Source organism: Papio anubis, chromosome 12, assembly GCF_008728515.1.
Source record: "Papio anubis isolate 15944 chromosome 12, Panubis1.0, whole genome shotgun sequence".
Lineage (NCBI taxonomy): Eukaryota > Metazoa > Chordata > Mammalia > Primates > Cercopithecidae > Papio > Papio anubis.
The window spans coordinates 111,620,218-111,676,808 of NC_044987.1; the positions used below are offsets into that span (position 1 = coordinate 111,620,218).

General features: G+C 52.7%; 1 protein-coding gene and 1 long non-coding RNA gene across 4 annotated transcripts; one reads left to right on the top strand and one right to left on the bottom strand.

The window, feature by feature from the left end:
- Positions 1 to 7,779: 7,779 nt before the first annotated feature.
- LOC103877448 lies at positions 7,780 to 10,664 on the bottom strand. Of its 3 annotated transcripts, none has more exons than XR_637146.4 (2): positions 9,085 to 10,664; positions 7,780 to 7,992 (listed from the first exon to the last, which is right to left on the bottom strand). It is a non-coding gene; the product is annotated as an uncharacterized LOC103877448 (long non-coding RNA). The 3 variants fall into 3 exon arrangements; XR_637147.4 differs by having other exon boundaries at positions 9,034 to 10,664; XR_004177571.1 differs by having other exon boundaries at positions 7,780 to 8,021; positions 9,034 to 10,664.
- Positions 10,665 to 11,287: 623 nt separating this feature from the next.
- FADS2 (fatty acid desaturase 2) lies at positions 11,288 to 48,703 on the top strand. The gene is given in 12 exon segments (NM_001145087.1): positions 11,288 to 11,494; positions 20,530 to 20,640; positions 23,295 to 23,492; positions 23,585 to 23,686; positions 31,102 to 31,227; positions 40,252 to 40,312; positions 40,693 to 40,769; positions 46,227 to 46,324; positions 46,536 to 46,632; positions 46,971 to 47,050; positions 48,385 to 48,510; positions 48,652 to 48,703. Coding segments are annotated over 12 exon segments (1,335 nt in total).
- Positions 48,704 to 56,591: the final 7,888 nt, after the last annotated feature.

Genomic DNA, 56,591 nt, shown 5'->3' on the forward strand with positions numbered 1-56,591 from the left:
AAGGGCCATGAAACAGGAAAGAACTTGACTTTTCAAAACCATCAAGCAGCCTTGACGTGAGGCATTAGGACTACTCTAAGTACAATGGGAAAGTTTTAAGCCAGGAAATGACAGGACCCAACCTATATTTTAAGGTCACTCAAACTGAATGGAGCAGGCTAAGAGTGGAAGCCGGAGGATCATCAGGAGGCTACAAGAGAGGAGTGGAGAGGGAAAAGAAGGTCGCTGGTGCCACGGCTGCCAGGCTCTCTATGGGGACCATTGAGACAGGGGCCAGAAAGGGAAGAGATCCCCATTCAGTGAATGTGTCCAGAACAGCCATAGGCTTGGAGTACTGTTCTGGAAGCTGACACAATCAGAGATGGGATTTACTCCTTAGGGCTAAACACAATCTGTACTAAACCTCCTGGATCCTCTCATTCAGTGCCTGGAGTGAACTGGTAGCTTCTTAAGATGACTCAGAGATAACAGTAAGCCAAGGAGCAACCTGTGGACAGATCGGGGCTTTGGAAGAGACCAGCCTGGTACAGAAGCACAGTGGGCAGAGGACAGACTGCAGACTCCTGTGGTGTCCCTGTTTGCAGGGAGTCGGGAGTTTGGGGTTTTTTGTTACAAATAACACAATTTGGATATCCCTGGGTCTTAGCAACCCGGCAGGGAGCCATTGAGCTCACAGTGGCACCTGTGAATGAATTTCACTGGCTTGTTGCATCTGTTCACATAAGAGCAGGACTTTAGACCTTCTAGGTTAGTGTGTCTAAATGCTTTCTCCATTATTTTACCCCTAAGAAGCCATTTTAGACATTTTCCTCCTTAATTGCAACCACCCCCTTTGAAATTTTGAAGCCATAGATATGCCATATATGTTTACATGTTGTATGCATATCTGTGTTTCATATATTAAAAGAACAAGACTTTTTCACCCCTCTGGGGGTGATACTGCCCCACTGAGAAGGCATACTGTAGTTTAAAGGCTCCCCCAGTTATAACGGGGGCCCGCAGAGAGTATCTTATCTGGGTTCACCAACCTGCCCACTGTGGTCTCCTTTAAGAACGTGCCTTATGGCTGTCCCCACTAGCAAGCACTGCAGAAAACCCCATACTTGCCAGCCTGTGCACATTCCCAAAGTAGCAGAAGCTTTGATGCGCTAAAGGCATAAGGTTCCTGTAGACCTCACTGCCCCAAATTATGCTGTGCATCTCCCAGAAAGGAGGCACATTCCCTTCTCTGCTCTGTCCCCTTCTGTGTCTCCGGGCCTGGAGAAAGCATGGGTGGCCTTCCTTAGTCTCACAAAGATATGACAATGATCCTTCTCCATCCCTGCTTCCAGGACCCTCAAAATATGTTCCTTGCAGAGCCCTTTTACCAACCACCAATCAGCAGCCACGGCCAGTTCCCAGTGTAGACTCAACTGGTCTTCACCACATGATGGAAAGCATGTACAATGTGCTATCACTTACATCACCAGCGGTCCACCAGTGCCCCGCTTTACAGATGTCAAACTGGAGACCCAGAGAGGTTTGGTCTTGGAGCAAGGTCACTCGGTAAGAGGCCAAGGCCTATGTTCTTTGTTCTGCACCAGAATGCAAGAAACCTCACCCGCAGTGCCTACACATCAGGGAGCCATGGTCACCCCCGGTACGTCCTACTTGGGGTGTGGTCCACACGTCAGCACTTTCCACAGATTGTTCGTGGCCAGTTCATGACGAGGTAAGTGCAGGAATTGGGAGTAAGCAGTTAGAAATGTTTCTAGCAGTTTGATGGTGTAATTTTATGCCTATTAGCTCTAATTTTAAAAAAAATCTGGGGCTGGGCATGGTGGCCAATGCCTGGAATCCCAGCACTTTGGGAGGCCAAGGCTGGTGGATCACCTGAAGTCAGGAGTTTGAGATCAGCCTGGCCAACCTGGAGAAACCCTGCCTCTACTAAAAATACAAAATTAGCCGGGTGTGGTGGCACACACCTGTAATCTCAGCTACCCGTGAGGCTGAGGCAGGAGAATTGCTTGAACCCAGGAGATGGAGGTTGCGGTGAGCTGAGATCACGCCACTGCACTTCAACCTGGGCAACAAGAGCAAAACTCTGTCAAAAAAAAAAAAAAATCTGGGTTCAGGTATTTCTTTTTTTCATTTTATTTTTCTAATGACTCGTTTTTATTGTATTTTTTTTTTTTTTTTTTTGAGACTGAGTCTCGCTCTGTAGCCCAGGCTGGAGTGCAGTGGCCGGATCTCAGCTCACTGCAAGCTCCGCCTCCCGGGTTCACGCCATTCTCCGGCCTCAGCCTCCCGAGTAGCTGGGACTACAGGCGCCCGCCATCTCGCCCGGCTATTTTTTTTATTTCTTAGTAGAGACGGGGTTTCACTGTGTTCGCCAGGATGGTCTCGATCTCCTGACCTCGTGATCCGCCCATCTCGGCCTCCCAAAGTGCTGGGATTACAGGCTTGAGCCACCGCGCCCGGCCTTTTATTGTATTTTATGAGTGTCAGTCTGTGACAGATTGGATTTTTCTTTTTAATAAGCTATTCCTTCACTACTGATAGTTTAAAAAGCACAGTGTAGAGGTTGCAAACCTCCCACTTCCTGCACAGAGCATGGAAGGTCTTTGACCTCAGGATTAACAGAAAGAAAAATAACAAGTGGTTGTTTGGCCAAACTAACAGGTGGTCAGAGCCCAAAGGTCTCTCTTCAGTCCGGGGCAGACACAGCCTCAAGGTCATCAAAGCCTGGCTCCTGGGTGGCTTCTTCTTTTTTTTTTTTTTTTTTGGAGTCTGACTTTGCTGCCCAGGGTGGAGTGCAGTGGTGTGATCTCACTGCAACCTCCACCTCCCAGGTTCAGGTGATTCTCCTGCTTCAGCCTCCTGAGTAGCTGGAATTACAGGCACCTGCCACCACACCTAGCTAATTTTTGTATTTTTAGTAGAGACGGGGTTTCACCGTGTTGGCCAGGCAGGTTTGGAATTCCCAACCTTAGGTGATCTGCCTGCCTCGGCCTCTCAAAGTGCTGGGATTATAGGTATGAGCCACTGTGCCCGGACTCTGGGTGGCTTCTGGACTCTTGGTGTTCTGTCCCGGGAGTAGCAGTTTCCTAAGCCATAGGTGTGCAAACGGTGGCTCCGTGTGCCTTTCACTTGGGGGCTTGTTCAATCACACCCTCGACAGAGCAGCTGGGAACTTCAGGGATGAATCATCCAATTGCCCCTCCACCCTCATTGTAAAAGTGAGGAACCTGAGGCCCAGGGAGGTCATGTCTTGCTTATTTTCCTATCTCCATGGACAAGGAGGGTGCCTGTCACAGAGGATCCACTGGGGTTCCATCAGAAGCTGAACTCCAGTGAGCCATAGAGAATAAGGAGTTTCTCCAGGTTTCAGAACTCTTCAGTGGTGGGAGCTGGTTGGTTAATCTATGTAAGGGGTTATCTCTGTGTCTCTGCTGGGCCTGAGGTCAGCTGGTGTGGCTCAGGGAGAGAGGCTGGATGTGAAGGGGGAAAGACAAAGAACAAACTGGAATGGTATCTAGCTCTCACCACCTGCAATCTCCATGATGCCAGGGCCCTGAGGGACAAACTGGGGATTTTCACTCCAGAGCCACACACCTGGTCCAGGAGCTGGATGACCTGCAGGCCCCACAGCTGCCCTGGGCCAACAAGGTAAGCCAGCGTTCAGTAACAGCGTGGGGGAGGTGCCGCCGCGCGCCTGCCCTGCACAGCCTCAGAGCACAGCAAAAACAGCTGTGCTCCCCTTCCACTTTCCAAATCTTGTGCACGTTTTTCTCCTGGCCACCCCCGCCACCCCAACCCACGACCCTCTGGGCAAGGGAATTCTGGGCAATGTAGTTCAGCTTAGCTAAGTTGACACACTACGAAGCCACCCCGATGCCCATTAAATGCTGAACGAACACATGAATGAATGAATGAATGAATGAATGAATGAATGCATGACATGACTTGTACCGGGGCATGCAGTAAGCAGTTGAGAGGCAAAACTGGAATGTAATGTGGGGTGGGTGGAGGGGGCTCCACTGCACCATGTTTACTTCCGGAAGCTCAGCTTTACTGGAGTGGAAGCTCAGCCCAGCCACAGGGTCACCACAGAGGACACACCCACTGCTCAGGTGTGAGGCCTGTGGCTCAGACTTTCCCCAGAGCTCTCTTTAGAGTTGAATTCCACATGTGTTTAATAAGCATCCAGCACGTGACCCACACCAAAGACTCCATGCTGATCAGACTCCGCCTCTTCTCACAGGGAACTTCCAGGCTGGCTGGTGGAGGTAGATGCACACGTAATTTGATGCTGTGTATATAAGAAGTGCTTTGGGAGCCCAAAAGAGAGGACTCCTGACTTTGCCACAGTGGAGGCCAGTCACTAGGGGGATCTTAAGGTGGAACTGGAGTTGCAGGCAGCCAAGGTGGGGAAGGGCACTCTGGCCAGGAGATGAGCATGGACCAAGGGCCAGGAGGACTGGCAGGCCATGGCCGTTCGTGGGAAACGGGGACCCACCCTGCATGGCCAGAGGGAAGGATGACTGGAGGAAAGAATAGAACCAGGAAAGTGAGGTAGGTGCCAGACCACCAAGGCTCTTAAATGCTGGGTGCAGAACTCTGGCAGGAACATGCAGATGGCTGGACCTGGGCAGTGCCTAGGGCTGGTGAGAGAAAATACACTTTTGAGACAATTAGGGGGAGGAGTTGACTTGGCAGACCTGGAGGATCTCTTTGAGGGCGTGAGAGGTGTAGGTTTGACACTGAGGGCTTAGAGCAATGGCAGAGATGGATGAGGAAGCCCCTCCCTGTGCCACACCCAATGTCAGGGCCTGGGACAGGAGGTGAGGAGAGGTGAGACCAGCAGCCTCTTTTACTCCCGACTCTGGGACAGACTCCTACAGGCAGGAAGGTCTCTAGTGTTTGCCAGTCTGCCGGTGCCTGTCCAGACAGGATTCCCAGATGACTCAGAGACCTCCAGACTGCAGGAGGTTCCTTCTAGTAGCCAGCACTGGAGCGGGCTGACTCCTGCGCACACTGACTGCCGAAGGTTGGCCACCTTGGAACAAAGGAGGTGGTGCCTTGGGCTTGAAGCAATCTACCACCCTTGGAGAAAGCAGAATCACAGATGAGAGAGGAATTTAGAGGCTATCTACTCAAAACCATTTTCTTTACAAGAAAGAGAAAAGCCAAGCAGACAGAACCAGGGCAGTGAACTTGAGCCTATCCTGTCCCCATGTGGCATCCTTCTTACCACAGTGCGCTGTCATCTGGTTTCCCCCTGCTCGACTTGGCCTTCAGATGGAGATGGCCAACGACATTAAGTGGTGGTGCTAGGGTAGGGTGTCATCTCCCTTGGGGGCAGGACCCAAAGGTGAAGGATGTTGCTCATTAGCACATTAGCTCATCAGAGAGAGAGGTCAGCCAAATCTGAAAAACCTTTGCACAGATGAAGCAATTGGTCAGTGACTGCTGCATTTCAGTGATGCTTTATTTATTTTATTGAGGTTTTGTATGTGTTTTTGGTGAGAGGGTGGATCCGGATGTCTAGACCATCCTAGTCTTAGAAATAGGAAACCTCTCAGATTTCCTTCTGTGTGACTTTGGATAAGCCAATCTCTGGGCCTCAGTTTCCCTGTCTTAAGGTAAAGCCAGAGAGTTGCCAGGCTGCTCTCTGCCCCAAGGTACAGCACTCCTACCCTGTGGTCTCTTGGCCTGTGCCTCCGGCTATGTATTTTCGAGGGCTCCTGCCCTGCTGACACCTTGACCACATTCCCCCTCTGCTTCAGCGCTGCCCCCCTAGCTGCCACAGGCTCTCTTTCCTTGGTGGCATCTCCTCTGCCCCTCCCCAGCCTCTCAAAGTTGGCCATACACCAACTTGACTCAGAAGACATCTGTCCTCTCTCAGAGCTGAGGTCAGTGCCTTAGTGATAACAGCCAAGACAAATATGCATGATAAGACCTGATCCAATACCACAAGCAAATGCAAGCATTGGAGGGTGATGCTTACTGGGTCAAAGAGCTCCAAAGGGTCTCAGAGTCTGGATCCTGGGGGATCCCCCTGTGGTCCCCCTATACTGTGTCTGGGCCCCCTCCTCTCACCTTAGTGTTTGCTGAGAGATGCAGCATTAGGAGGCCACAATTTGCCTGGGATAGGGTTGAGAGAACCTCTTGGGTTGAGGGTCTCAGGTTGAGAGACCCTCTCAGGGTCTTACCAAGCTAGTGTCCAGCCCCTACCTCCCAGCCTTTGGTTTGCAGCATGGCTGACTCTCACGGCTGGTGCCCAAACGTGGTGTGACCCAAAGAAGGCAACATATGGAGAAGTGGGCAGTACTTTATGATCCCCATTTTACATCAGGGAAATTGAAGCTCTGCAAAGTTAAGTCATTGGAGTTTGACTTTTTAGGTCTGATTCCAAAGTATACTCTGTTCTCTAACTAGGCTTACTTCTGGCTACTCATTTAACCTGTTCAATGCTGTTTCCCCATTTGTAAAAAAGAGAAACATACACATCCTGCTTGCCTCAAAGGGCTATTGTGACAATCATTTGAAATAACTGATAGAAAAAGCACTTTTAAAATTGATACGATGCAAGTTAAATGCTTCCCTCACCTATCTATATATATGACATCTACGCATATTTATGATGTTGGAGCTGGCCACAACTTAGCATCTGATCTAATCAACTGATTTGACCGGACATGAAACTGATCTCAAAGCTGGGTGGCTGCAGAGCCAGGACTAGAGTTTATGTCTTTGAGTTTCTGTTATAGGGCTCTTTCCCCAAGGGGTCTTCAGGAGCCATCAGGGCTGGGCAGAAGCGGTGCCCCTGCTTCCGTGGCAATTCTCCTGTGCATTTTCCTTCCTCCCCCATCCCTACTGAGTTCTCTAGGCCACAAGAAACCATCTGAAAGCGTGGCATTTCAGGACATCAGCCCGCTGGATGCCTCGAAGAGGTCTGAGAAGGCACGGCTGGATTTGCTGACCTTTCAGAAAGGGTTCCAGAAGGCTTGATGGGAGCAGGCCAAGAGGGCTGCCTTCAGGGTCTGGGGTTTGTGTTTCAAGACTCAATCTATCATGGGCAGATGGAGGGGCCAGACTTATCTCCATGAGCGCCCATGTCTTCATCTGGAAAGACACAGTAACAATACCTACCTTATGCCTTGTCATGAGGATGAAGCTAGGAGGAAGAAGGATAAGAATCACCACCTACTGAATGCTTCCTCAGCCCCGGACAGCGTGCAAATGCTTTTGTCCATTATTTGAAAGTCCTTTGCACACCTAAATTGATAAGCCCATCAGAAGGATGGTTATCTTTACTATTAGAATCAGAGAAGACTGCAATGATTTGAGAAATGGATGGGACGGAAAGTAGACCCAGAGGCCAGGCACAGTGGCTCACACCAACACTTTGGGAGGCCAAGGTGGGAGGATTCTTTGAGTCCAGAAGTTCAAGACCAGCCTGGGCAACATAGCGAGACCCTGTGTTTACAAAAACTTAAAAAATCAACCAGGCATGATGGTGCGTGCCTGTAGTCCCAGTTACCAGGGAAGCTGAGGTGGGAGGATCGCTTGAGCCTGGGAGGTCGAGGCTGCAGTGAGCTGTGATTGTGCTACTGCAGTCACCCTGGGTGACAGAGCAAGACCCTGACTGGAAGGAAGGAAAGAAGGAAGGAAGAAAGGAAGGAAGGAAGGGAGGGAGGGAGAAAAAGAACCAGAGAGAGCTATTCATTCACAAAATTTGACAATGAATTGACTGCGATAGATAGGGGTGATGGCTTGAGAAGGACACAACTCAGATTTTTTAACGATTGGTTGATAAACATGATTTATTATCCAAGGAAAGAAAAGAAGGAAGAGGCCAGGAAAGGTATTCTGCTGGTCCTTTGCCCACCAGGTGCTCCGTGTCAGTGTCACAGTCTCTCTCGTTCCCCTGCTGGCTGCTGGGTGGCTGAAGGATGCCTTTCACTTTCACTCTGCGTCTAATCAGCCAGTGTCTTTGCTCCCATGACCCTGTGAGTCCCCCAGCAGACCTCAGACTCCTTGTGAGGACAAGATGGAAAGCCTCCCTCACCCATTCAGTGGGGACTGGTGGCATGGGCTCCAGCGCACCAGGCCCTGTCTCCCAAAGCACCACCCCCACCCAGCCCAGCCTTTCACCCACTTGGCTGCCTGAAAGAGTCTGGGCTCCAAGCCACCCAGGCCAGTCTCTTTTGTCCCTGATCAAGTACAGTACGATGGTCACAACAAGGTCCTGGCAAGATCCCCAGGAAGCTGCAGTCCTTGGTGCTGCTTGGGGATGGAGGGTGGGAGGATTCTGTGGGGCAGGAGGAAGCCATGGGAACCTCGTTCTGCTCTGAGATCACCCCTTTTCCCAAGCGACTTTGGGGTTGTATGGATACTATGAGGTTTTCTCTGGGCAGACTGTCTCTGGACAGTCTCATCAGTCTCTCCAAGTAGAGAGAGCAAGAAATAAGACAAGAGCAGGATTTCAAGACCAGCTTGGGCAACATAATGAGACACTGTCTGTACAAAAAATTAAAAAATTAGAGGGCAGGGAGGCACATGGCAGTGTCCGGTGTGGGGTCAGCCCCCTAAAGTTCTATCTTTTTTTTTTTGAGACGGAGTCTCGCCCTGTTGCCCAGGCTGGAGGGCAGTGGCGCAATCTCAGCTCACTGCAAGCTCCGCGTCCTGGGTTCACGCCATTCTCCTGCCTCAGCCTCCTGAGTAGCTGGGACTACAGGCGCCCGCCACAGCGCCCGGCTAATTTTTTTGTATTTTTAGTAGAGGTGGGGTTTCACTGTGTTAGTCAGGATGGTCTCAATCTCCTGACCTCGTGATCCACCCGCCTCGGCCTCCCAAAGTGCTGGAATTACAGGCGTGAGCCACCGCGCCCGGCCTAAAGTTCTCTCTTAATTCAGGCCTCCCCTCCCCTCTCCTTGAGCACTGCCCTCATCTTTGAACTCATTGCTGTTCCCCAGTTTCTCCCTTACATCCCAGACCAGCCCCAGCCTCTGAAGTTCTCTCTCTACTATGGATCTGATCATAGCACACCTGCTTTATGGATGTCCAAGCCCCCTCCATGGTCAAGTCCTCCATTCTTACCCCTTACTGAGGCAGCTGGGGCTTTGCCCAATCTGAGCCCCATCTACCGCTGGTCTCACCGGAGCCATTCTTTGAACTTCATTCATTCATTCGTGTCTTCAACACAACGTTTTTATGTGTTTTCAGGACCTACCCTGGCTAGTGTTGTGCTGGGAGCCACTGGGGACCCCAGGCCCTGGCCTGTCCATACTTCTCAGCCACCCTACACAGGCTACCCACACGTGCTGCCTTTTAGGGCCTGAACCTTCAAAGGCTCCTCTCTGAGATACTCCGTGGTTCTGCCTTTCAGATATCACTCCCTGCGTGGAGCTCCACACCCTTTATAAATGTTCATTGAAGTTATCTATACGGTGTGTTAATCCATTTCTGAAAAAGTAATTTTCTTGGTTCCATTTCCATCAACCTTTGACAGATATCAAGGCCACTGTACTCTCCGGAGGTCTTGCTTCATTCTCTTATCTGGTACGGAAGGCTTTTGTTTGGGATGTCTGCTTCCATTCAAAGACAGAGAGGCCTTGCTGTCTTTATGTCTGCAGTTTGTGGAGTGAATGAGGGATGCTCAGGGCTTACACCAGCATGAAATGCGATGGGGGAGGTTGGGGACTGTGTAAATGTGAGGAAAGGGAGCCCATCTGGCTCCACCAGTTGGGCAGAGTGATCTCCCCACCACCCCTGCGTCAGTGTGAAGTTTAGATAGGGCCTGTTTGACCACCTCTCTCAATCTCAGCCTCTGTGAGATGTCATAATATGGGTCCTGTTTACCTGTCAGCCTGTGGTGAGAATCTAATGATTAGGGGGTGCTAGCACACAGGCACCTGTAAATCCCATTGAAATCAAGGCCCTGTAACTCCTCTCCTGATTCCCAAGCCTCTTGCACCCCACCTGCTCTGTTCATGCTTACTTCCCACGTGTCCCGTTAGCCCTCCGGATGCAGTCAGGCCCATTTCCCCAGGACGCCGTCACTAAGCCGACTCATCCAGCTGGGGTCTGAGGGGCCTGCCTCTCGCCCCACGCCTAAAAATCCTAACCCTCCCCCTATCCCTTTGATACGGCGGTCTTTATTTCCTGGAGTCTGTACAACATCACTCCCCAGTGATGCGTCTGCTTCCACGATTCCCAAAGAGACTGAGCTTACTGAGACCAGGGCAAGGACCGCGCCAGTTCCTCGTCGCCCCCTTCCTCTGCCTTCCCCTCCCTTCCCCCTCACCGCAGCCATGACGCCCAGCCCAAGAAAGCAGAGCAGAGGTTCCGCAATTCTTTTCTAAGACTGTCTGATGAGAGGGTTCAAAGCACTCTAACCCAAGGCCGGCTCGTGTCTCTAGGGAGGTTGCAGGAAGGCGCCAGAATGTGGATGGTGCGGACAATGTGGGATACTGGAGTCTCGACTGCCGCGCGCCAAGGAAGGGCGTCACCTAGCCAAGCCGGCCCTGGAGTTGAGTGCCCCGCAGCCCGCCAGTCCGCCCGCCCGGCCGCTTGCTGGCACCCTGGTGGCCGCGCAGGCTTTGTACCGGCATCAGGTGCAAACCCCAGAGCGCCGGGCGTGCGCGCACGCGCCCTGGAGCGCGCGGAGCCCATTCATCGCTCCCACCCGGATCTCCTCTGGGATCTCCTCCGGCGCCCGGGGCCGGAGCGTGGGGGAGGGAGGAGGTCGGACACGTAGCCTGGCTCGCAGCAGGGCTCGACTCCACGCGGGAGGGCGGGGGAGCCGGGGACCCGCCGCTCCAGCCCGCTGGCCTTCGAAAGATCCTCCTGGGCCAATGGCAGGCGGGGCGACGCGACCCGATTGGTGCAGGCGCTCTGCTGATCGCTGTGGAAACCCGGGCGGCGGAGAACGCGGGAGGATGAGGAACCCGAGGCGGGGGGAGCCGGAGGGGCGGGCAGAGGAGGTGTCGAGGCCCTGAGCTCCCGGGGAGTTTTTACTGGAGGCAAAAGTCCATAGCGGGCGGGCTGAGGGAGGGGCGGAGGAAGGGGACCGCTTTGGGGCACTGGGAAGCCAGGGATCCTCCGCCAGGAAGGCAGGGACACTCCCGAGCGCAGACGAGGAGGCTGGGGGAGGGGGCGCGGTGGGAGGAGTAGGAGAAGACAAAAGCCGAAAGCGAAGAGGGCCCGGGCTGCACACACCGGCTGGGAGGCAGCCGTCTGTGCAGCGAGCAGCCGGCGCGGGGAGGCCTCAGTGCACCGGGCGTCACAATAGGCAGGCAGCATGGGGAAGGGGGGTAACCAGGGCGAGGGGGCCGCCGAGCGCGAGGTGCCGATGCCCACCTTCAGCTGGGAGGAGATTCAGAAGCATAACCTGCGCACCGACAGGTGGCTGGTCATTGACCGCAAGGTTTACAACATCACCAAATGGTCCACCCAGCACCCGGGGGGCCAACGGGTCATCGGGCACTACGCTGGAGAAGATGCAACGGTAAGGGTCTGGGGGCGCCCCAGCCACCCTTCTCTGCTGCAGGCGGAGTCAGGAGCCCTGGCTCCCCGGGCGCCAAACAGACCTCCGGCGCTGAATGGAGCTTGGGACGTCCTGTAGGGAAGGAAAGTGCATCTATCGCACTCGTACCCCCGCCCCAATCCTCCTCCTCCTCTGGGCCGACTGGGGTGGAGACCGGATCTGGGACCCCGGGAGGCGGCGCTGCGGTGAAAGTCCCAGTGGTGGAGAACAGGGCAGCATCTACCGCGCGCGCCGGGACCCACGCGTCCTCGCCTTCAGTGGGGTTTGCCCGGAGGCCGGGACTCTCCAAGTGGGGCGCTCGGGCCCGACGGCTCTGGCGCCCCCACCGTGGAAGATGGCCGCCCCTGCGCGCCGCTGAAAGGAGCGGGAGCGCAGGCAGCCAGGTGTGGGACTCTGCGCTTGTCCAGCACTCTCCATCCAGACTAGGTGGCGAGAAGGAAAGCTCGTCCCCGGCCGGGGATCGCTCCTGCTGGGACTCTTGTCTAAGAAGGCCCTCAGTGGCCGCCTGGGAAAAACCGCCCAATAGCTCGGGTTCCCACGCTCCAGGGATTATCTAGACTCACCCCAAGCTCGAGTCGACCTTCTTGGGGACCGGCGTCGGGGATTGGTGGATGGAGAACGGGCTGGGGTTTGCAAAGCCCAGGTCGAGTGAGGCCTTGAGCCGGTGGATTTAGCAGCGCTAGACTGGCTTGGCAACAGGTCCATCTGCACTCGAGGTTACTCTCGGGCGTTCAATTCAATGGCTCTCTGTTTCTAAATCCTGCCAAGAACGCCCTTTCCTCATCTTGCACTCCTAAAGGTAGCTCTCTGGAGCCAGGGCTGCCCACCTTACCCGCACCAAATGCATGGCTCAGTGATTACCCTGCACCAGCTATCCGCACCGGGGACCCCAGTCTGAAATCCTGGCGTTTATTAAAGGTGCAGCTGGTATCCCATGGATTCGAATGGGCTCGAGGGAAAAGAGCAGAGGCAAGGAGAGAAGAAAGGGCGGCTCTTGGTGGTAGTGAATAGGCTGCAGAGAAAAAAGGTCTGATGGGATAGAGAAATTGGGGAAGGTGTATAGGAGAGAGGCAGAAAGGAGGGATGAACTTGAAGTAGATCATTCCACCTGGAGGTCTAGGATGCGGAACTGTTTGTGGGCTTTTGCTCTCTAAGCTGCGTAGCCCCAACCCTTACCTTCCCCACCTCTTGCATCTCCAGGGGAAGGCCAGACCAGGCCGCCATAATCCAAGCTGGACAGTGGACAGGTGGTGTGGGCCAGCCGGGCCAGGGCTTATCTAAGATTGGGAAGGTCAGCGATATTGAAATTCCCTACAGCTTCCAGCCCCATCCTGTTTTACTTGCTTATGGACATTGCTTAAGCCCAGGGGGTTTGTGATGCTATTTAGAACTTAGGTGGGTATGTTTCACATACCTTCAGCGCTATCTCACCTGCACCTTTCCACAACCCAGTGAGGAGGTTGGGTAAAGGTAATTCCTAAGTAAAGGACCTTCTGGATCCTGGCTGGGATCTTTCCACTCTATGTTGCTGGACTTGGACTGGTCTGTTTCTAATTGTATAGGTAAATTGTAGAAGGTTCCTGCCCTGTCCAGGCCCTCACCAAAAGCTTTCCAGAAGGAAAAGTCAAATACAATGGATTTGGTCTGATTATTCCGTATTGTTAAACATATTTTCTTACGTGAACGCTCAGTCTGGCAATTGCCTTGACCTTTCTGGTTTAATTACCATATCACATCGATTTATTTCATCCTTGTTCTGGATGTTCTCAGTGCTTACCTGACCTTAACACTGAGTTCCCTCCAAAAATCAGTGCTTACATCTCTCCTAGCAGAGGACTAGGATGCCCTACCCTTCCCTGACCTTTTCTCTGTCTCATAAAAACGTAATAGTCTCTTCATTTCTGGTCCTGCTCCAGCGCTTTCTGTATAACTTTCATGGACTATAAACCTGGCATCTTGGATGTTAGTTGCTTTGTTACTCTCATAAGCTAAGGTGAGAGCCAACCTGGGCTGCAAACAGATCTAGAATTGAAGAAAGATGTCATTACTGGGCTCATTCACTGAGTGTTGTCACTTGACTGAGCCACCTCTCCTCATCTATAAGGTACACCTGTACCTGTTTCAACGAATCTGATTTGTGGCAAAGCACCCCAGCAACTGTAACCACCAGATGAATGCAATGGGGTGTTTTCAGACAAACGAGAATAAGAACAAGGATTATGAAACAGCTAGAATGGAAAGTATGCAAAGAGGAATTTGGAAGAAAAAATTTAAATCTATGCTAGCTTTATTTGGTGTAGCAACACGTAAAAACAATCCCTGTCCCCAGAGCTTCCTGTCTTCTAAAATAAGACTTTTGGGGCATGAAATACACGAACTGGGGATACAGAATTGAATGATGGTGATGGTGGAGTGAGCAGCTGGGTTCTTTTTGTTTTGTTTTGTTTTGTTTAAACTGTCCAGGACCAGGTTGGAAAAAGGCCTTGAGCAGCATAGGGTGGGTGGGGCATGTGGAAAGAGGACCTAAAGAGAGAGGCAGAAACAGTCTACTGAAATCCAGAGACACCTTGTCTAGGCTGTTGAGCAAGTGGCTTTACCCCTTTGGGTGATGGTTTGTTCCCCAGAGCAAGCGGAGTGACAATTTATGGACCAGGCACAGTCTGGGGAGAGACTGATCAGAAGACAGTTTGGATTCCCTGGAACATTCCCAGGCAATGTTCTGAGCCCATCACAGTGCAGTCATTCCTAACACCAGCCTGGAAACAGGTCAGAAGTCAAAGTCATTCTCGGGACAATCTCGGAAGATCAGGGGGACAATCGGGGGCCTCAACAGGGCATTTTCTTTTTTCTGAAGAGGAAAATATCCAGGTAGTCAGGATCCATCTCCCTAGAAGGATGGGGCAACTGTTACGTGGTCCTTCCACAGAAGTTAAACCCTGGCCTTGCCTATAATAATACAAGTTGCTTGATTTTTGCAGCTTACAAAGCACATTCATGTATTTCACCTCATTTCATTCTCAGATCAGCCCCGTAGGCACCTCTCATTGCTCTGAGGTATCAAACCTGGCTCAAGTGGCAGTGCTCAGACTTCAAATCAGGATCTGACCTCAAGTCTTCCCAGCTCACCTTCCTTCTCTTCCTGTTTCTACCTCTGATCTCTTCCCTTTGTTGCTGCGGTGCTTCTCTCATCTTTTCCTTGCTGTGGGCAAAATGAACCCTCACCCACGCCCTAAGAGTGTGTCTGCTCTTTTCACAGCAGTCCCACCACTGCAGAACTGTTCATCTTCAGCAACAATTCATCAAACATTAATTGAGTGTCTCCATAGCTCTGAGCTGGGCCCAGACACAAAGATGAATTATCCACAGACAGAGACCTGAAGCTGCGGGATGTGCTCCCCTTGCTCTCTGTCAAGCTGGTGCTTGGATCTGGACCCTCTGCCTCCAGACATCAACCCCCCATCCCTAACCCTTGTCTCAGCAGCTACTCCTGCCTGATCTGCACTGGTGACCTCTTAGAATCAAGGGAAGGCGAGAAGAGACCAGAGGTTTGTTCCACCTTTCAACCTGCTCTTAGGTTGTTCTTGTGAAAAGGCAACAGATCTAAAGTGGAACTCTGGCCTCCTTTGGACAAGGCAGGAGGGTTGTAGTATTTAGAGGCAGGGGACCTGGGTTCCAGTCCCAGCCTTATGAATTCCCAGGCCTGGAGAGCAGCTCCGTCTCCCCAGCTGAGATCTGGGTGGGAGCCGTCCAATTCCTGTGGGTGCAGCCTCAGCATCCCCAGGAAGCAGTTCTGAGATGGAAGTGGTGAATGGCACCAATTTCTTCATGCCCAGGTTGCCTTTGCAGGGGCCTATCTCCTGTACAGCCCTGCCTTTCTGCCCTCAGGGTAGTGCGTGGACCCTGTGTTATGGGGGAGGCTCTCACTGCAGGGCTCTTTGGCCACAGAGCACGGCCCTACCAGCCTCTTCTTTTCTTGGAGGGGACATGGCATAGGGGCTTCCTGCCCTGCCTGCATCTCTCTGCTGCGGAAAGGAAGTCAACGTCCCTGTCTTGCTCTTCATTTCCACTGGAGAATGCGAGGGTCCCTCCTGTGCATCTCCACACTCTTAGATCACTTGTTCCGTAAAGTTCTGGTCCACAGGGCTGCCACCTACTGCACTGTATGCCCTGAGCTTGCCCGTCCTGCACTTTCCAAGTCCTGGGCCAAGTGCCCAGTTGTGCAGCATTCGATCAGAGATTAGCCTTGCTCAGCAGAGGACATGAGCACAGCCATAAACAAATCCTGGCACCAGGTGCTCAGTGGATGGCGAGCAACTGTGAGTTGTACCTGGAGTTGGGCAGGGGCAGGGAAAATATCCCTGTGGAGAAGTTGACTGGCATCAGAGCTGGGTGACGGCAGAAGCAGGAACTGGCAAAGAGCGAAGGGTGACACGCACTTCGGAATCTGGGTGTTCTGACATCCCCACCTCACACACCTGCCCTGCCGGGTGTGTGCAGCTCTGCTTTCTTCACTTGTTTGCCAATCCTTTCTCTTCCCCATGTTCCAGGTCCTCTTTCTGGAAAGTCTCTGGCTTCTCTCCTGTTACACAAGGATAGAGCGCGGTTCCAATTCTTGGTCCAAAGACAATGTTTGGGTTGGCCCTCCCTTGCCTTGAATCCTGGTCTGCCTTATACCTGCCAGACATTCCTGTAACCCAGCAGGTGCTGGGAACCTTCTGCCAGCGTGTGAGACACATTTATGCAATGGGAAGTGAGAGACAAAAAATAATCCACTCTCAGGGAGCAGGATGCTCATGTCGAAGGAAGCCTTTGTCTGAACAGCAGATAACACTCAAGGTAGCCACATGTGACTCAAACTCTGCTCAGCTCATCCCCGAGTGTGATAGTGGGCAGGTGGCTCTGCCAACCTACGCCTCATTTTTTGTCTCTAAAAAAGGACCTGCCTCACGAAGTTTGGTAAAGATTCGTGGCTGATGTATGCAAGCCACTCCCGGGGCTCCGTGTCTCGCCTGCGTCACCTCAGCAGGTGGCAGCTGTAGCAACCACCAGCGTGGGGATGCCGGAGAAGGCTTTTGGTGTTCCAGAGGCAGAAGCTAAGTTGTGTGAAACGCGGAAGAGGACAAGTGTCTGATCATGACTGCACAGTGGAAAAGTATGATATCAGAGTGTGTTCAGCTGTGGGGTCCTGGGTCCATTCATTCCCTCGTGAGCCATCTTATGAGGCCCCGTTCCAGGCAATGGGATTATTGCAGCAAACAAGACAGGTGCAGGCCTTCCCAACTGGGGCTTATGCTCCAGCGGGGGACACAGGCCATAAACAAGTGGGCACGTCACACGGTCTGATGACGAACCTTGATGACTGCTATGAAGATCTAATAGGACATTGACCCAGGGAAGGCCCAGGGCTGGGAGAGCTCTTTTGGATGTGATGTTGGGAAAAGCCTCTTGGAGGTGATATTGAGGCTGAGTCCCGAGTGGAGGTGGCCCTGGTGTGGAAAGGAGCGTGGTATGTTCAAGGGTGGTCCACACCAGGCCTGCTCGGAAAGCTGCCACATTGACCATGGGCAAGGAGCCGATCCAACAGACTGCTCGATTTTCTGAAATGGCAGGAAGCGTGTGGCACGTGAGAAAGGAGTCCTTAAAGGCAGATGGACCTGGATTTGATCCTGGCTCTGCCACTTGGAGCCCAGGACTTTGCTTCCTGCGTCTTCATCTCAAAAGTTGGGGCTTGAGGCCTAAGGGAGTAACATGAACAACACTCCTGGCTCCCTGCCTGGCACACGCCTATTACCCCTGGGCTCAGGGAGGTGAGGCTGCCCGTGAGCCTTCTGGAAATGGCTGAGGAGCAACCCAGGTCAAGGCAGGGCTCTGTCATCTGTCTGCTCCCTTGGAGCTGGAACCTGGACTGCAGGTCTTGGGTGTTGGGGAGGCAGCAGGAGCAGAGATGAGTCCATTTGTAAGCCACTGAATCTTGCCTTTCAGTGAAACAAGAGGCATCCATTAGTTATCAGCCGCTGCAGCTGCTTCTTAGGAAACTGCCTTACCAGGGACTTCCTGTTCATTTCTCAAAGGCTGTGGTGTGATGTGAGGAGGACCAATGAAGGGGCTTTTTCAGGCCCAGCCCTGGGCCCTGACTTTGGCAGCTCCTCCAGGCCTCTCCCAGGGCCTTGCTTATTTTGCAGAGGTGGCTGAGGCTCTGGTGGGGACTGCTCACCCCACCCAGAGCCGGCAAAGCTGGTCACCACTGCAACCCGGGGCTCCTCCCTCCTCGCCCCCCAGGGCCTCCTCCCTGCCTGCCCCCGGCCCTCTTCCCTGCGTCCCCAGGGCCCTGGAACAGCACATCTCTTTTCCGTGAAAATACACTTGACCTGATCCCCTGCTACTATCCCTTGTCTGCTTGGCTAGTGGGTCGTAGGCATTTTTTAAAAAACCATGGGCCCAGTTTTCTCCTGCACGAAGTGTTGCTTTGTCAGTCTGTTCTAGACACAAATAGAACAAAGACCAGGCAAAGGACTTGATGCCAGGAATGTAGTAAAGAGATGAAGGGAGACTGGCAGTTACCCTTAGGAGATCCTTACATGTGGGGGTGAAAAGATTTCCAGGAGTGGTTAGCACTTTCTCCACCTCCCCATGACACTCTTTTTTTTTTTTTGAGATGGAGTCTCTCTCTGTCGGCAGGCTGGAGTGCAATGGCATGATCTTGGCTCACTGCAACCTGCCACCTCCCTGGTTAAAGCAATTCCCCTGCCTCAACCTCCCTAGTAGCTGGGATTACAGGTGTGTGCTACCACGCCCGGTGAATTTTTTTTTTGTTGTTATTTTTAGTAGAGACGGGGTTTCACCATGTTGGCCAGGCTGGTCTCAAACTCCTGGCCTCAGGCAATCTGCCGCCTTGGACTCCCAAAGTGCTAAGATGACCGCACCCAGCCCCCTCTTCTTTTTAATTTTGAAAATTTCCCAACATTCAGAAATGTTGAAAGAGCAAGCAAACACCTGTGTATCCTCAACCAAGATTCACTAGTCTTAACATTTTGCCACCTTCGCGTTTTTCCTCTTTACACGTGTGCAGTTTCCTTTTGAAAATAAGCTGTGTCATTATGTGATCATATCCGTAAGGTCTTCATCATTTCCTAAGGAAAAAAGAAGAGATGCTCTAACATAATCACAGTACCTTTGTCACGTTTAAGAAAATTAATAGTAATTCCTTGATATGATCGAATATCTGGTCCATATTCATGTTTTCTCATTCAACCCCCGAAAACCCTTGTATAACTTATTTTTTCCTTCAAGTGAGAGCCTTTCACATTAAAGAATTGCAGGATGTTGTTTGTTTTTTGAGACAGAGTCTCACTCTGTCACCCAGGCTGGAGTGCAGTGGTGCAATCTTGGCTCACTGCAACCTCCGCCTCCTGGTTTTAAGGGATTCTTGTGCCTCAGCCTCCTGAGTAGCTGGGATTACATGCGTGCGCCACCATGCCTGACAAATTTTTGTATTTTTAGTAGAGACGGTATATCACCATTTTGCCCAGGCTGATCTCAAACTCCTAACCTCAGGTGATCCCTGTCTCGGCCTCCCAAAGTGCTGGGATTACAGGCATGAGCCACTGTGCCTGGCCTGTTCGTTTTTTGAGGCAGGGTCTCACTCTCTTGCCCAGACTGGAGTGCAGTGGCACCATCATTACTTACTGTATCTTCCTGCCTCAGCCTCCTGAGTAGCTGGGGTTATTGGTGCAGGTCACCACACCTGGCTAATTTTGTTTATTTTTATAGAGACGGGTCTTGCTATGTTACTCAGGCTGGTCTTGAACTCCTGGCCTCAAGTGATCCCCCTGCCTCTGCCTCCCAAAGTGCTGGGATTACAGGTGTGAGCCACTGCGACTGAACAAAAGTTGCAGTTTTTATATCATTTTAGTCTCTTTTAATCTAGACCATGCTTCCATACTTTTTTTTTTTCCCCCCACAAACCTGTATTTTTTTTCCCAGCTATATTGATTTTTCTGATTGTTTCTCATGGTGGAGCTTGACTGGTTTGCCAATCCTACCAATGTCTGGAAGCTTGACTTGATGCAGATTAAACAGTGTTCACCACTGGGACATTCTATTGCATCCCCTCAGGCGCGCCTGGTGCCAGCTCATCCCTAATAGAAATGCTAGATTTTTTATGAGATAATTAATGTAATATGCATAATGTGTATAGAAAAAAGCTGGAAGGAAAACTGCTAACATATTAGCAATAATGATCACTTTCTGGGTGATATTTATTTTCCTCTTTATTCTGCTGTGCCTTTTCTAACTTGACCAAAACTCAGCACATTTTTACGTTATAATTGGGGAAAAAAAGATTAAAACGTTTATCATTATAGCAGTGTTAGAGTTCGGAAAGTAATGAAAATAAAGCAAGGCATAATCCAGCTATCTTAACATGTATAATAATAGCCTAGATCATCCCAGGCTTTTTTTCAGGAATGCTTTTTACATAACTCTGTGTTTATTTTTTGTTTACTTTATCTGAGCACATTTCCAATGCCATGGTAGTATTTGGTCTTGTTCTTTTCATCGATAACCCTGGATATGAAGGTGAGGAACTTACAAGAGGTGGTGGGTGGTGCAGTTTGTGCACCATGCAAGGCACTCAGCTCACGCAGTTGAGGCTCAAGTCCTCCCTGAGCCCCATGTCTTCCTGGTGCGCCTTCCTGGAGGGTCACCATTTCCTGACTTGCCCAAAGGCAGCCTGTACAGCTATCCACAAACCCCTGGGGAGTTTAGCATGCCTGTGCCGGCACAGAAGTCCAGGTGGCTATTGCTGTTGGCATTGGGCACTAAGGGCTCTGTCCTGGAAAAATGCTGGAGACAGCATTTGGGGCCAGATCACAGGAGACCCTGTTTGGTGTCTGGGTGCACACATGGAGCTGCTGCTGGTTGAGCACTGTCCTCCTTGGGGCCCGAGAGCAGACAGAGGTCGGGTCTCAGCCTCACCACTGCCCTCTGCTCTCCAGGATGCCTTCCGCGCCTTCCACCCTGACCTGAAATTCGTGGGCAAATTCTTGAAACCCCTGCTGATTGGTGAGCTGGCCCCAGAAGAGCCTAGCCAGGACCACGGCAAGAACGTGAGTCGGGCTTGCAACCTGGGTGGAGGTGGAGAAGAGGCTGGGGGTGGCTGGGAGTCTGAGAGAGGCTCCCCTCACCCCAGGACCGGTAACTGGGGCTGGGGCAGGCAGGGGTGCTTTTGTCCTGGAGGAGCCACTGTGGATCACCTGTGGTCAGGGAGGGCCTCAGAGCTTCCCTGGGAGCTGGGATTTGACAACAGCTAGTGGCGTCTCCTCTCTTCTAGCCAGTTTCACTTTCATTCTCCTCCATCCCTTTCCAGAAAGGTGCCAGATGACAATCTAGGGGAAAGACAGGACAGAAACACTAAAAAATGTCATTTAATGACAAGAGTGGCTTTGGGGTCTGGGAGCACCTCTTTGAGAAAGAATGGCCATTTCCTGGTCATTGCTTCATCGTCTGCAGGTCAGACACTCTCCTGGGTGCTGGGTTTCCAGGACAGTGACGTGTGAAAATAGCAACCCCTGAGGTTTCACGGGCTGTTTTGTTCAACAATGAAGTCCCCATGTAAATGGTGGAGCAGTGTATAGAAGGAACTTGGGACAGGAGGCAGGGGCAGGGCAGGACGGGGAGGAGAGTGGTTACAAGGAGAGGAGTGGTACCCACAGGGCATGACCAGGGTGGTCATGGAGGTCCCACTCTGGCCTCAGCGAGCCCTTCCTCCTCTTGTTGCCAGCCTGGGCTGGACCCCTCTGCTTAGCAGAGCCAGGCCAGGACCAGGGTCTCTCCTGGCCTGGACTCTTGGCCAGTCCCCCACTGCCCCCATTGCCTCTGGCTTTCCTGATGAGCTGCAGGCCACCCTGCGGGTCCTCCAGAGGCCAATGCCCCTACTCTCACATTTCCCTCCATGGTATATGAGATCACCTGCCCTGTACCCATGCCAACCCATGCTTGTCCCCTCCTGCCTCCTTTGCAAGTCCATCTCCCACTCTCACCCCCCGGCACCTCCTGGCCTGCAGCTTACCCAGCTTTGCTTGTCCTGCCCTGTAGCTCCCTCCTCCATGGCCTTGCTCCTTGGCTCTGTCCATTGCTCTCCCTTTGTGCTGCAGATCCTGCACCACTTAGCACCCAGGCTCCCACCATGTGCCACCAGAACCACCTTTCATAGCACCCTGGTCATGCCCTGTGGGTACCGCTCCTCTCCTATTATCCACTCTCCTCCCTGTCCAGCCCTGCCCCTGCCTCTTGTCCCAAGTTCCTTCTTTCTCGCAATGCCATTGTGTTCCCAGGGCACTCCTTGATTCTACTTCGCCTCCCTGGCTCCATGTGCCCGGGGCTCACAGCCCCCTCCTTCCTACCTCAGCTCGCCCTCCTTCCTACCTCAGCTCGCCCTCCTTCCTACCTCAGCTCGCCCTCCTTCCTGCCTCAGCTCGCCCTCCTTCCTACCTCAGCTCGCCCTCCTTCCTGCCTCAGCTCGCCCTCCTTCCTGCCTCATCTCGCCCTCCTTCCTACCTCATCTCGCCCTCCTTCCTGCCTCAGCTCGCCCTCCTGCCTCAGCTCACCCTCCTGCCTGCCTCAGCTCATCCTCCTGCACTAGTTTGTGTTGCCCCAACTCAACCCCTCAAGACCCAACAGTGCGCACAGAGCAAGTGGTGCTCTGTTGGGTGGTGGAAAATGCAAGTTTTCTTTTTCTTTTTCTTTTCTTTTTTTCTTTTTTTTTTTGAGACGGAATTTCACTCTTGTTACCCAGGCTGGAGTGCAATGACACGGTCTCAGCTCACTACAACCTCTGCCTCCGGGTTTAAGCCATGCTCCTGCCTCAGCCTCCCAAGTAGCTGGGGTTACAGGCGCCTATCACCACGCCTGGCTAATTTTTGTATTTTTAGTAGAGATGGGGTTTCACCGTGTTGACCAGGCTGGTCTCAAACTCCTGACCTCAGGTGATCTGCCCGCCTCAGCCACCCAAAGTGCTGGGATTAAACTTTTCTTTTTTAAAAAAGTGTGGTTAACCATTTTAGTCATTTGAAGTGCACAGTTCAGTGGCATTAAATAAGCACATTTACATTGTTAGGTAACCATCACCGCCATCAGTTCTCATCTTCTCCAAATTGAAATTCCACATCCATTAAACACTCACTCCTCATTCTCCCACCCCTCAGCCCCTGGCAGGCACCATTCTACTTTCTGTCTCTGAATTTGACCTCTCCAAGGACCTCCTGTATATGGAATCATACAATATTTGTCCTTTGGTGACTGGCCTGTTTCCCTTAGCATGATGTCTTCAAAGTTCACCCACATTGTAGCATGTGTCAGAATTTCCTCCCTTTTCAAGGCTGAGTAATATTCCATTGCATGGATAGACCAGGTGGTGTGGATCCATTCATTCGTCATGAGATCTTCAGGTTGTTTCTACCTTTTTTCCCATGTGAATAGAGCTGCTATGAACACAGGGTGTACAAAATGCAAGCTTTTGAGTCAAAGCCTTTTTCTGTCACTCTTACCTAGCTGTGACAAATATACAGGGCCCAGGGCTGTGTGGGGCATGTGGCAACAGCACCTATTGTAGGGACTCCTGCAGGGTGGAGGCTTGTGGCTTGGCCCCTCTTGCCACAGCTTCTCTGGGTTGTCCATTGGCTGTTGAAATGGCAGCCCGAGACATATGTTCCCTCCAGAGTGGCTGGTGGCTGAATCCTTTCCCTGTGCTCTTGGTCAACAGTCGAAGATCATTGAGGACTTCCGGGCCCTGAAGAAGACAGCTGAGGACATGAACCTGTTCAAGACCAACCACGTGTTCTTCCTCCTCCTCCTGGCCCACATCATTGCCTTGGAGAGCATCGCGTGGTTCACTGTCTTTTACTTTGGCAATGGCTGGATTCCTACCCTCATCACAGCCTTTGTCCTTGCTACCTCTCAGGTGAGGCGTGACACCCTCACCTCTGCCAGCTAACAGAGGCCTGGTGCCTGTTTGCTGAGGCTGTGACAGCTTGTGTGACCCTGTCTCCCCAGGCCCAAGCTGGATGGCTGCAACACGACTATGGCCACCTGTCTGTCTACAGGAAACCCAAGTGGAACCACCTCGTCCACAAGTTCGTCATTGGCCACTTAAAGGTAAATGTCAGCAGCCCTGGGCATCTGTCCTGTTGGACAGCAGTTGAGACAGAGGGACCAGGATTCCTCTCTGCTCAGTGCTCTGAGGCTGCAGGGTGACAAGGCAGGTGTGCCTATGCTGTGGGCCATGGTGACTCTCTATTCTGCTGGCTTCCTGAGCCCCGTCTCTGGATCAGTTCCGACCCATGAAGACACAGTGTACTGCTCACTGTGAAGACAGGCACACCCTTTCTTGTCTGTTGGCTCAGTGGATTGTATTGTTTGATGTTCCTTAGCTAAGGACTCATCTAACAAATCTGTTTTCATTTGGGGACAGTAAAGTAGCAGTTTTTTGTTTTTGTTTTTTTGAGACAGAGTCCTGCTTTTGTCACCCAAGCTGGAGTGCGATGGTGTGATCTTGGCTCACTGCAACCTCCACCTCCAGGTTCAAGCAATTCTCCTGCCTCAGCCTCCCGAGTAGCTGGGATTACAGGCACCTGCCACCATATACAACTAATTTTTGTATTTTTAGTAGAGATGGAGTTTTGCCATGTTGGCCAGGCCGGTCTCCAACTCCTGACCTTGTGATCCACCTGCCTTGGTCTCCCAAAGTGCTGGGATCACAGGCGTGAGCCACCGTGCCCAGCCAGTAGCAGTCTCTTTTGATGAGTTGGTATGCTTCCTTTCACTGGGGATATGAGCTCTTTAATACATTGTGCTGGGTCTAGTGGCACACACCTGTAATCCTAGCCACCTGGGAGGCTGAAGCAGGAGAATTGCCTGAGCCCAGGAGTTTGAGACCAGCCTGGGCAACATAGTGAGACCCCCATCTCTTAAAAAAAAAAAAACAAAAAAAGAAACACATTATGTTCCTCTCTTCCCCTCAGAAGCCAAGAGGTACAAAGCAGCATTTGAAACAGCAACTATCTTTAGTCTGTGTTTTTGGTGCACCCATTCTTTCCTTCCTCATCTGGCATTTATGCTTTTATCTTTATTTTAGCCTTCTGTTATATATGAGTCCTTTATGTTAAGCCACTTCAAATACTCTTTGGAAATAAGCGTGGTACAAAAAGTAAATGTCATCCTATAAGGCCTCAGATAGGGGACACCAAACTATGGAATGATCAACTAGCCCAAAGGACAAAAGCCGTTAGAAGCGCAGGAGTTAAGGAAGTTCCACTCTCACCTCCCCCTAGATGAGGAAGCAGACCACACAGGCTCAGCACGTTTGTAGAAAGACGAGCTGGAATTGCCAATGGCCTTGTTCTGATCTGATAGGCATTATCTCCTCAGTTTTGAAAATGAGTCTTTGCCGACTTGCTGTCTGAAATAGACCGTCCCCATCCCAACCCAACCCAACAGTACCTGCTTCCTGAGAAAAGCGGGGTCCTAAAGACTCCATCCCTCCACACCCTGGCAAGGGAACAGCTACATGTCGAGTGTAGCTGATCCCCTCTTCCACCCAGACCACAACGGGGCCCTTGGCTTGCCAGCTGCAGATCCCATTGGCGGCCAACCACCCCTGAGCTGGTCACCAGTTTCGCAGCGAGCAGCTTGCCTGGCCCTGAGCCTGAAGTGGCCTGAGAACCTGGTCTCTGTCCAGAATCTCAGGGGCAAAGGGAGAGGGTGCACATAGTGCAGTGCTTTGTTTCATTTTATACTCTTCTCTGTTGGATCAAACCCTCCTCAGTATGGCAAAGTAACATTTAACTCCTGACCCACGTTAGCCCTCACACACTTAACAAAGATGGGCTGTGTCCTGCTTCCAGATTCTGGGCAGGGGCCAGGCAGTGGGGACCGTTCCTATCCAATGGCCCTCGGTCCTTGAGGGGCCCCAGAGCACAGCTCTTGCGTCAGGTGGGAGATGGGGCCAGGAGAGAGGACTGGTCTCTATGTAGAACGTGGATGACAGCAAATAGCGTCCTTGGGTTTGGGGATGTGGGCTCCACTCATGGCCCGCAGCCCCCACTGGCTATGTCCTTGGTGCTGTGTCACAGAGCCAGGCCAAGGACATGGACATGCGGCTCACTCAGGGGTGCCCCAGAGTAGGGAGGTCAAGCTTGCTCAAAATTGGCTCCAACACTCAGCAGGTGCACAACCATGGAGAAAAATCTTGTAGGTCTGTGTCTCTTCCCATCACTGGGAAAAAGGGAACTGGCTGCAGGGAGGTCCTCCAGGGCCTTGCCAACTCAGATGTCTTATCACAAGCTGGAGAGACCTGTAAGTAGGTTACCAGGGGCTGTGAGAGGCTGGGACCCCCTTCTTCCTGTTAGCTGCACTGCTAATGGGATTTCCTGGGAGTTCTCCACATCCTGACCTTCTGTTTGCCTTCAGCCCGTGTCACGCCCAGCAGACATTTCTTCCAGAGTGTGATCTTTTACAAATATTATTTTGAGGTTAAAACTCTTTCATAGTTCAGCACTGTACTTAGGATAAAATGCAAACTTCGACCAGGCACAGTGGCTTACGCCTATAACCTCAGCGCTTTGGGAGATCAAGGCGGGAGGATCGCTTGAAGCCAGGAGTTTGTGACCAGCCTGGGCCACATAGCAAGACCCTGTCTCTACTAAAAATAAAAAAAATTAGCCAGGAGTGGTGGTGCATGCTTGTAGTCCCAGCTACTGGGGCGGCTGAGGTGGGAGGATGGCTTGAGCCTGGGATTTGAAGGCTGCAGTGAGCTGTGATGGTACCACTGCACTCCAGCGTGGATGACAGAGTGAGACGCTGTCTCTAAATAAACAAATGCAAGCTGAAAGGCCCAGTGCCATCTGGGCGCTGCATCTGTAATGGACATCACCAGCCTTTCTGCAGCCTCATCTCAGGCCACCAGGGCCAGGATTAGAGTAAAGCAAGTAAGACATTCGCCTAGGGTATAAAATCTAACGGGACACCAGACAAATTCAGTTTTCAAGAAAAATGATGTTTTAATGCAACGTGGTTTGGTTTTATTTTTTTGAGATGGAGTTTCACTCTTGTCACCCAGGCTGGAGTGCAATGGCGTGATCTCAGCTCACTGAAACCTCCGTCTCCCAGGTTCAAGTGATTCTCCTGCCTCAGCCTCCCAAGTAGCTGGGATTACAGGTGTGTGCCACCACGCCCAGCTAATTTTTTTGTATATTCAGTAGAGACGGGGTTTCCCCATGTTGGCCAAACTGGTCTTGAACTCCTGACCTAAGGTGATCCACCTGCCTCAGCCTCCCAAAGTGCTGAGATTACAGGCATGAGCCACGGTGCCTGGCCTGCAATTTGTTTTTTTAAAAAAACAAAATTAATGCAAAAACAATCCACAATGAACAAAATATCAAAATTTTAAATAAAGATCAGGATGAACTGAGGCAAATGGAAAAGCATGCACCCCTCTATACATGTTCGTGTGTCAATTTTTAATGGATGGTTTTTTTTCCAGAGCATTAAAGTAGTTGAAAAAATATTTAACAATGAAGAAGTTGACGTATTAAAAGTCATAACGTTCTAAGTGTAAATGCTTTATTTATACCAAAACAGAGTTTATTATACTTTTGCTTCATTTGAATGTAATAAAAAATCAGTTAAGGCTGGGTGCGTTGGCTCGGCCGGGTGTGGTGGCTCAAGCCTGTAATCCCAGCACTTTGGGAGGCTGAGGCAGGTAGATCACTTAAGGTCAGGAGTTCGAGACCAGCCTGGCCAACATGGTGAAACCCTGTCTCTACTAAAAATGCAAAAATTAGCCAGGTGAGATGGCGCGCCTGTAATCCCGGTGCTCGGGAGGCTGAGACAGGAGAATCACTTGAACCAGGGAGGTGGAGGTTGCAGTGAACAGAGATTGTGCCACTGCGCTCCAGCCTGGGCAACAGAGTGAGGCTCTATCTCAAAAATTAAAAATTAAATTAAAAATTATTTAAGCTAATCGCTTGGTTAACGGAAACCATCAAACTCAGCAATTCTTTCCATTGAAAATGAAATGAGGCCAGGCGCGGTGGCCTGTAGTCCCAGCACTTTGGGAGGTCGAGGCAGGCAGATCACAAGGTCAGAAGATCGAGACCATCCTGACTAACACGGTGAAACCCTGTCTCTACTAAAAATACAAAAAATTAGCTGGGCGTGGTGGTGGGCGCCTGTAGTCCCAGCTGCTCGGGAGGCTGAGGCAGGAGAATACTTGAACCCGGGAGGTAGAGGTTGCAGTGAGCTGAGACCGTAGCACTGCACTCTAGGCTGGGCGACAGAGCCAGACTCCATCTCAAAAAAAAAAAAAGAAGAAAATGAAATGAGGCAAAAAGTAGACTTTGAAAATATTATCGATGAATTTGCTTCCATTAAAGCCAGGAGTGCATGTTTTTTTTGTTTGTTTTTTTTGTTTGTTTTTTTTTTTGCCTCAGTCTCTGATATGGCTCCGCCTAGCACTGCTGGTCACAGTTATACCAAGGAGCTTTCCTCTGGCTTCTGGAACATTCCACACTCCCCCTTCCCCTCCCAGGGCCTCCCCTAGGCTCTTCCCTCTGTCAGGAAAGCACCCCTCACTCTGCCTGGCCAACTTCTCCAGCTGCATGGACACTTAGCTTTCCTGGCTCCAGCTCAGTTTGGATTTGGTGTGATGACGCCAGACCCTCCCTCGCAGCTCCCTGAGGACAAGAGCTTTGTCTCTTGGTTCACCTCCCAGGCAGAGCATGGCAGCTGGCTTAGGGTAGGCAATATCTGCACCACATTCTGGAAACTAGGAGCTGGCCATTGTTCCAGGACAAGGGGGGCTTCCCGGTGCTCGGAAGGAGGGGCTCTTGAAGAACAAGCAGGGCTTCACCTGGCGAAGAAGAATGGAAGAGAAGCCGGGTGCGGTGGCTCACGCCTGTAATCCCAGCACTTTGGGAGGCCGAGGTGGGTGGATCACCTGGGTTCAGGAGTTCGAGACCAGCCTGGCCAACATGGTGAAACTCCATCTCTACTAAAACTACAAAAATTAGCCGGGCATGGTGGCGGGCGCCTGTAATCCCAGCTACTCGCAAGGCTGAGGCGGGAGAATCGCTTGAACCTGGGAGGCGGAGGTTGCAGTGAGGTGAGATCGTACCACTGCACTCCAGCCTGGGTGACAAGAGCGAAATTCCATCTCAAAATGAAAAAAAGAATGGAAGAGAATCACAGCAGAGGAGTAGCATGAACAAAAAATGCTTTCATTACATCTCATCCCGAGTCCAGGGAGAGCCGGGACTGCCCCACCTCACTGGCTCCTTGTTGTCGGCCCGTCTTGCTTTCCTCCATCTATTTGCTCAATAAACATCTCTGGGTTGGTATCCTCCAAACATCAAGCTTGCTCGTTTCGTGCCTTGCTTCTCGGTTTCTTTGTGCCAGAGATTTTTCCATTTGATTCTTCCCAGGAATTTTGTTCCTTTTGACAACAAACACAAATGCGTCATTTGATTCCTCAAGCCTCTAAGCTTTCTTTTTCTTTCTTTCTTTCTTTTTTTTTTTGAGACGGACTCTTGCTCTGTTGCCCAGGCTAAAGTGCCGTTGGTGCGATCTTGGCTCACTACAGCCTCCGCCTCCTGGGTTCACAGGATTCTCCTGCCTCAGACTCCTGAGTAGTTGGGATTATAGGTGCCCGCCACCACACCCAGATAATTTTTGTAGTTTTAGTAGAGATGGTTTCTCCATGTTGGCCAGGCTGGTCTGGAACTCCTGACCTCAAGTGATCCACCCACCTCGGCCTCCCAAAGTGAAGACTCTAAGCTTTCACTCTGACTTTTTTTTTCTCTCTCTCTCTCTCTCTCTCTCATGGGTTTTGAGGCCTGCCTGTTTCCAGGGGCCTGAGGTCACTGCAAAGGTCGCAGCTGTCCATTGCTGTTCCCACCCATGGCTATTTGTCCATAGACCGTGTTTGTGCCAAAAGCATCTCCCAAGTGAAATGTTTGTTTAGCAGATAGGCATTTTTTGCAGACCCTTAGCCAAAGCATTGATCTGGCAAGAGCTCACCAGAATAGTCGTGATGCTAAAGGGTCAGGAAAGTGTGTTTTCTTTCATCTGTCGCTGGGCAACTGCTGAGGGCCATGCCTCTGAGCTGAGGAGATGGAAATCTGCAGCCTCAAAAGAAATATCCATGTTATGCATCTTGTCTCATGGGATCCTATTTGAGTATTAGAAACAGGAAAGTTCTTTTTGTTCATGTTAGCAGTTTTTTGTTAAGCCCTCCCTCCAGCCTTCCTGGTGTGACATGAATCTCAGGACCCACCCTCAGCATAGCAGCACAACTGCAATCTCCAAATGCTTTATTGAGATACAGTTATCCCGTTCCTCTGTCGCCCAGGCTGGAGTGCAGTGGTGTGATCTCTGCCTCCCCAGTTCAAGTGATTCTCCTGCCTCAGCCTGCCGAGTAGCTGGGATTACAGGCGCCTACAACCACGCCCGGCTAATTTTTGTATTTTTAGTAGGGACGGGGTTTCACCATGTTGCCCAGGCTGGTCTTTTTAACTCCTGACCTCAAGTGATCCACCCGCCTCTGCCTCTCAAAGTGCTGGGATTACAGGTGTGAGCCACTGCGCCCAGCCAGTTTTCCCATTTAAAGTAGACAAATCAATGACTTTTAGTATATTCACGGATTTATGCAACCATTGTCATAGTCAATTCTAGAGCGTCTTCACTATGCTCAAAAGAAATCCCAGGTTTCTTAGCCATCACATCCCAACCCCCTCACTCCCTCCCCTACCCCAATCCTAGCCCTACACAACTGCTCAACTTTCTGTCTCTATAGATTTGCCTATTCTGGACATTTCATGTCGGTGGAATCATGTGATATGTGGTCTTTTGTGGCTCCTTCCTTCCCTTAGCACGTTTTCCAGGCTCATCCGTGTTGTAGCAAGTGTCAGTGATTCGTTCTGTTTTATGGCACAGCCAAACAATATTCCATCGTGTGGCTAATCTGCACTTCATTCACCCACTCATCTGTTGATGGACACTTGTGTTGTTTTTGCTCTTCTGGTTCTTTTGAAGAATGCTACTATGAACCTCCTCTATGAGTTAGTGTGTGGACATGTTTTCATTTCTCTTGGATATACACTCAGGAGGGAGATTTCTGGGCCACATAGCAGGGACCACTTCTCTCTATCCCTGAAACCCCGGCTTCACCTCGCACAGCTCTGGCTCCACACCTGGTGGTGGAGAGGCAAAGACCAGCTCCCACACCTGCTGGAGCATTCATTATGTGGTCCCACAGCAGCATGCCTCACCCGCCATCATTGTCTCATGATCGGGGAAACGGAAGCCTAGAGAGATAAAGTGACTTCACTCCATCTGGGGCTGGCCCATGCTCTGAGCTCAGTCATGGCAGGGCTGGATTCTGACCTTGTGGGGGCCTGAGATGCTGTCCCTGAGGGTTGAAGGTGCTGGGAACTGCTCGTAAGCAGGGCCTGTCACAGGTGAGCTTGGTTCTCTGGTGGCCTGTATGGGTCATCCCAACCCCTCTCTCCCCACAGGGTGCCTCTGCCAACTGGTGGAATCATCGCCACTTCCAGCACCACGCCAAGCCTAACATCTTCCACAAGGATCCCGATGTGAACATGCTGCATGTGTTTGTCCTGGGCGAATGGCAGCCCATTGAGGTACAACTAAGGGGATGGTGTTGACATAGGAAGTGTTTGGCCTGGGTGAATGGCAGCCCACTGAGGTATGACTAAGGGGATGGTGTTGACCTAGGAAGTGTTTGGCCTGGGTGAATGGCAGCCCACTGGGGTATGACTAAGGGGATGGTGTTGACCTAGGAAGTGTTTGGCCTGAGCAGGGAGCCGGGAAGGAAGCCTAGAGGGCCAACGTTCAACCAGCCAGGTCTGCATCTCCTGCTACACAGACACCTCTCCTAGGTACCCTGAATTGTTCCGGCTGGAATGTATGTGGAATGGCCTCACCTGTAAATACGGGACTCAGCTCCTCATTAGAATGGTAGATGCCTCCCGCCCGCCCTTAGGCCAGGAAGAGCATTTTCTGGCTTGTTTCTTCCCAGGGTAGAGGGAAATCTTGTTCCAGTTCAGCAGGAAGGCAGGATTTCAGGGGCTCAAGCTTGGTTGCCAACCGACTAGCTCATGTTGAGAAAACCTTATTCAGAGAATCATCATCCTGTACACTGGGAGGAGCCTCAACATGGCTTGGTCCAATCTGCTTCACCAGTGGATGTGAAATTGAAGGTTGGCGAGAGGATGGAACACATTCACGGTCAAGTAATTTATTTGTTTTTTTCTGAGATGGAGTCTTGCTCTGTTGCCCAGAGCGGGAGTGCAATGGCGCAATCTTGGCTCACTGCAACCTCCACCTCCTGGGTTCAAGCAATTCTCCTAAGTAGCCTCCCAAGTAGCTGGGATTACAGACATGCACCACCATGCTGACTAATTTTTATATTTTTAGTAGAGATAGGGTTTCACCATGGCCAGGCTGGTTTCGAACTCCTGACCTCATGATCCGCCTGCCTCAGCTTCCCAAAGTGCTGGTATTACAGGCATGAGCCACCGCACCCAACCGAGAGTCATGTAATTTAGTGGCCAGTCTAGGGTGAGGCCCCAGACCTTATGATTGCTAGGCCATTGCCTTCCATTTACTACATCATCTTATTCTCATATTAATTCATTGTATTACTACAAATATAGAACATACTTGGTATAAACTTTTAAGCAGTATAGAAATATCCAGAATTAAGACATGAGTCTCAGCCTGGGCAACACAGCAAGACCCCGTCTCTAAAAAATCCAGGCATGGTAGCATGTGCCTAGTCTCAGTTATTGGGGAGGCTGAGGTGGGAGGATCCCTTGAGCTGAGCCCAGGAGGTTGAGGCTACAGTGAGCTATGATCACACCACTGCACTCCAGCCTGGGTAACAGAGCAAAGCCCTGTCTCAAAAAAAAAAAAAAAAAAAAAGTGAGTCTCTCAAACCTCCTCTTTGCCCCAAATTTTATGCCCTTGAGGGTAACCACTGTTAACAAGATGCTATATAGTCTTCTAGATATTTTTATGTATGTATAAACATGCATATATCTGTTTCTTTACAAACAAAAATTTTAGGCCAGCTGTAGTGGCTCACACCTGTAATCCCAGTGCTTTGGGAGGCTGAAGTGGGAGGATTGCTTGAGCCTAGGAGTTCAAGACCAGCCTGGGCCACAAAGTGAGACCCCATCTCTGCAAAAAATACAAAAGATTAGCCAGGTGTAGTGTTGTGCGTCTGTGGTCCCACGTGCAGGGGAGGCTGAGGTGGGGGAATCACTTGAGCCTGGGAGCTCACGGCTGCAATGAGCTATGATTGTACCACGGCAGTCTAGCGGGGACAGAAGAGCAAGATTCTGTCTCAAAAACAAAAAAAGAAAAAAGAAAAAAGTTCTACCTTGTATCCTGCAACTTGCCACCTCTACGAATGTGGACGCCCTTCCCCACCAGTTCATGTAGCCAGGTCTCATCTCCCTCTAGCCATATAGTATTCTGTTGTATTTCTGAACCATAACAGGACCTATATTATTTTATAAGGCAGAAAAATTGAGTGTTAGTCATTCATAATTTCTTTCTTTCTTTTTTTTTCTTTCTTTTTTTTTCTTTCTTTTTTTCTTTTATTTATTTATTTATTTTTTTGAGACAGAGTCTCACTGTCTTGCCCAGGCTGGAGTGCAGTGGCGTGATCTTGGCTCACTGCAACCTCCGCCTCCCAGGTTCAAGTGATTCTCCTGCCTCAGCCTCCTGAGTAGCTGGGATTACAGGTGCACACCACCACGCCTGGCTAATTTTCTCATTTTTAGTAGAGATGGGGTTTCACCATGCTGGCCAGGCTGGTCTTGAACTCCTGACCTCGTGATCCACCTGCCTCAGACTCCCAAAGTGCTGGGATTACGGGTGTGAGCCATCGTGCTCGGCCCATAATTTCTTTTGAAGTAAAGCCCCAACAATGCATCCCACAAAAAGTGTTCTTATTTAATACATTCTTTTTTTTTTTATGTAGAGCCTCTATCTCAGGGCCTAATTTACAAGAAAAAAAATAAATATATTCGCTGCTTTTTGGAAATACATTAATAATGAAAATGAAGGTTTAGAAGATCCTTGTGGCTTTTATGCAGATCTCAGGAGCCACAAAGCCATGCATAGAGTAGGGTTCAATCAGCATTTGCCAAGCGAGGCCAATTTTCTCTCACTAAGGAGTGGCGCCCTGAGTGAAGTAGTATTCCCGACAGCGTTGGCGCCTAAGGCTTGGAACGAGGCGAAGAGACAGCCTGGTTCCCCAGTTCTGGTTTGTATGCCCTCTTCTTATTTCATTTCCACCCGTGAGGCGATCTGAGCAGTAACATGGATTTTTCTGTAACATGGCCAATTTGCAGGAAATTAGCCACAGTTCTGTACTTTGGAAGCCTCTCTAAGCTGCCAGGGATTCTATTTTCTGCCAAAGTACAGGCTATTGTTATTCTTCTAGGAAACCGTTTGCCAGCTTTAATTAGAGGTGTCTAGATAACGGAACTGGTGAACTTGAGGTCTTCTGATAAGTGGGGACAAAGGCTTCGCTGTATCGGGGAGGCTTTGTGGTGTAGAGCTGTTGGCTGTCCTGACAGATGTTCTCTGTGTCTCTAACAAAGAAAGTCTAGTCCCGCCAGCTGCACTGGCACGAAGGCGTCTTTCTTGTGTGTGGTGGCCAGAGAAGCCTCTCCTTTCCCAACATCTTCTCACCCCCGACACTTCTGGAATGCTGGCTCTGGGGCAGGAGATGGGGGTGGGAGGCTGTGAGGATCTGGTTGGCCAGTTACCAGTGGCATTTGGAAGTCCCCAGTCAGTGCCGCAGTGTTCTGGAAATCCCCTCTCTCACTCATGGGGAAAGGACTGGTGCTTCCCGGGTTCCTGGTTTTTGGCCTGTGCTGGGTCTCACAGGACCCGGCTGCCCTGGAGGGAACTCTAGTCTCTTGATGGTGACGGTGGGTCTGATGGGACTTGTCACATGCCAGTCCCACACACCACAGCAGGGCCAGGTGGGGCGGCCAGGCCTCAGGGTCTCAAGCCGCTATCCCAGTCTCCAGAGCAAGGACACCGGCCAGAGCTCCTGTCTCTGGGGACAGATGAGCAAAGCAGCCCAGCCAGGCGGCTCCAGCACGTGGAACCGTGAATAGCATGTGCTCGGCAGTAGAGCCCTTTCCCTCGTTTTCTGCCTTTTGGTCTTATTGATGCTGTCCAGGAGGATTCTTTTTGTCATATGTAGCAAAGTATATTCACTTCCCGCAGAGATTCATTTCTTGTGTGCTTAGAAAGTTCTTCATACATATGATTTTCAGTTCTTTAAGGTTTCGTGTTTCGATCTTTAACTTCTGCCAAACGGGGTATGGGTAGGATGATATTCGGCTTTCACTCTTCTCCAGAGTCGGCCAGGTTTCCCGGCAGCCCCATGAGGTGGCATTGCTTCTCCATTTGAGGCAGTGAGTGCTCCTGAGCCCGGGCTTGGCCTGGGCTGGGCTGTCTGTCATCTCCCAGGCCACCGTCTGCATGACTTGGGAGCCACACTCACTCATTCATCCTTGGCACTTAACTCATTGGAAGTTCGTAGTGGGGTGCCTTTCCCCTTCTCTTTCTCTCTCTCTCTTTTTCTTTTCTTTTCTTTTTTTTTTTTTTTTTTTTTTTTTTTTGAGACAAGGTCTTGCTCTGTCACCTCAGCTAGAGCATAGTGGTGCAATCTTGGTTCACTGCAGCCTCAACCTCCTGGGCTCAAGCTGTCCTTCCGCCTCAGCCTCCCGAGTAGCTGGGACTACAGGTGCATGCCACCATGCCTGGATAATTCTTGTATTTTTAGTAAGATAGGGTTTCACCATGTTGGCCAGGCTGGTCTTGAACTCCTGACCTCCAGTGATCTGCCTGCCTCAGCCTCCCAAAGTGCTGGGATTACCAGCATGAGCCACTGTGCCTGGCCAAGGTCTATATTTCTTTATATGTCTCATGGATGTTTCTTTTAAAACACAATCCTTATCCATTTTATATTTTGTCCTCATGATTGGGGGTTCTCTGGTACTCAGGAAAGCAGTGGATATTGCGGTAGTTATCTTCATTTTCTTTTTTTTTCTAAATTTTTGTTTGCATGGCCTTCCGATGAATGGGATAGTTATCTTTTGTCCCGCTAGTGTCCACTTATGTCTCTTCATAATTCTAGTTGTGTTTCGGTTGATTCTTTTGAGTTTCCTGGGTAGATGATCATATCCTAGAAAATAATGAAAATGTAGTCTCTTGGCCAGGCGCGGTGGCTCATGTCTGTAATCCCAGCACTTTGGGAGGCCGAGGCAGGCAGATCACGAGATCAGGAGATCGAGATCATCCTGGCTAACACGGTGAAACCCTGTCTCTACTAAAAATACAAAAAATTAGCTGGGTGTGGTGGCACACACCTGTAGTCCCAGCTACTCTGGAGGCTGAGGCAAGAGAATCGCTTGAATCCGGGAGGCAGAGGTTGCAGTGAGCTGAGATCGCACCGCTGCACTCCAGCCTGGGCGACAGAGTGAGACTCCGTCTCAAAACAACAATGACAACAGCAACAACAACAACAAACAACATAAAAACAAACCAAAAAAAACATGTAGTCACGCTAGATTACCTGCCTGCTTGCCTTTCTTTCTTTCTTTCTCTTTTCTTTCTTTCCTTCCTTCCTTTTCTTTCTTTTTTTCTTTTTCTTCCTCCTTCCTTCCTTCCTTCCTTTTTCTTTTTCTTTCTCCTTCTTCCTTCCTTTCTTTCTTTCTCTTTCTTTTTCTTTCTCCTTCTTCCTTCCTTCCTTTCTTTCTTTCTCTTTCTTTCTTTTTCTTTTTCTCCTTCCTTCCTTCCTTCCTTTCTTTCTTTCTTTCTCTTTCTTTCTTTCTTTTTCTTTTTCTTTTTCTTTCTCCTTCCTTCCTTCCTTCCTTCCTTCCTTCCTTCCTTCCTTCCTTCCTTCCCTCCTTCCCTCCCTCCCTCCTTCCTTCCTTCTAATCTGGATGTTAGTGTAGTCTCTTTCTTTTAATAGCTCCATTCTGTTGTCTGCTTTGGGTTTTATTGCATTGACGGGAAATTTCAGAGCTGGGTTTAATAGCGGTGATATTGGCAGCAGTCTTGTTTTGTTCTTCTTTTGCCATATCCTCGTTTTCTGAGGGGGTTGGTGAGGCCATTATCCCAGTAGCAGTGTAAATGGGCCTCAGAAGCCATGCCATGCCTGAGATCCTCCTCCTCCTCCTCCCATCCGGGAAACCACCTCTGCTGCCCTGCCTGTCTGAAGCTAACCTCCTGGGCTTCCTGCTTCAGGCAGACCTTCATGAACAGGCCTAAGCCACCCATCCCACCTTGGGAGACACAGGCCGCCCTCTCAGGGACCTTCGACTGGGACCTTGCCATTCTGCTCCTGCTGGGGAGGTCGTGCTGCCTGTTTCTCTCTGTGTGTGAGTTTGCAGGTTCCCAGAGTCAAGAGACTGGGCTTTGCGACAGCTCCCCTCCCCCAACCCTCCACGGACAAGGAGGGCCCTTGTCATTCCTCAGACATTTTGTTCCAAAGCTGAAAGGTCCTCTCCACATGGCCCGGCATCCTCCAGGCCTTCATCCAAGCCTGGCCTTGTGGTACACAGAGAGACCCAGGACAGGAGAGTCAGCCCCGCTGCCAGGGTTGGCTGCACTCCCTCCCTCGCCCCTGGCCTGAGTCCCCGCCTATCAGCCGCAGCCTGGGAAGGCGCCGTCCCTGGTCAGGGGGAGGTCCATGTGTGCCACCCACACCCTTGGCCGCAGCCCAGCCAAGTGAAAGTCGTGTGTCTTCCTTGCCTCTTGGGCTTTCTCTGTGTGTGTGACGGGGACTCCTCGGGAAGAGGAGATGTGTGGGGTCCTCCACTCCCCACACTTGAAGCTCTGAGCCCCCAGTAGGGAAGAAGCCTGACTCTTGTTGACTGAGTCTGTGGGCTGGACAGTGCGATGGGCAGTGTGCGTGCCCAACGTCACTTAGTCCTTGCTTAACCCGTGAGGCAGGAGCTGTCATCGACCCCTTTCATGGATGGAACAACTAAGGCCTAGAGACATGAAGTGACTTGTTCAAGGTAACAGCTAGGAAAAGGCAACACCACTGTCCAAACCCAAACCGTCTGGCTGCACACCACAGCTTCGGAGTCCCGGGGACCCTTGCGAAATACGTTTGTTGGGTAGCCCCAGCTTTCTGATCAATTAAACAGCCAGGCACTCACCCACCCCCCCCAGCTTGGTGCATTCTAAAATACCTCTCCCTCCTTTCCCTGCTCCCATGACTTAAATGGCAAAGCTCTGGCAAAGAACCGAGCGTGGGAAAGATGAGAGCAGAGAGTTAGCCACAGGGCAGGGCTTGGTATCCCAAGCCCACAGTTGTACTTTCTGGTTTGGGAGGGGAGTACTGGCCATCTCCCAGCAGACCCGCTGCAGCTGAGGCCATTGAGATGGGGGCAGATGTGTAATGGTATGTCACCATACACATGCACATACACGCGCATGACTGTGATAAGCATTTCGCTCACCGTCCCACAGAGGCCCACTCTGAGGCCTGCTGCTGCCTGGCAAGCAGGGCCCCCTGGCTCCCGAGGGTCATTCTGGGGCATTAAAGGGGTGCACACTAGAGCCAGCAGTGCTTACCAGCGGAGGCAGCCCCTGTAACCTCTGTTGTCCACCCAAAGGCCACCATCACCCATGAGAACAGAGTGCCTACTGTGCACATGCAGCTCCAAACAGACTCCCCAGGTGCCTCCCAGGCCCCCACAGCAGCGTGGCCAGCCCTCAGTCCCTCCATAGGATGCCCTGGCCCCTGCTGACCTGCCTGGGTTGCCCTCTGTGCTCACTTCCGAGTACAGCCGGCCCAGCCCAAAAGGGATGGGACGCCGTGTGGGACAGAGATGCAGTGGGGAGGAGCTCTTGGCCAGAGCTGGAGACACTGCACGCTAAGGCTGGGGCTGTGAGCCTGCTCCCTCTCCTCGGGGAGAAGCTTAGAGCAGGACCCAGAGGCCTGTTCTGTGAGCCACTGCAGGCCTCCGAGACTGGCCACCTCGAGGGCATGGTCTGCAGTGCTGGCTTCTCCAGCGCCTCCATCGACTGGAGACTCATGAAAGGCTCCTGTGAGGCCTCCTGGCTCGGACCTCCCCGTGGCCGGCCTCAGCCCTGGCCTTAATGATAGTCTTCCTACAAGTGGCCGTCCTTTCTGGGAATGGGTGAGATCCTTGCCAAGGCCCAGGAGGCCACACAGAACAAAGGGACTGTTTCTGGGGGTTCTTCGGCTGGGCGTGCTGTGACCACGGCCATTGGTGCCAAGATGCAAGTGTTGGGGACAGAGTGGACCTGGTTCCCACCCACAGCCTCCTCCCTCAGGAGTCCGTGCTCTCCCTGTGATTTGGACAATCACTTCCCTCTGTGTTCTCACCTGGATGACGGGCGCTGGCCTAGGCGCCATCCAAGGTTCCTTCCCTCTGTAACTCACTTGGACCTCCTGACTGCAATAAGTAGGACTGGACACTGTTGGAGGAGGCAACTGTGGCCTTTGGATCCAGGTGTATAGGGAGCACTTAGCACCTGTGCCCATGTTCTCATTGGCTCCTCTTACCGACCACTGATTCGAATGCCAGACAAGGCTCAGCAAGGCTAAGCGACTCACGCAGTCTCAGCACTGGTGAGAGGCAGAGTCGGCTCGAGCGCATCTTCAGGCTCCAAGCCCAGCCTCCCCACACTGCAAGCAAGAGGAGCAGGTGCCACTCAGTGAGCAGTATCTTTTGGTCTCAGTCCTGAAAGAGCAGGGTGGGCTGGTCCCTAGGGGCTGGACCATGGAATTAAGGGCTCCAGGTCCCCTGGAACCGTGGTTCCTATGCCTGGCTCACACTGAGTGGCCTGAGCAGCTTTGGACAGTGACGATACCCAGGACCCAGCCCAGCCCTCCTCCATCAGAGCCTCTGGGCATCAGGCTGCCCAAAGTGCAGGCTATGATGGGGAAAAAACAGGTGCCTTCATGGGGACCTCAGGTAGCCAGATGTGGCCTAGGAGTCTGTGCCATGGCCTCCTCTGTTCTGTCCTCAAGGTTAGGCTCCAGCTGGGGAGGAGTGATTCACTCTTGTAAATTACAGGGAGGCTCCAGGGAGGAAGATGCTCCCAGCCTGATGACTGGCAGCAATTCTGGGGCCCTTACCTAGGTTCTCCCTGCCACAGTGGGCTCCAGGAGCTCTCCATGGTGACCTAGCAGCTCCCCTGGGTGCTTATGCCCCGCCGAGAGTTGCTCTGTTGCCTATTCATTCAACAAACATTTATTTAGTGCCTGTCACATGGGCTCAGAGTCAGTTTTTTGGGTTCTGATCCCAGCCAGGGCCACTTCCCATGGCCTTGGGCCATGGCTTAATGCTGAGCCTCAGCCTCAGAAGCGCCGGCCTTGCAGAGGATTGATGCCATTGGGCCAGCACTCAGCTAGGGCTGAGGAAGCGTTGGTCACTGCTGGCTGCAGAATGGGGAGCCCAGAGGGCTGGAGGGGTCCCAGGCTTGGTGGGCCCAGGGTGCAGATTGACAGGAAAGGGACAGTGGTGTGCCCTGAGTAGAGAGAAGGGATGGTGGCTGCAGGGCGGGTCGAGGAGCATGGGAGGCTGGGAGCTGAGGCTGCTGGGTGCTCATGATCTCTCCTCTCTCCTCAGTACGGCAAGAAGAAGCTGAAATACCTACCCTACAATCACCAGCACGAATACTTCTTCCTGAGTGAGTGCTCAGCACCCTGAAACCACTCCTGGTCCCTCCCTTCTCCCCAGAGTGGCGTCTCTCTCCCTCCTACCTGACATCTTTTCCAGGTCCAGAAAGTGACACTAACCTTGTTAGAAGCAGGGGCCACAGCAGCCATCCCCTGCAGATCCCCTCAGCCCATGTTACAGGCCAGGTGGGGACACAGGCTCAGAGAGTCCCAGGGGTGACGCACATCCTCGAGGGCTCCCAGCCTTCTCTGCAGGCCCCGGGGTCCCTGGCTGCTTCTGCTCACGTCTGCAGGGCTGGCCCCTGTGATCAGTGCTGGGCCCGGGTCCCCCCAACCTTCCGGCACAGGCGGGGTGAATGGATGCCTCTAAGTGCCTGTCTCTCTCTTGCAGTTGGGCCGCCGCTGCTCATCCCCATGTATTTCCAGTACCAGATCATCATGACCATGATCGTGCACAAGAACTGGGTGGTGAGTCAGGGACACAGCTGGCTTGGCATGGGGAGGAGGGTGACTGGGACAGGTGGACCTGGGGACCCTACGCTGCCTCCTCGGGTGCCTCAGTGGAGCCTGCGAGGCCCTATGCATCTCCTCCCTGGGGTAGCTGCCTCTCAGGAAAGGACTGCCCCTGGGGCCACCAGGACCCAGTCCTAAAGATCTCTACTCTCCCTCATACACAGGGAGTCCACTGGGGCAGCCCCTGCTTTTGTAGAGCCCCCCAATAAGTTCTCAAAGGCAGCATGATGAGAGGCAAGTGTAGCCATCTTCCTTCCCCACTCCCTGCGGGCCCTGAGGCCCATGAACTGGGTCACCCCACAGCCTGGTCAGAAATCGGAGCAGCTGGGCATTGGCCGAGAGGACAGGTGTGTTCGTTTGCGGAGACCGTATGACGAAGCACCACGAACTAAGCGGCATAAGCAGCAGCGATGTGTTTTCTCCCAGTTCCGGAGACGGGAAGTCCAAAACCGAGGTGTTAGCAGGGTGGATTCCTTAGGGCTCTGGAAGGCTCTGTTCTGGGCTTCTCCTTGGCTGGTTGATGGCTTTCGCCCTCCCTCTTGGTACATCGTCTCTCTGCATACCTGTATCTGTATCTGTGTCCAAATTTCCCTCTTTAAAAAATTATTTTGTTTATTTATTTATTTCTTGAGACAGAGTCTCGCTGTGTCACACAGGCTGGAGTGCAGTAGCATGATCTCGGCTCACTGCAACCTCCACCTCCTGGGTGCAAGCAATTCTTGTGCCTCAGCCTCCCAAGTACCCGAGATTACAGGCACCGGCCACCACGCCCGGCTAATTTTTGTATTTTTAGTAGAGATGGGTTTTTTCCATGTTGGCCAGGCTGGTCTCGAACTCTTGGCCTCAAGTGATCTGCCTGCCTCAGCCTCACAAAGTGCTGGGATTACAGGCATGAGCCACCATGCCCGGCCTATTTTTTTATTTTCCTTTTTTCTTCACCAAAAGTGGATACTTGAAAATTTTCCTTTTTTAAAGTAGGGACGTTGCTCATATTGCTTTAGGGCCCATTGTAATTACGTCATCTTTTTTCTCCCTTTTTTTTTTTTTTTTTTTGAGACGGAGTTTCGCTCTGTCGCCCAGGCTGGAGTGTAGTGGCACGATCTCGGCTCTCTGCAACCTCTGCCTCCTGGGTTCAAGCAATTCTCCTGCCTCAGCCTCCCAAGTAGCTGGGAATACAGGCGCCCGCCACCACGCCTGGCTAATTTTTGTATTTTTAGTAGAGATGGGGTTTTACCATGTTGGCCAGGCTGGTCTCGAACTCCTGATTCGTGATCCACCGCCTCAGCCTCCCAAAGTGCTGGGATTACAGGCGTGAGCCACTGCACCCAGCCGATGTTATTTGACAATTATCAAAGACTAAATTGTCACTTTCTGAAATGCTTGCCTGAAATCCAGTCTTTCTAAGCAGTCTCTTTGCCCCTCATGCTCCAACCAATAGCTATGGGAAAGTTTTTCCTCTCTTAACCAAATGTGGGCTTGTTTATTGATTACTGTTTTTTGTTTGTTTGGTTGGTTTTGAGATGAAGTTTGCTGTTGTTGCCCAGGCTGGAGTACAATGGTGCAATCTCGGCTCACTGAAACCTCTGCCTTCCAGGTTCAAGCGATTCTCCTGCCTCAGCCTCCTGAGTAGCTGGGATTGCAGGCATGTGCCACCATGCCTGGCTAATTTTGTATTTTCAGTAGAGATAGGGTTTCACCATATTGGTCAGGCTGGTCTCAAACTCCCGACCTGAGGTGATCCACCCACCTCAGCCTCCCAAAGTGCTGGGATTACAGGCGTGAACCACTGTGCCTGGCCTATTGATTACTGTTTTATCGCTTGCTAACTGAAGTTGTCCTTTTCACCTTGACTGTGAATTTAAGAGCAGCCAAGTCAAATTTTATCTCCAAGTCTTAGACCCATATATCCAATCTAACTCCATCTAGAGGTGTCCCAGCCATTTCAAATCCAACATATTCAGTATAAGTCCTCTCCTCTTCTCCCACAACCTAATCCTTTTCTGATGGTCTCCATGTTAATGAATGGCTCCATCATCCACCCAGTGGCTCAAGTTAGAGACTAGCATCATTATGTTTTTTCCTTCCTCATACATGTTACACCATCTCCTTGCCTCTAGCATCCAATCCTGTTCTAACTCATCAATGGCCTATTGCTGGGCACAGTCGCTCATGCCTGTAACCCCAGCACTTTCAGAGGCCGAGGCGTGCAGATCATGAGGTCAGGAGTTCGAGACCAGCCTGGCCAGCATGGTGAAACCCCGTCTCTACTAAAAATACAAAAAATTAGCTGGGCATGGTGGTGGCTGAGGCAGGAGAATTGCTTGAACCTGGCAGGCAGAGGTTGCAGTGAGCAACCTCTTGTTTTGTTTTTGACTGTGCTTGTTCCCTAAGGAACAAAGCATTAAACAGGAAAAGAAATCACCCTGTGTTCCTAAAAGGAGATGGCAGAGTGGGGACAATGTGATGAGCCGTGGGGCTTTCAGAGCCAGGAGCGCACCTATGACCTGGGGCACTGTTTCTCAGGGGAGCTGTTCTGCCCTTTGACAGTATCTGGAGACACTTCTGATTGTCACAACTTCAGGAGAGGAGGGTGCTACTGGCATCTGGTGGGCATCCAGCCAGGATGGTGCTAAGCACCCTGCCATGCCCTGGAGAACCGCCCATGGCAACAAGCAGCCTGTCCCAGGTGCCAACAGTGTGGAGGTTGGGGGACCCTGGCTTAGAGGAAAGAGGTGATAAACCCTTAGATCTTTGAAGGAGGCTTCCTAGGGAGGTTTACATGCTCTGGCAAGCTTCCCGGTTCCCGGGGCCACGTCCTGTATCCTGAGATGCTCTCAGGCTTCACCCTCCTGGAATTTTGCTGTATCTGACACCACCGGCCACTCCTGCTTGCAGTTCTTCTTCCTGTTGGCTTCCAGGTCGCCACCTCTGCTGGCTTCTTCCCAGCCCCCTCGCTCCACCTCTCTAGCTGCTTCTGATCTCCCGCACTCCCTGCCCCTGAAACCAACGGTCTCTGAGTATGTGTTGCCCTCTACACTCAAAAAGAGTCCAGGCCAGGCATGGTGGCTCACGCCTGTGATCTCAGCACTTTGGGAGGCCGAAGTGGGAGGGATCACTTGAAACCAGGAGTTTGAGACCAGCCTGAGGAACATGGAGAAACCCTGTCTCTACAAAAAGCTGGGCATGGTGATGCGTGCCTGCAGTCTAGCTACTTGGGAGGCTGGGGTAGGAGGATGGCTTGAGCCTGGGAGTTTGAGGCTGCAGTGAGCTGTTATCACATACTGCTGCACTCAAGCCTGGGCAACAGAGTGAGACCCTGTCTCTTAAAAATAAAAATTGGGCTGGGGCAATGGTTCACACCTCTAATCCTAGCACTTTGGGAGGCCAAGGCTGGAAGATCACTTGAGCACAGGTGTTTGAGACCAGCCTGGACAAATAAGTGACACCCCCCCCACCCATCTCTATAAAAACTTTAAAAAAATTAGCCAGGTGAGGCTGGACACGGTGGCTCATGCCTGTAATCCCAGCACTTTGGGAGGCCAAGGCAGGCGGATCACGAGGTCAGGAGATCGAGACCATCTTGGCTAACATGGTGACACCCCATCTCTACTAAAAATACAAAAAGTTAGCCAGGGGTGGTGGCGGGCACCTGTAGTCCCAGGTACTCGGGAGGCTGAGGCAGGAGAATGGTGTGAACCCAGGAGGCGGAGCTTGCAGTGAGCCGAGTTCGCACCACTGCACTCTAGAGTGGGCGACTGAGCAAGACTCCATCTCAAAAAAAAAAAAAAAAATTAGCCAGGTGTGGTGGTCCCAGCTACTTGGGAGGCTGAGATGGAAGTATGGCTTGAGCCTGGGACAGAGTCATGATCACACCACTGCACTCCAGCCTGGGCAATAGAGCAAGACCCCGTCTCCAAAAAACAAAAAATCCATAACCATATCCTCATTTTGTTTCCATATATGTGTAGATACACTGCACACTACTGCACCACACACAAAATAGAAGGAATGTGATGGAAAGTGGGAGCAGAACTGGCTACATCTGCCTCGCTCGTCCCCTTGAAGGCCACCTCATTAGAACGTGAGGTCCTGTCCTCAGCCAATGTTGGCCCTGAAGCCATCTCCAGCCCCTCCTGAGCGCTCCCCTCCTCCTTTCCTGTTCAGCTGCTGGCACCCGACCCCTTATCACCTAGGACCAGCCTAGATTCCCCACAGCCAAGCAGGCGCAAATGCAGCCACCGTTGCCGCTGACAGTTCTGGAATCTGTCACCTCCTTGTCAGCGCCGTGGGTTCTGGTTTAGGCCTCTGTCATTTCATGTCTGAGCCGCTGGAATAACCTCCTAGTCTCCCCCTCTCCAGGGGAGTGGGGATCTATTTTAAGACTCAAATGTGACCTTGTACTTCAGCCGTTCGACGTGAGACAGGGCAGTCCCTTGGCCTCACCTTCCACCTCGGACACCTGTGCCGAGCCCGTGGCACGTGTCCCCGTACCTAAACTCACGGCAGGATGAGCGCCCTGGCAGTGGGAACAGGCCGTGCAGAGGCCCCGGGGAGGGAGTGAGCTGGGTCAGGGGGCTGAGTAAAGACAGGTTCTTGACCCCACGAGACTCCGTGAGTGACTCTGGGTGGGATGGAGGCTTTAGCAGGGGAGAGATGGGACCTACTTGGAGCGAAGGCCACTCTGGTTGCCGTTGCCATGGCCGTGAGGACAAGCAGGGGACCGTGGGAGGCTGCTGCTGTGGTCCAGTTGAGACAAGACTTGGGTGGCAGAGAGGCAGTGGACAGGGCAGAGCCGTGAAGTCACCCTCCCAGTACATGAGAGGAGATGTCCAAGCCCAGTCCCTGGTACCACTCCAGCCAGGGGCAGCAAGGAGAGCAGAGTGGAGGGGCACAGGACGACAGTGGGGCATGGGGAGGCCAGCCTCTGCTGCAAGAGCCCTGAGGTAGGGACGATGGTGCCTCTGACCTTCCCTGCCCCTCCAAGCCCTCTGTCCTGCTGGAAGGAGAGGCCAGGAGGAGACCCAGGTGCAAGGCGCAGGGACAGGACTGGGGGACAGTTGGGGACCTGGCCCAGGGTTGGGGGCACACCTTCAGAATCACCCCGACCCATGAGAGGGCTGCTGACCCCCACCCCTACCCCACGACTGCCCCTCAGCAGGAGAGTCCGTTTCTCTCCCAAAGAACAGGGCACAGTCACTTCCTGATGCTAAAACACTCAGCATTTCCCTAGAAACAAAGGCAGCCATGCAAACCCAGAGCAAACAGGTTGCGTGTAATTGCCCATCGTGCTTCAGTGGGCTGCGGTCCAGCTTCTAGAGGCCTGAGTGTGAGGTGTGTGCACATCTGGGGCAGGCACATGGTGCCTGGGCAGAGGAGAGGGCAGGCTGCGCCTAACTTCATCTTTCCCCGCAGGACCTGGCCTGGGCCATCAGCTACTACATCCGGTTCTTCGTCACCTACATCCCTTTCTACGGCATCCTGGGAGCCCTCCTTTTCCTCAACTTCATCAGGTGCCTGGGCTTTGCTGGTTCATCCCTGGGCCCTCCACTGGCACCGATGAGGGCTTTGGCATGAGAAGAGGCTCGGACGGCTCCACTTTGCCCAGGGACCTCCCATCCTGGCCCCTTGGCAGAGGCTGTCCTGGGCTGTTGGGAGAGTGCATCTGTTCCCACCATGACCGGGCCCCCCGAGGCCCCTGCGCTGAGCTGTGTTCTCTTGCAGGTTCCTGGAGAGCCACTGGTTCGTGTGGGTCACACAGATGAATCACATCGTCATGGAGATTGACCAGGAGGCCTACCGCGACTGGTTCAGTAGCCAGGTAGGGAAGGCAGGGCCAGTCACCAGAGCTGTGCAGAGCCTGGTCCCGGTGTCCATGTCCTGGCCCCAGATGCTCTGCATCTGTTGATTCAGGGCTGTGCTGGGCCTCCCGGGGCTGCCTGTGTCCTTCTGCTGGGAGCTTCAGGGCTAAGCAAGAAAGGGTGGCAGGAGTCCCCCGGAGGGACAGGTGGGGCATCTGGATGGGCTGAGGCCATCAGGCAGGACGGTATGATGTGGAGGGGTGACCTGGAGACCCTGGGTAAGGCTGGGCCCCCTGGGAATGAGGCCGGGCCCTTAGGCCTTCCTTTGTTCCCTGACACGCATCTCCTCCACTGACAGCTGACAGCCACCTGCAACGTGGAGCAGTCCTTCTTCAACGACTGGTTCAGTGGACACCTTAACTTCCAGATTGAGCACCAGTGAGCGCGGGGCTGCGGGGAGGCGGGGAGACCCACAGCGGGAGGGAAGCGGCCGCTACCCCGTCTGGGCAGAGCGCAGAATGTGGGGGCCACCTCTTTGTCTCTGTGACAAGGTCTCTGCCCAATCTAGAGCGAGGCTCCCAGCCAGCCCCGCTGAGGTCAGGAGAGGGGCTCCCCTGTGCCATCTCCGGGAGGGGCGTCCTGTGCCCCTTGTCCTGTGCCACTTGGTCATAGTAATAACCACCTCCCTCTACGTGGGCCTGGGATTTTGTAGTTATGGAGCCTGCACACACACCTCATGACCCTGTGAGGCTAGCAAGGCAGGGCTTGCCTGGAACATTGGCCGAGGGACTGCCTTGCTGCCCCTTGTCCTTGCCTCACCTCTTGTCACTGATTTTTTTTTATTAAAAAATAAAAAATTTAGAGATAGAGTCTCACCCTGTTTCCTGGGCTGGAGTGCAGTGGTGCTTTCTTAGCTCACTGCAGCCTGGAATGCCTGAGTTAAAGCCATCCTCCCACCTCAGCCTCCTGAGTAGCTGGAACTACAGGTGCATGCCACCATGTCCAGCTAGTTTTTTATTTTTTTACTTTTATTTATTTATTTTGAGACAGAGTCTCACTCTGTTGCCCAGACTGGAGTGCAGTGGCTCACTGCATCCTCCACCTACCGGGTTCAAGCAATTCTCATGCCTCAGCCTCCCACATAGCTGGGATTACAGGCATGTGCCACCACGCCCAGCTAATTTTTGTATTTTTAATGGAGATGGGGTTTCACCATGTTGGCCAGATTGGTCTCAAACTCCTGGCCTCAAGTGATCCACCCGCCTTGGCCTCCCAAAGTGCTGGGATTACAGGTGTGAGCCACTGTGCCCAGCCTAATTTTTTATTTTTATTTTTTGTAGAGAAGGGGTCTTGCCATGTTGCCCAGGCTGATCTCAAACTTCTGACCTCAAGTGATCTGCCCGCCTCGGCCTCCCAAAATGCTGGGATTACAGGCATGAGCCACCATGCCCCACCTCACTGCCTCTTTTTCTAGCATCCTCCAGCTATCTCATTTCTTTTTTGAAAAACATGACACTTTGTCTCTGGCTACCCAGTATCTTCCCAGCTCCGTAAAGCACAAATGCCCTCCTGCTCACGGAGGGCTGCACCCTCCCCTCCACACACATGGCACCCCACTGGGCACACACGAGGAGCCACACTTTGAGCCTGGTCCTGGCTGTGGACAGGGTCTCCGAGGACCCCAGCCAGCCTCTGCGCGGGTGGTGGGAGGAGGCGGGAGCAGCCTGGCCCTCTGGAGTCCTCACGTTCTGCCCACCCCACATGCTCCTCAGCCTCTTCCCCACCATGCCCCGGCACAACTTACACAAGATCGCCCCGCTGGTGAAGTCTCTATGTGCCAAGCATGGCATTGAATACCAGGAGAAGCCGCTACTGAGGGCCCTGCTGGACATCATCAGGTGAGGGGTGGAGGTCCACAGGGGCTGGGCCCTGGGATCACCCTGTGGACCTCCACCTTAATGATGGCCTCCTCAGCCCCTGCACTCCCTGGGGCTGGACCTGTCCTGGTCCCTGACCCTCGTCCATCCCCAACTTCGCAGGTCCCTGAGGAAGTCTGGGAAGCTGTGGCTGGACGCCTACCTTCACAAATGAAGCCACAGCCCCGGACACCGTGGGGAAGGGGCGCAGGTGGGGTGATGGCCAGAGGAATGGTGGGCTTCTGTTCTGAGGGGTGTCTGAGAGGCTGGTGTACGCACCACTCAAGTACTCCGTGTTGGATCTTTCTCCCTTTCTCCTCTCCTTTTTCCCTTCACATCTCCTGCATAGCACCCTGCCCTCATGGGGCCTGCCCTCCTTCAGCCGTCAGCCATGACCCTCCCAGGGCCTCCCAGCCCCTTCTTCCAAGGAGCAGAGATTGGTGGCCACGGCGGGTGGCTCTGTCCTACCTCCACTCTCTGCCCCTAAAGGTGGGAGGAGACCAGCGGTCCCTGGGTCTGGCCTGTGAGCCTCCCCTTGCAGCCTGGTCACTAGGCCTCACCCCTGCTTCAGTTCTTCAGATGCTCTTGGGGTTTCTGGGGGCAGGTCCTAGCCGGGCAGGGCCCATGACCCTCCGGGCCTGGCTTCACTCTCCCTGACGGCCGCCATTGGTCCACCCTTCGTGGAGAGACCTGCTTTGTTACAAAGCTCGGGTCTCCGTCCCGCAGCCGGGATCAGTACCCCGGGCCTCTCTTAAGATGGCCAGGGACCTGGGCCTGCGGGTGCAGCCAGCCCAAAGGCCCTGGAAGAGTCCTCCACTCCATCACTAGAGTGCTCTGACCCTGGGCTTTCACGGGCCCCATTCTACCGCCTCCCCAACTTGAGCCTGTGACCTTGGGACCAAAGGGGAGTCCCTTGTCTCTTCTGGCTCAGCAGAGGCAGTGGCCAGGTTCAGGGAGGCGCCAGCTGGCCTGGAGGCTCAGCCCCACCCGCAGCTTGTCCTCAGGGTGTCCTGAGGTCCAAGATTCTGGAGCAATCTGACCCTTCTCCAAATGCTCCGTTACCAGCTGGGCAGTGCCAGCCAATCCCTGGCCATTTGGCCCCAGGGGATGTGGGCCCTGCAGGCTGCAGGAGGGCACTGGAGCTGGGAGGTCTCATTGCAGCCCTCCCCATCTTGGGGCTGCTGTGTGGACGGCGCTGCCTCAGGCACTCTCCTGTCTGTACCTGCCCTCACTGTGTTTAACCTTTTGCTCCAGGATGCGTTCTGATAGGAGTGGGCAGCAGGGCTGGGCCTTGTGACAATCTGCCTTTCACCACATGGCCTTGGCTCTGTGGCCCTGACTGTCAGGGAGGGCCAGGGAGGCAGAGCGGGAGGGAGTCTCAGCAGGAGGCTGCCCTGAGGGGCTGGGGAGGGGGTTACCTCATGAGGACCAGGGTGGAGCTGAGAAGAGGAGGAGGTGGGGGCTGGAAGTGTTGGTAGCTGAGCGGAGGGGCAAGTGAGAGGGGAGGGAGGGAAGTCCTGGGGGGATCCTGAGCTGCTGTTGCAGAGTCTAACCCACTAATCAGTTCTTAGATTCAGGGGAGGGGTGGGCACCAACAACTCAGAATGGGGGCCTTTGGGGAGGGCGCCTAGTTCTCCCAGCTCTAACCAGCCAGGAGGGACCTGCATCTAAGCGTCTGGGCTGCCATGGCAATGGCATGCCCCCAGCTACTGTGTGCCCCCGACCCCCGCAGAGGCAGAATAAACCCACAGGGAGCTGATTGTAATGTTTATCATGTTGCTTCCCCACCCCTAAATTTTTTGAAATAAAATAAGTAATTTTATTCTCACTTCCTGTGTTTCCTGCACGCAAATGCCAGGCCATGGTATTGGGTGATAGAGGAGGCCCTCCTAGCTGGGCCTGGGCACCAGGAGGGGTCCCCACACTTGTATTTCTCTGTATCCCCTCCCTCCCTCCCCGGTGGCCATCCCACCCGCCTCTCCCTGCTGCCTCTGAGGTTCATTCTGGGGCTCAGAACTTGGTGGAAATGACCCAAAACCATTGGCCCGTCTTCCTCCTCTCAGCAGCCGACCCCAACCCAATTCTAGAACAGGGCTGGGAGCCACCTCTCAGCAACTAACCCTACCCGAGGAGGGTGGCATGGAGGGGTTCGCAGAGACCCTCCCTAACATCCTCACTTCCCAGATGTCTCCCCAAGTACAGTCTGCCCTCCCAGCCCTGGGCCAGCCGGCTTCCACGGAGTGCCAGGCCAAACACAATTCCTGGCCTCCTTGGAAGGGGCTGAAGAAGGCCGGGCGCGGTGGCTCACACCTGTAATCCCAGCACTTTGGGAGGCTGAGGCGGGCAGATCACGAGGTCAAGAGATCGAGACCATCCTGGCCAACATGGTGAGACGCCATCTCTACTAAAAATACGAAAATTAGCTGGGCGTGGTGGTGCGTGACTGTAGTCCCAGCTACTTGGGAGGCTGAGACAGGAGAATCGCTTGAACCCGGGAGGCAGAGGTTGCAGTAAGCTGAGATCGTGCCACTATACTCCAGCCTAGCGACAAAGCGAGACTCCATCTCAAAAATAAATAAATAAATAAAATTAAAAAGGGGCTGAAGAAGGCTCTGGAGGCTGATGATTCTGTCTTGTGGCTCCCGTGCCCCTATATGCAGTGGCTCATTCAGAACCCACAGGCTGTGGGGAGGCTGATATCATCCTAGCCCAGGGTCACCAGTTCATGGGCACAGAGATTGGGTCCTAGGTCTGTCTGACCCCAGAGCTTGGGAAGAGTCCAAAGGAACATGCCAGGGGCACTTGTACAGTCGGTCTCCCACAGACCCCCATGCTGCTCCGTTGTCGTCTCTGGGATGGCTCTCCTGGCAGGGCTGAGCTTGGGAAGGTGTGCTAAGGAAGGGCCAAGAGGCACTGGCTAGTCAACACCTCGGGGCCTCCCCTTGGCTTTGTAGCTACTCCCAGCAGGGCTGGGGAGGGCTCCTGAGTAGACCTCAGCCCCCGCCTGCTTCCCCAACCCCTGCTTTGCCTGGCCGAAACCCAGCCGGGTAGGGACAGCCAGCAGACTGGGTTGCGGTATGTATGGCTCCCCAGTGGCCATAGGGTGTCCTGAGTAGGGCCTGGCATTACAGTGGTCCTGGGGAGTCCTTTGCCCTCCCTGGCCCTGTGGGCCACAGTCCACAGGGGCAAGCTAGAGGGGCCCCAAGGATGCCATTTTCTCAATACCCACCTACCCTAGGCCTTTCACTCTGGTGGACCCACTGACGGCGGCCTTCAAGGTTGCAAGACCCTGGCAAGCACACCTCCCACCCTCTGCAATGTGCCTGGGACCCGCCTCCAGGATGGCGACCAGCCCAGGCCTCCCAACCCTGCCAGTCGGAAATCTATGGGTCCTTCACCCATAACAACCAGGGGGCTTGGAGTTGGAGATACTGAAGGCCAGATGGACGCTGGGGCTATGAGGACACCAGGTAAAACTTGACCCAGTCTCACCAGGCACTTGGAGCTTCTCTGTGACTTCCCCAGCCCCACCTTGCCCTTGAATACTTCCCTGGGTCAAGAAGCTGAGGACATTCATATCTTCTCTCTGCTTAACCGCCCCCTCCTGTCCCTGTACTCAGCTGACCCCCTTGCTAACACACCCAGAATTGTGAGTTTCTAATCCCTGTCCCCTGCCAAAGTCATGGTGCCCCAATATTCAAGGCCCTGGGTGATCAAACCCCAACACCTCCATCACAGGCGAAGAGGCTGAGCCCAGAGAGAGGACAGCACTGGTCTGAGGCCACACAGCAGCAGGATCCTGCTCCTAACCCGCAGGCCCCTGGCCACCTCTCCTGCACAGAAAGGGCTGTTCCCAGACCCTGCCCCCATCACATCAAATGTCAGACAGCTCCCAGGAGGCCCAGCGGCTGGCTGGAGGGGTGGGGGCAGTGGAGGGCAGTTAGTCTCTGTGGAGGAGATAAGAGCGGGGTAGCTACACAGATAAAAGGGTATCAGCTTTGTGGGTGGTGGGGGCATCTGCAGCACCCCAAGCCTAGGCTGTGTGTGTGTGGGCACGGGGGGTGGTGCTGTGGCACCACAGGCGGATCCTTGGGGTGTCTGGCTGGACACTCTGAAGCCCTCTGTGCCTACTGGGAGGGGAGAGGAAGCGTTTACCCACCTGGGCCAGGGCAGAGCTGGCAGCCACTGGGGCTGGGCTTGGGCTGCCATCAGGAGCGGCTGGTCATTGCTTGTGTGACACAGTGCCTTGGGCCCATTGGGACTCCTCAGCTGGCCTGGCTGCACCCTCCCCTGAGAGGTGTGCCCCTCTGGACAAGAAGCTGCCTCTCAAAGAGTCCCTGTTCCAACATCTGAGAGGGAAATGGGGTGCCGTGGGGGCTGCCTGCCCCAGGCTGAAACGCCACTGCCCTTGGGACTGGCTTTCCTTTTCTGAACCAGACTGGCTTCGTGTGGCCAGTGCACATCCAGAACAAGCAGCCACCTAACGTGCTGAGATTTCAGGATCACGTCCCCATCGTCCTCCACCACCACACTTTGCTTTGGATTTTAAGGGCATTCAGGTCTTTCTTCTCCATTGTCCCATTCAAGAGCAAGTGTCCAAGAGAAAGAGTGACAGCAGCCAAGAGCTTGGAATAGGCCAAGCTCCCAGTACTCGTGGTGGCTCACTGCCTGAGGACATAGTGCGGTGGGGGGAGGAACCTTGAGAAGCCCACGGCCTGTCCTGTCACAAAGGAGTTTGTTGACCCCCTGCCTGCCGCCAGCTACTCCCAACATGCCAGGCAGGGGCTGGCTCTTGGGCATCATCATTTCCAACATCTGCCTGGGCTGGGAGACCCGAAGAAATGTTAATGATCAAAGGAACAAACCAACGCTGCAGTTACAGCTTCCCTCGGGAGCTGTTTTTCCTCTGGGCCCACGCCTCTTGTACAGACAATAAAAAAGGAACACGGTCTCAGAGGCTCAGAGGTTCCACCAAAGCCTCTTTCCTTTTACAAACCTGGCCCCAGTGCACTAAGCCTTTGTTCTGAGTCTAAGAGACCTACAGATGGAGAAGGGGGAGTTCAACTCAGGACTGAGGGTGACCTTTTCCCAGGGGATCTAGCATGGGGGCCAGTGGGCAAGAGCAAGGATTCCCCTGCCAGTGATGGATCCCAGGCAGTCCAGAGAAACCTAGGCGTGGTTGCTGAGGGCGGGGCCTCCCAGGGGTTCGCGAAGCAAGTTACCAGGGGCAGCAGGGAGCACGGCCGGCCCCACACTGGCGCAGATGCTCCAGGCGCCCGTGGGTGGCGCTGCAGGCTCGGTTGTTGTGGGTCCTCAATGTTAGCATCTCCCTGGAGAGTGCCTCGGAGCCAGCGCACAGCGATCTCTACCAGGGTGTGGACGGAGGGAATGCCATTCGGAGCCTGCCCTTGCTCAGGGCACCCGCGTGGCACCAGGAGCCAACGGGATTTAAACAGGCAGTGACAGGAAGGGGGAGTCCCCACAGAGGGAACAGCCTGTGCAGAGACCCTGAATGCAAGGCGCGCCCTGGGTATGAGACATGTGTGTGTCTGAGGCAGGAAGTACCTTTCAAGGAGCATCCAGTCTTACCCTCGGTTGAAAACTGAGGCTCAGGGAAGGCAAAGAACTTGTCCCAGGTGTCCCAGGTGACAGAGCAAATGGTCACCTTGGGGAATTGGGTTGTGTGCACGAAATTTGTGAATAAACTTCTGAGCCTGCTGCTGTGCCCTTTGGTAAGAGCCTTTCTTCCACCACCCTAGGTACTACTGCTCAGAGGGGTCAAGGAACTCCCCCAAGGTCACACAGCCTGCGTCCTGGCAGAGACAGGACTTGCCCCCAGTCCACCCCAACCCCAAGTCTGTCTGACTTGAGTGAATCAGGGTGGGGCCGGGTGGCACCCGGAGGAGGGCAGGTATCTCACAACCAAGCTGAAGGGGCTGCCACCCTCTGCTTCCCTGGCCCTACCAGGAGGCCTCTGCTGACACTGTCCTGGGCTGGGAGGCCATAGGGAGCTTTGGGCTGTCTGCTCCTGGGCCTGGGAGATAATGTGAGCTGAGGAGGACCTCCCCCAGTGCTCTCCTGCCCCAGGAGTCAGGGTGAGGGAAACAGGACCCAAACACCCTGTCTGTCTGTCTGTCTGTCTGTCTGTCTGTCTGTCATCCTCTCAGAAAACACACACCAAGGTCTCCTGGGCCAGGCTGTGGGCTGCTACCAGCCTCTAGCAGCAAATGAGGTCAGTATTCCAGGTGCTGTCACGGAGACCCCAGCCACAGGCTGGGCAGGGAAGGGGAGGAGCCCTGCGGGTCAGAGAGAACTTTCTAGAAGGGGAGCCTCTGGGAAGAGCCGCAAGAGCCCATGGGAACGTGTGACGGCCCCTCCCCGCAGAGAGGAAGCAGGTGCAAGACTGCAGTGATCAGCCTTAGCACTGAGGAGCTTTCTGGCTGTCTTGGAAGAGAAGTTCATAGGCAGCAACGCTCAGAGCCACCTTGTGTGTGTGTGGAGTGGGGAGCGGGTTGATGGGGCAGCAGGGCTTCCCCTCCAGCTCCATCCCACGGAGGATGGGCCTGGGAGGGGTTGAAGAAAAACTGGCAGAATTTGCACCTTTTCCACCTCCCAAAGAGAACCCAGTCCAGGCCAATGGAAGCCCAAAGAGTGTGGGGCAACCCCTGCAGCTGGTAGGGCGACCCCGGCTCCCACTCCAGAAAGGCCTCACGGAAATCCTCGCTCAAAACTTTCTTTCTCCAGCTGCCGACATTTCAGATGAAACCCCTAGCTCAGCTTGGAGCTGTCAGGCTGTGTGGGTGCTGGGGACTGAGAGGTCCAGCCAGATCTGCTTCCCAATTCTGGGCGCCACAAGAAGCAACTCAAAGCCCTCCCCAGAAAGGATTCCCTATTTAACAAATGGTGCTGGGAAAATTGGCTAGCCATAAGTAGAAAGCTGAAACTGGATCCTTTCCTTACTCCTTATACGAAAATTAATTCAAGATGGATTAGAGACTTAAATGTTAGACCTAATACCATAAGAACCCTAGAGGAAAACCTAGGTAGTACCATTCAGGACATAGGCATGGGCAAAGACTTCATGTCTAAAACACCAAAACAGCAAAAGCCAAAATTGACAAAGGGGATCTCGTTAAACTAAAGAGCTTCTGCACAGCAAAAGAAACTACCATCAGAGTGAACAGGCAACCTACAGAATGGGAGAAAATTTTTGCAATCTACTCATCTGACAAAGGGCTAATATCTAGAACCTACAAAGAACTCAAACAAATTTACAAGAAAAAAACAAACAACCCCATCAAAAAGTGGGCAAAGGATATGAACAGACATTTCTCAAAAGAAGACATTCATACAGCCAACAGACACATGAAAAAATGCTCATCATCACTGGCCGTCAGAGAAATGCAAATCAAAACCACAATGAGATACCATCTCACACCAGTTAGAATGGCAATCATTAAGAAGTCAGGAAACAACAGGTGCTGGAGAGGATGTGGAGAAATAGGAACACTTTTACACTGTTGGTGGGATTGTAAACTAGTTCAACCATTATGGAAAACAGTATGGCGATTCCTCGAGGATCTAGAACTAGATGTACCATATGACCCAGCCATCCCATTACTGGGGATATACCCAAAGGATTCTAAATCATGCTGCTATAAAGACACATGCACACGTATGTTCATTGCGGCACTATTCACAATAGCAAAGATTTGGAATCAACCCAAATGTCCATCAGTGACAGACTGGATTAAGAAAATGTGGCACATATACACCATGGAATACTATGCAGCCATAAAAAAGGATGAGTTTGTGTCCTTTGTAGGGACATGGATGCAGCTGGAAACCATCATTCTTAGCAAACTATCACAAGAACAGAAAACCAAACACCGCATGTTCTCACTCATAGGTGGGAACTGAACAATGAGATCACTTGGACTCGGGAAGGGGAACATCACACACCGGGGCCTATCATGGGGAGGGGGGAGGGGGGAGGGATTGCATTGGGAGTTATACCTGATGTAAATGACGAGTTGATGGGTGCTGACGAGTTGATGGGTGCA